Raw genomic sequence first — 70785 nt, 5'->3', positions numbered from 1 at the left:
CTTCTGGGGCCCTGAGATACAGAGAACAGGCGAGATGACCACAGGAGATGACCACAAGGTTCTGTATTCCTCGTTGTAGTCAAACTGACTTTTTAAACCCAGTGCTTAACAGATGACACTCACCAGAAGATGAAGACCAGGTCCTCTTTCTTGGTCTCCTTGGTCTCGTAGGTGGCGTCATAGAGGGCGTAGCGACAGTCGTCTGCGGGCAGCATCTTGACAAAGTGCAGGTAGGGGTCTGCGATGGTGGTACCCACGTCGCCAGTCAGGATCTCCTTACCCGATTCAAGGACGATGTGTTTCTTGTCCTCGCTCAGGCAGAACAGCACCGCCTTCTTCCGCTTCTTCTTCTCGTCCTCGTTCGCCTGGGCCTTACGCACCTTCATCTCGTTGAAGACTGTAATAACTTCATCGGTCACTGTCACCCCAGAGGCCTAACAAGAAAAACTGTCTTTAATGCATCATGTACCCAAGAAATCCATGAATTTCATAAATCACTATGCCATTGCACTGCTAATTTGAGCATCTTACACCTGCACTGTCCATATCAGTTGACTTTAAGGTGCAAGAAAAGATTGAGCAACTGTCATCAGTTACAGTGCCGTCAGTAAGTATTCACAGCCCTTGACTTATTCCACTATTTGTGTTACAACCCGAATTCAAAATAGGTCAATCATTTCCCCACCCATCTACACACAATACCCCATAATTTACAAAATGTAAACATAAGTAGACATTTTTGCTAATCTATTGAAAATGAAATACAGAATTCTCATTTACATAAATATTCACACCCCTATGTCAATACATGCTACAATCACCTTTGGCAGCAATTACAGCTGTGAGTCTTTCAAGGTCTAAGAGCCTAAGAGTCTAAGAGCTTTGCACACCTGGATTGTACAATATTGCACATTCTTTTTTTTTTTTAATCTTCAAGCTCTATCAAGTTGGTTGATGATCAGTCTTGCAATAGATTTAAGACAAATTAAGTCAAAAGTAAGCCACATTCAATGTCTTGGTAAGCAACTCGTGTATATTTGGCCTTGTGTTTTAGGTTATTAACCTGCTGAAAAGTGAATTTTCCTCCCAGTGTCTGTTGGAAAGCAGACAACCAGGTTTCATTTAGGATTTTGCCTGTGCTTAGCTCTATTCCATATCTAAGCATCCTAAAAAACTCCCTTGTCGATAAAAAGCATACCCATAACATGATGCAGCCACCACTATGATTTGCCGCAAACATAACATTTTGTTTTAAGGACTTAGTGAATTTCTTTGCCACAGTTTATGCAGTTTTACTTTAGTGTCTTATTGCAAAAACAGGATGCATGTTTTGGAATATTTTTATTAGTTTAGTATTGTGGAGTAACTACAATGTTGATCCATCCTCAGTTTACTCACATCACAGCCATTAAACTCTGTTTTAATGTCTCCATGATGAAATCCCTGAGCATTTCCCTTCCACTCCAGCAACTGAGTTAGGAAGGATGCCTGTATCTTTGTAGTGACTGGGTGTATTGATCCACCACCCAAAGTGTATTTAATAAATTCACCATGCTCAAAGGGATATTCAATGTCTGCTTCTTATTTCACCCATCTACCAGTAGGTTGCCTTCTTTGCAAGGCATTGGAAAACCTCCCTGGTCGAATCGGTGTTTGAAATTCACTGCTTGACTAAAAGACCTTACAGATAATTGTGTGTGGTACAGAGATGAGGTAGTCATTCAGAAATCATGTTAAACACTATTATTGCACACTATTATTGAGTCCATGCAACTTATTATTGGAGTTAAGCAAAGTATTAACCCTGAACTAACTTAGGTTTGCCATAAAAAAAGGGATTGAATACTTATTTACTCAACATTTTGGCTTATATTTTTAATGAATTTGTTAAAACATAATTCAAATATTTTGACCAAGAAGAAAATAACTCTTCAAAGAACAGGATGTCCAGTAGCTAACATTGTTTGCATTTGCACGTCCTCTTTTCTCTCCCAAAGCAGTGGTTACAGCACTTGGTCCATTCTTTCTTATCATGGTTGTGCTGATGAAGAAACCCATACCTTTTGAGCGGAGGGAATGTTAAGCCTCGTTCACATTACCCATAAGCACTCCGTTAGGTTACATTACGGTGTGGCCCGTACATATCGTTATGTAGCCCATTTCATTATGCTGCAAGTCATCTTCATGGAGTCCTGCCCCGCTACGGAACAGACAAGTGTAGTGTTTCTAACGCAAGATGGAGAGCCCGTCTTGTTTTGGGAGATTCTAAAATATAACCGTTTCATTCAAAACAGGATTAACATACCATTTCAGGTGATAAAACATGGTTTTGTTGAGTTACTTTTCCCTCAACATGTTTTTATAAATGTATAGCAAGTCAAGCAAGTTCGCAATGCAGAGCATGTATGACATCCGTCGCAAATTTGCAGTGTGCTTATGGTAAAGCCTTGTTCACATTACCCATAAGCACTCCGTTACAGTGCGGCGGATGTCATTCATTTCAAATGGGGACATCCATAGCGGAGTGGAATCGTAAAGCCCCCTTATGGTTCAAGGCTCCGTTGCGAGACGGCCGCCACACTGACATTTTACAAACTTTGCGGCGTCTTCAGTCCAGCCAGAGTCAGTCAAAAACTTTGAAGTTACAAAACCACAGATGAAAATGTGGTTTTCGGTGATGGCTTTATGGGATAGCTAGTAACTTGCAAACAATGACCCATTCCTATAAGTGAGTACTATTTTAATAGTAATGTTAAAAATACACATTGGCTGCTAAGCCAATTCTATTAAAAAAAATTGTGATTTAAAGACAATTGTTTTTTATGATAATTATTACAGCTAGCGTCTGGAACGAGCTGCAACAAACTCAAACTGGACAGTTCTCAATCTCTTCATTCAAAGACTCAATCATGGACACTCTTACTGACAGTTGTGGCTGCTTCGCGTGATGTATTGTCTCTAACTTCTTGCCCTTTGTGCTGTTGTCTGTGCCCAATAATGTTTGTACCCTGTGCTACTGCCATGTTGTGTTGCTGCCATGCTGTGTCGTTGTCTTAAGTCTGTGTGTTTTGTCTTATTTTAATTTAATAAAATGTTTCATGTTTAATCCCAGCCCCCGTCCCCACAGGAGGATTTATGCCAGGCTGTCATTGTAAATAAGAATTTGTTCCCAACTGACTTGTTGCTCTACAATCTACCCAGCTATAAAGTTAAACGAAACTTAGGAAAAAGTAATTAAACAAAACATGGTTCATTATCATCTGAAACAATATATTTATTCTGGCCATATTTTGCAATCTCCCAAAATAAAGGCAATGGCTAACGAGAGGCTCTCCTCTATTTAGCGTTACCAACACTACAATTAGCAGTGGGGAGTCTACTACAAAATAATAGATTCCTCGACCGTCAATTGCCATTTCTGGGTGTCAAGCTTAGGAGTCAATTGCTAGCGGAATCTAAGATTCAGTATTTCTGCAATTGTGGCAACTATTTTCCGTAGTTTACTTCGAGAACAAACTCTTCCATCTTCCACAGCAAAGAAAGAGCAAGCTAGCGAGGGAAAGAGATGGGAGGGGCACAGCCAGAACTGTGCATTGGTAATCAAAAGTAACGTAAACTCGTACATCGCCTTGGTCCGTACAACTGCCCTTATATTAGCGCCCCAAAAATGCAATACTTCCAGATCAACTGTAATGTCAATACCATTGTAAAGCACAATTTCTCCCCTTTCCAACATGATCAATTACATGACCTAAACGCTGCCTGTTTCTGCATAATTCAAGCAGGCAATGAGCCCCGTCGGGTCTTTTTAAAAATGGCGGGTGGGGAAGCGAAACTAATGCGTGATAGTGAGAAGGAGCGAGGTTGTGGGAAAATTGCTTTTTTCCCCCCACTCGATCTGTCCAACTTATCGTCTCTAAAATGTAAATAAAACACTATAAAGACTTTATATAATGTGTCATTACATACCTATTTGAAGGTTTGTGTCGAATTTGAATCGGGTTTTTAGGACGGTGCTAAAGTGATCTTAGAAGTAAACAGCGGCTTTGAGAATGATGATCGCATGCAATGACGCAAAAAATGACTAGGTATCCCCCCTTACTCCGTCACTGTCCATTTCTCATTTTTAAACGATGAGAGAAGTGCTACACCTGGTGGAGAGAGATTGTAAGACAGAAGTAGTTGCTTTATGCGTGCTGTACGTTACGCCATGACACGTCACGATGTAACGGAGGGTCCGTTTTTTCAACTTTTCTCCAATACTATAGAGCCATTACCATGTCGATCAACGCTTGAATAGAAACCTAGTTCACACCCCCGATTTTTAAGTCAACACAGTCGCTACAGTCCCATTAGTTTTCTTTGTAGCCTCGTTTGAATGTTGTGGCTGCGCACATTTGTATGGAATGGGGTGAGTTTACATTAGTAGGCTATCGAAATGCTATATTTCGCAATTTCTTGCACAAGTTCACTAAAGGAGGGACTATCATTGAGTAGGCTGAGCTATTCTACACGCAACAGACCGACGACCAAACACACCAGCATTTTCATTGCGAAGAGAAAGAGGAGCAGGCGAGTCAGAGAGAGTCAGAACCGTGGGCATAGGCTATAGCGCCGTCATCTGCATTTATCAATGAGTATGGCTAAAATAAACGTCAGTGCCAGTGAATTGAAGTTGAACATCGCCAAATGTGTCAGTTAAATTAAGCCTAATGTGCAATAAAAAGTATACCCTATAGCTTTTAATGAAACCCTGGCTGGCTGTTTAAGTCTTAGGTCAGGGCTCTCCAACACTGTTCCTAGAGAGCTACCTTTCTGTAGGTTTTTGCTCTAACCCCAGTTGTAACTAACCTGATTTAACTTATCAAACAGCTAATTATTAAATCAAATGTGCTAGATTAGGGTTGGAGTGAAACCCTACAGGATGGTAGCTCTCCACGAACAGGTATGGAGAGCCCTGTCCTAGGCAATTGATCGCAAAGCAGCATCCTTGCTAACCTTTCTGGAAATGGCAAGTTCAGTTTCTTATCTATAAACAGTCAAGTGCAAATACGGTTCAAAAGCTCAAATCAGCAGGATGTGGGGCATTGTTATAAGGCAGGACGTCTACCATAGATGGATCACTACAATAATGATTATGATCACACTTCAATGTAAATATTATGTGGAGACCTATACATTTGGCAGCCAAGCATGAGTTATCAGTGAAGCCTATTATCGTCTAGACATGACGTTGAAATATCTTAGCGTCTACAATAAAAATCTACAGATTTCCATCATAAGTCAATTAAATTTGAAAAAAGTAAGAATTACTGAGAGCAAAGAAAAACAAATCATGTGTGAATCGCCCTCTGGAATAACGCACAAGCTTCGATAATCATTACAAAACCAAAGTGTAGTAATAGCCGTCTGAATATGGCTATAACATGGCAAAGAATAGGCTTATCAGCTAGAATTGACTCCAACCACAAGAGTTGGAGTCAACTCAAATCCTGGAGTCGTGCACAACTAACTAGAATCGGAGCGGCTCGAGAGTTTAATTTCCTTGGTGTCCTCAAACTATCTTGGTTCAAACACACCAAGAGAGTCGTGAAGTCCAGGTCCACAAGGCTCCTTAACAGCTTCTACCACCAAGCCACAAAACTGCTGAACAATTAATCAAACGGCCAACCAGACTATTTTCATTGACACCCCACCCCCTTTTGTTTTTACACTGCTGCTACTTGCTATTTGTTATCTATGTGTAACGGATGTGAAATGGCTAGCTAGTTAGCGGGTACGCGCTAGTAGCGTTTCAATCAGTTACGTCACTTGCTCTGAAACCTAGATGTAGTGTTGCCCCTTGCTCTGCAAGGGCCGTGGCCTTTGTGGAGCGATGGGTAACGATGCTTCGTGGGCGACCGTTGTTGATGTGTGCAGAGGGTCCCTGGTTCGCGCCCGTGTCGGGGCGAGGGGACGCCGTAAAGTTATACTGTTACATATGCATAGTCACTTTACCCATACCTACATTTATAAATTACCTCGACTAACCTGTACCCCCACACATTGAATCAGTACATATAGCCTCATCGTTCATTTATTATGTTACTTATGTAAATCTTTTCTTAAAACTGCATTGTTGGTTATGGGCTTGTAAGTAAGCATTTCACGATAAGGTGTAGTATACACCTGTTGTATTCAGCACGTGTGCCAATTTGATTTGATTCACAGATAGAACAATGAGCAAGATATTTCACTGGATGTATAAATGTGAAGCATCTGGTTGGTATTTTCACTCACTACTAAATATGGTGATAAGAGAAACCCAGTGGCCGGCAGTGGGGAAGATGGCGTTTTGGTCGACGTTCTGCTTATTTTGTCATCCATTAAACATTTGGTCTCAATACCGTTTTCTGTTTCCAAAACTAGAATCTGTAACAAACAGAGTGGACTGCATTTGGAAACTTCACCCTTCGCCAAAGATACTAAAAAAGTGCATTGTTTAGGAGTGCAAGGGCGAATTTAGCTATTGCACATGTGCACTTCACTAAGCAGGCATTTCCTTACAGAAATATGCAACCAATAGGATCTCACTAGCTCGTGCTTGGCACCTTGTTTGTTCTGCCCACTATGATTAATTTAGTCCCACTGGAAACGACAGGCTCTGGCCTATATTGGGTTAATTATAAAAATGTAAAAAACGAATATTGTCCATTCGGTAGTGGGACAAGAATAAAGATGTACGGCGTAATGAAATACGTCAAGATGTATACGGGGACATTGTGAACGAGAAGAAACACTGGCGCGCGGTTTTATAAGCGCAAGTCAAGTAAGAGGGAAATTGTGGCAGTGTTCCATGGCTTGCTCGTTTGTGCGGCTAACCAACCCTCAATGATCACTGAAATTGTTTAAGTGAACACACGCAGTGAATAATAGACGCCACTGAACAAAGTCCATAGACGTATTTCACCATATTCTATTAACATTGGCAGGTTGATAGCTGGTTATGTTACACTTCCTTGTACTTGCAGTAAGGGTGGGGTCAGCTGGAACAGGCGGTAGTCACCGGTACTAGTAAGGCTAACGCTTCAACACGGCACGGTCTTGCTCTAACATTACCGTTGTTAAATTCAAAGGAAATATAGTAACGTTAGCTGGTTATACTTATCAATTCCAATAGTGGATAGCGTAACGTTAGTTTCCTAACATTTTTTTGCCGTCTTTAATAAGAGGCCTAACAGTTAACAAGGTAGCTTAGGTGGCGACGCGTTAGCTACTACCAAGGACGCCAACATGCACTAGTTCATGCCAGCATTAGTCATGGTTGAGAGATGAAATGCCGAGGGGCTAGGTTAAAACAACTTAACTCTGACAACGAATGACAATGTAATTGAAGTTAACGTTACAAGCCAGTTCGTAAATGTGTGCTCCTAGTTAGTTATCCATCCAGCCAATATTCCTCTATTGTGAAACTATGGTGCGAAATAAAATCATAATTTCATGTTTAACGGGCCAAGTAAGCACCCGTTCCCAATACAGCTACTGTGTATATTTAGGATAACTAAATTACAGCGATTTGAAACAAACGTAACGTTACCATGGTTGGGTCTTTTGTCTATCAGCGTCTGAAATGTCGTTCCTCTTGAGCTCGCACAACACCAGAAACTCAGAACGCGACTGACAGGCAGAGTTTTTCACGGAATGACGTTTCACAGTGGCCACGCCCCCCTACTGTGGTATGGATGTTAAATAAATCCTCAAAATCTGCTATTGGCGCGGGAGAGGGAATATTACTTTAGTGGTGATGGGGAAACTCTATTGGAACATTTTAAGCGGTAGATCGGTTTTTGTGCACTATTTCTATGCTTCCCGTTCTTAAGGTGCATTTTTGCATCTTTTATTTTCAGTTTTGTACACCAGGGGCCTGTTGCACAAAACTAGGATAAGGGATTAAGCCAGGATATCTTGGTGATCCTGGCTCAATTGATCCGTAATCCGGTTGCACTAAAGATGGATAGGGGGCAGGAGGATATGTTATGGTATAAATTACCATGGAGATTTATTCTGTGGAGCTAGCCTGCTCCAGACCAGGCTAAATTCCAGGATCTATTTAATCTCATCCCTAATGTCAGTCAGCAGTCACCACAAATGGAAACCAATAGTTATTTCACTGCTCACTATACATTGTTATCACATATAACTAGACCCACTGTTATTATTTAAACGTTTGTGATCATTAATTTCAATGATTTTGGATAAAAAATGATTTTTAGATGATGTTGCTATCATTAGATAATTTACAGTTTCCCATAGACTATAAGGCTATATATAAAATGATAGAATATTAGGGCCACAGAGGGGAAAAAAACACAAGTCATAATATTGTAACCAGTTGTTTTAAAGGAGGACAGTTGTTAAAATGACAGATGTGGGGCATTTCGTGAAATTGTACTTCAGTATGGTTTCATAAACAAAGACATGCTGATGTGCCAGAATATTAAGTATCACATTGTCATAAGTATCAAAACTGTAAAAACAATATGTAGCTTTTCTGCAGAAAGAACCAGCCTCATAAATTTATGACTTTATCCTTTTTCTTCAGTGTGGCCCTAGTACTCTGTCATATAAACAAATACACATTCCATATGAATATAAAAACACAATGTGTAACATTATGTTCCTTTATTGAATAAGGACAAAACAAAGCAGGTAAACCATCAGCTCCTTTCGAAACTGAAGTCACAGTGACTCTACAAGATGGAAAGCACAGAATCCAAGCATATTATACAAAATGATACATACACATTCAAAGGTCTGTATATAACACACCCTGCATGTCTGCACACTAAAATAAATGCAGGACAAATCCATACACATCAACTGAACAGACAAATGAATGGATGCAGTAGCCTCCCTGCAGCCTTGTATTACACACAGTATACCGCACAAACATCATAAGAGGCCAAATTCGTCAAAAAACGAACCCAAAAAAACCCAAATTCCTCTGCCACCGCAGGACATATTTAACCAAAATTGAAAGCACACATACTAACTAAAATAATTCAACACATATTGGTCCCTCAGCAGCCGACCACTGTCGTCATCAGGGAAGATTGCCGGATTGTCCCAGTCCATGGCTGGTGGCACTCTGGGGGCCCTCTCCTTCCTCAGGCAGGCCACATTGTGGAGGACAGCACAAGCCACAGTAATATCACATGCCCTAACAGGGCTGACCCTTAATTTGTGAAGGCAGTGAAAGCGTGCCTTCAGGAGGCCAAAGGTCATTTCAACTCTGGCCCTGGTCCTGGCATGGGCATGGTTGTAGGCCTGCTGTGCTTCCTGGGGGTCTGTGAAAGGTGTCAGGAGAAAAGGCTGGCAGCCATACCCCCTGTCTCCCAGCAACACACCAGAGAATTCACCTGTCAACACAAAATCTCATCATTACTACCTCATAAACACAGTGATATTCTTGACACAGCCATGATGGTTATAAATAGGGGTTGTGTGGCTTACCTTGTGATAGGCACTGATAGATTTCAGAGGCCCGAAAGATTCTGGAGTCATGGACTGAGCCAGGCCATTTTGCCACAACATTGCTGATCACACAGTCAGCATTGCAGACCATCTGAAATCATAAGATGAGGAATATTACACCAATCAATGCACATCACTGGCAATGCAGAGTGTTCGTCAATGGACAATATCAAAAAGTTATGTTCACCTGAACATTAATGCTGTGAAAGGATTTCCTATTCACAAAATCGGCCTCATGGGCACCTGAGGGGGCTTTTATCCTTATGTGTGTGCAGTCCACTGCACCAATGACATTGGGGAAACCTGTCACACAAAGTAATGAGTATCCTACTATGTGTTAACAGTTGTCCTGTAATTTGTAGATCCTCTTACCTGCAATCCTATAGAACTCCTCTTTGATGTCACAGAGTCTTCTGTGGCCAGGGAAGGAGATGAAGACATCTGCTAATGCTTTGATAGCCAGACACACACTCCTTATTGTGGGGCAAATTGTGGCCTTGTTCAGCTGTTCTGCATCCCCCACTGAGTACAGGAAGGCTCCACTAGCAAAAAAGCGCAAGGCCACACAAACCATTTGCTCCACACTCAGTGCATGGCTCCGTGCAGTGCGGTGCTTAATCCTGGGACCCAGTAGTCTGCATAGATACCTGATGCCATCTGCAGAAAACCTGTATCTTTCATATAGATGGTCATCAGGGAAGGCCAGTGGGTCCAACCGGTCCCTGAAGACCCTTTCTCGCCTGAAGGCTCTCCTCAGCACAAGTGCTTCTTCATCCACCACATCTCGCACGAATGGGCATGCCATTGTCAGAGCAGAAAGGAACACACAATTTTGGGCCTTCATATAGGCTAGTGGCCACACCTGGTGCTGGGGGGGTGGGCAAAAGAGGGCGATGCCTTATAACGATGACTTGGTTGTACTGATTGCTGGGAAAATAAAAAAAAACTTAGAAAGATGCCACCGTCCTGTGTGCTCACAATAAGAGCTCATATGTCATGGCTCACTTGACTTTACGAGAATATACCTAATTTTTATTTTGAGCTGTGTCATCTTCTTGGAGCTGGGGGAGGAAAGAAAAATAATGATTAATACATTTGTGTTACAGTTAGCATACAGTGTACATTGAAGGCATATCTCACCTCCCTCTCAAGTTTTTTTATTTCAAGGTCCAGTTTCCTAATTGTCCTCTTTTTTATTTCGGACTCCAGTGCAAGATTTTCCATCTTTTTCTTCTTGTACTGAATGTCTATGTCTGCCAGTTCTATTTGGCGCCGGAGGTGGTTGCCATACAACTTTCTGATAGCTTGTGAGCTCTGTGAACACAATACAATTAGCGCAGCTGGAATTTGGCAGGATGTGGTGTCCTTTTATTAATACGCACTATGTTGCCAGGCTGGTTTTCCCACTGTATAGCATCTGGGTCCTGTAAAAGAAATTAGATTTTTTGATTTTGATGAGGACTCCTCACCATTGTAGAGTAAATAGTACTTTCACAGTCTTAACATGATACCTCATGCCTTCTGGAATCCAGAGAGATGGTCTCCTCCTCATCATCGTCTCCATCATGTGCTGTTGCTGCTGCACTGGGGCCTTCACCCTATCACATTTAATCGGATTCATATTGAAGCTAGTAGACAAGACATGCCAGGCCTACAGTATGCCTTTGATGGAGTACTCACTGGATCAGCATCGTCTGGTGCTTGTGCTGGTGGCTCTAACAGGAACACAGTGCTGCCAGACACTGCAAGGCAATAGGTAAACCAAAGTCAGACAGTCCAAATTGATTCAATATGAATGTGGTTGTATCCCATGTAGAGATGGAAGGACATACCTTGAATGAAGCGGGTGGCATCTTGGGAGGAACCTATGCTCGTCTCTTTCCCCCCAGGGATCCCCTCTAAGACGGGCCTGCCTTTATTTAGCTCCAAGGCCATGTCCTCTGCTGGGGTAAGGTCAGCCTTTGGTGACCCACCACCCGTGCCTTGTCTGTGGGTATTCTTTTTCACTGCTAAAACAGTACAGACAATGTGTGAGCAGGCACCTTCTGGGTACAATATATGCTTGTGCTTTGTTAAATATTAGTCAGGGACCATACCATTCTGCAGAATGTTCTTGTATTTGATTTTGACCTGCTGCCATGTCCGTTTTGGCCCGTTCATGTTTAATCTACACACACACACACACACACACACACACACACACACACGCACACATTTAATGGAGTCACACTGCAAAAAATTACTTGGTATTTTTGTCTTGTTTTCAGTAAAAATATCAAAAAATGTATCATAGCTTTATACAGTGTGATGGAGTTACTTTACACAATTTCACTCATATCTGCAGTGCATTTCAATTAAAAATTTAACCGTTTCATAATTACAGTACAACTGCATTTTTGGAGATGTGAATTAAATATTTGAATTGTAATTGTGATGTTTCAGCGGAGCGGTGAGTGTGTAATTGTGCACTACTTACGCATTCAGGCGGTCTGCAATACTTTGCCACGCTTTTTCTCTTTGCTTTATCACTGTGGCGGTGTTGCCTTTCTTCTTAATTATATCTTTTACCTCCTCGTATGCCTCCATGAGGATTTGTGCTTCCGACGGGGAAAAGTACGCGGCTCTAGTTGCCATGGTAAATCAGTTAATCTGTGATCTGTGGCGGGGTCTATTTGAGTGAGCCGTGAGCGCGCACCTATCCAGGATTGGTTTCACCTGGCTTAATGAATCCGTGTCTGCTCATCCTGGCTTGGTCTTTGTGCAACCAATTAAGCCTGGACGCACATGTTTTGGCTTCATTGAGCTCAGCTGAGTCATTTATCCCGGATGTCTTAATTCTACTTTTGTGCAACAGGCCCCAGCTTCAAACAGCTGAAATATTTGTGGTTATGGGATTGATTCTCTACACTTTACGTACTTGTTTTGTCACATCAACTGAAATTAGGCAAACTATTCGATTTCTAGCAACCAGGATCTGGCGGAACGATTTCTTTATATATACACACACAGTGAGGCTTTAAAAATATATATTTTTAAATTAAATTTTAGCAGAGAAAAAATAAGAAACTGCTCTTGATAGTATCACTGCTATTTTAATACGCTTTACGTATCGGTCTCAACGCCTTCGTCAGAGCTTTCACAAAATACAATTGAATAAATTTTAGATTAAGGCTGTAATTTAAGAAATATGGAAAAAGTCAAGGGGTCTGAATACTTTCTGAAGGCACTGTATAATCAAGTGGGATGAAACAAATTGGCCACGTATCTACCGCTAGCGACATGTGATACAGCTGCCCGGTGAAGCAAATACTGCCCAGTGGGAATTACAACACCGTTGCACCTGTCATCCACACCGGCTTGATATTACATTAGCTAATTGGCATGGAACGGTGACGTCCAGATGGTGAACAATACTACAAGTTATTTCTCCCTTTCCCATCGAAATAAACATCACTTTCTTTTACAAGTTTTAATTAGCGCCATGCTGTTGTTGTTGCCAGCATAAACGAGGCTCACCAGGACGACTGACTGAACTAACTCCATTCGTCTCCACTCGACTCTCAACTGTGCGACATACGTCATCAATTTGGGCACCAGGCGTGTCCGTATAGCCTCTCCCCATTGGCACCCATTCAAATTAGCCCCAAGCTGGCGTTAAGTCAAATCAAACTTTATTTGCTTCATGCGCCGAATACAACAAGTATAGGTTATCAAAGTAAATTGTCCAGTGGTGATTTTTATGAATTGTTCAGCAGTCTAATGGCTTGGGAGTAGAAGCTGTTGAGGAGCCTTTTGGTCCTAGACTTGGCGCTCCGGTACCGCTTGCCATGCGGTAGCAGAGAAAACAGTCTATAACTTGGGTGACTGGAGTCTCTGACAATTTTATGGTCTTTCCTCTGACACCGCCTATTATATAGGTCCTGGATGGCAGGAAGCTTGGCCCCAGAGATGTACTGGGCCGTTCGCACTACCCTCTGTAGCACCTTACGGTTAGATGCCGAGCAGTTGCCATACCAGGCGGTGATGCAACCAGTCAGGATGCTCTCGATGGTGCAGCTGTAGAATCTTTTGAGGATCTGGGGACCATGCCAAATATTTTCAGTCTCCTGAGGGGGAAAAGGTTTTGTCGTGCCCTCTTCATGACTGTCTTCATTGGTGATGTGGACACCAAGGAACTTGAAACTCTCGACCCGCTCCACTACAGCCCCGTCGATGTTAATGGGGGTCCGTTCGGCCCACCTTTTCCTGTAGTCCACGATCAGCTCCTTTGTCTTGCTCATATTGAGGGAGAGGTTGTTGTCCTGGCACCACACTGCCAGTTCTTTGACCTCCTCCCTATAGGCCATCTCATCGTTGTCGGTGATCAGGCCTACCGCTGTGTTGGAGTCGTGTTTGGCCACGCAGTCATGGGTGAACAGGGAATACAGCAGGGGACTAAGTACACACCCCTGTGGGGCCCCAGTGTTAAGGATCAGTGTGGCAGACTACTCTTACCACCTGGGGGCGGCCCGTCAGGAAGTCCAGGATCAATTTGCAGAGGGAGGTGTTTAGTCCCAGAGTCCTTAGCTTAGTGATGAGCTTCGTGGGCACTATAGTGTTGAACGCTGAGTTATAGTCAATGAACAGCATTCTCACATAGGTGTTCCTTTTGTCCAGGTGAGAAAGGGCAGTGTGGAGTGAGGTTGAGATTGTGTCATCTGTGGATCTGTTGGGGCGGTATGCGAATCGGAGTGGGTCTAGGGTGTCCAGGAGGATGCTGTTGATGTGAGACATGACCAGCCTTTCAAAGCACTTCATAGCTACCAACATGAGTGTCACGGAGCAGTAATCATTTAGGCAAGTTACCTTCACTTCCTTGGGCACAGGGACCATGGTGGTCTGCTTGAAGCATGTAGGTATTACAGACTCGGTCAGGGGGAGGTTGAAAATGTCAGTGAAGACACAGACTGGTAAATCTTGTTCATTCTATTCAATTAAAACACCAAGACTGTTTTCTCATTAGTTGGGAATGTTGTTTGAAATATCAGATACAGCATACTTTGGTGATATCGTTATCAACCTATTGCATACCCCTTAGAAATATACATGTTTGTGTGCAGGGTATGCTATTAGCGTGTTAATTAATTGTTGATTTACTAGTGGCACATGTCACAAAATGTTTCCTATCCATTTTCATTGTGTTAAAAAATAATTAGGTTCCCTAAAAGTTCACTTGTATACACTAAACAAGTATTTGTCCAATCTAGTAGCTGGCGTACTATGGGCATGTTATGCTTTGCAATGTTGATGACAATGAATTATTGATCTACTAGTGCCACATGTCACAACACATCTTTAAACTAGCGTAATCTGGGCATTTTATGGTATGCAATAGTCATCACACTGGATTAATGATCTACTCGTGGCCTACATCTCAAAATATGTTTACCAGCCATTTTGTCTGTGTAAAACTTTAGTTTTATGCCCTCAAAGTTCACTGAAGTATAGAATAACCAATTATTTTACCCCATATTTTAAAATGGCTTAATCTGGGCATTTTTGTGCTATGCAATGGTCATCACACTGGATTAATGAGCTACTAGTTGCACACATCTCAAAAAAAGCCCACCAGACAATTTTACTGGGATTTTTTTTGACATGGGGTCATCAAAGTTCACTGTAATATAACTACTTTAAAAAATGATAATGATAAAGAATGTGTTGATAGACCAATATTTTTTTTAACTTTTTTTAATGTATTATCTCTCTTTAATGAAATACAAAGAAAAACCTATCAAGCTCACTTAGATCTTGCTGTGTGTCTGTGTACTGTGTTTGTATGTCATGAATGTAAACACATCTTGCTTTCACAAGTTTACATTTGCTAAACGGCACCGCCAGTAGGTTACTGCAGCCTCACTCTACCCGTGGTACCAAAGTAATTTTTGCAACTTTTTTTGCAGCTGGATCCTGGACTTCCTGACAAGCAGACCACAGGCTGGTAGGATTGGCAACAACACCTCCTCGACGCTGACTCTTAACACAGGAGCATGTCCTCAGTCCTCTACTCCCTGTTCACCCACGACTGTGTGGCTTTGCATGACACCAACTCCCCATCACCAAGTTCGCTTACGACACCACGGTTGTAGGCCTGATAACCAACAATGATGCGACAGCCTATAGGTAGGAAGTAAGGGAAGTGGCATTGTGGTGTCATGACAACAACCTCTTCTTCAACGTCAGCAAAACAAAGAAATTGATTGTTGACTTCAGGAAGCAGAGGAGGGAACAGGCCCCGATCCACATCAACAGGACTGCAGTAGAGAGAGTCACGAGTTTGATGTTCCTCAGCGTCCTGACCGGTTGCGTCACGGCCTGGTACGGGAAATGGTCTATCCACGACCGCAAGGCCCTCCAGCGGGTAGTGAACATGGCCCGGTACATCACTGGGACCGTGCTCCCACCCATCCTGGACATCTACTTAAAACGGTGCCTAACGAAGGCACGCAGCATCATCAAGGACCCCACACACCCCAGCCACAAGCTGTTCTCTCCCTTATCGCTGGGCAGATGGTATAGGAGCATGAGGTCTGCTACCAACAAGCACAGAGACAGTCTCTATCTACAAGCCATCAGACTGTTTAACGCTTGAACTGGACTAACCACCTGCTCTGATTCTCCACACCTTAGCACACGTGCACTCACTCACACCCAGACACAAACACACACGCACATATACACTGAACAAAATTGTAAATGCAACATGTAAAGTGTTGGTCCCATGTTTCATGAGCTGAAATTAATGATCCCCAACATGTTCCATACTCACAAAAGCTTATTTCTCTCAAATATTGTGCACAAATGTGTTTTCATCCCTGTTAGAGAGAATTTCTCATACGCTAAGATAATCCATACACCTGACAGGTGTGGCATATCAAGAAGCTGATTAAACAGCATGATCATTACACAGGTGCACCTTGTGCTGGGAACAATAAAAGGCCACTCTAAAATGTATTGTGTGACAAAACTGCACAATGCCACAGATGTCTCAAGTTTGAGGGAGTGTGCAGTTGCCATGCTGACTGCAGGAATGTCCACCAGAGCTGTTGCCAGATAATTTAATGTTAATTTCTCTACCATAAGCCGCCTCCAACGTCATTTTAGAGAATTTGGCGGTATGTCTAACCGGTCTTACAACAGCAGACCACGTGTAACCACGCCAACCCAGGGCCTCCACATCCGGTTTCTTCACCTGTGGGACCGTCTGAGACCAGCCACCCGGACAGCTGATGAAACTGTGGGTTTGCACAAAGGAATAATTTCTGCACAAACTGTCAGAAACCGGCTCATCTGTGTGCTCATTGTCCTCACCAGGGTCTTGACCTGACTGCAATGTGCCCGGTACAATTGAAACCGGGATTCATCCATGAAGAGCCCTCTTCATCTAAGGTGAGCATTTGCCCACTGAAGTCGGTTCCGATGCTGAACTGTAGTCAGGTCAAGACTCTGGTGAGGACGACGCGCACGCAGATGAGCTTCGGGATAAAATAACAAAAACACAGTGCAAACGCTTATCAAAGAAGCAAAGACAAACTACTACAAAACTGAAATTCAGGACCTAAAGAAGAAAAACGCTACGGAATGATGGGACTTCATTAAGGACTGAGGACGAAAGAAAACATCAGGAGGGAGAATACAGGTGGAGGGAATTGAAGACAAGGATGTGGCTGATGTTTTTAATGTATTTTTTGATGAAGCATGGACAAGCACCACACCTCTTGCCATCTTCCCCCTGCCCGTGCATACAAGGCAGGTTGAGCTGTGCAGCATTGGCCAGATAAAGCAAGCTCTGACCAGACTCAGCCCACATAAAGTGTGTGGGCCTGATGGCATTCCAGCCTGGCTACTAAAAGAGCAGAAGATCTAGCCCCTGTCATCACACGCATAGTCAACACCTACTGGCAGGGGACTGTTCCTGCTGCCTGGAAGATTGCCAATGTGTGTCCCATACCTAAAGTGTCAAACCCACGTACAACGAGTGACTGGAGGCCCATCTCTCTAACGTCATGCCTTGGAAAAATCCAGGAGAACTTAATCAACAAAAACCTCATGCCAACAGTTTTATCTGAGTGAACAAATCAGTATGCTCACCTCCCAAAGTCTAGCCCTACTACCGCCCTTGTGAAAGCCACACACTCCTTGCTGACAGCTACAGACTCCAAAAAAACAACAATGGTGAGGGTGTTACTTGCTGTTGTCCAAAGCCTTTGCTCAAGTAGATCACACAAAGCTCCTGCAACATCTGTCTGACATTGAACTGTGTCCAAGGTTACTAGCCTGACTCCACAGCTACACCACAGGAAGAAGGCAGAGGGGGATGACAAATGGCACTTTTAGCCCTTGGTCAGAGGTCACCTCTGGTGTGCTACAAGGGGGCGTGGTCTCATCATATCTGTTTCTCCTTCACATGTCCACCCGAAAAGTTGTCTTCAGTGACGCTCTGGACACTGGGTATGCAGACGATGTTGGGCTGTCCTGAGCCATACCATTAACCAGCATCAAAGAGGACATTTATACGGGCTTGGAGGCAAAGCAGCTGGAAGAGTTGGCCACATCCAACAACATGCTCCTTAATGGGAAAAAGTATGTGGAAATTCGGATATGTTTTTCTAGAGACCATCCACAACCTGCACCACTAATCCTAGGAGGACAGGAAGTACCAGTGGTAACAACAACTAAGTATCTTGGTTTTCATCTAGACTCTAACCTTAGTGGTGAAACACATGTGGAGCAGTCAGTGAGGAAGGCCTCAAAACGCCTGCACATTTTGACTGTTCTTGCCAGAAATGGCCTACCCACTGAAGATCTGGTCACAGTCAATACGACACTGGTCAGGCCTTGTCTGGAATACGGTGGAGTTCTGTTAGTTGGATGCAGTAAAAAGCAGCAGGCCCTACTAGACAGGGTGCAGAGGAGGGCCTTGAGGATCATCTCCAGAGTTGGAGCAGTCCAACCACAGCTCCCCTCACTGCAGAGCAGTCCAACCACAGCTCCCCTCACTGCAGAGCAGTCCAACCACAGCTCCCCTCACTGCAGAGCAGTCCAACCACAGCTCCCCTCACTGCAGAGCAGTCCAACCACAGCTCCCCTCACTGCAGAGCAGTCCAACCACAGCTCCCCTCACTGCAGAAGGACATGCACACTCTTGACCATCCACTGAATGACCTGCTCCGTCCAAAAAAGAGGTAACTGCACCACCAGGTTCCTGAGAAATAGCTACTAACTGTCCTGTATAACTGCCCTGTATAACTGCCCTGTATAACTGCCCTGTATAACTGCCCTGTATAACTGTCCTGTATAACTGCCCGTATGAACAGCCTGCGAAACACCACTCAACCCACTGCTTTCAGACTGTATAATAACTCTAGCTCTTCAATGGTTCTCCCAAAAATTATATATTTTTAAATCACATTTTGATATTTACATCTCTTTCCATCATGAAAAATGTCCTGTAATGTTTACAATTGTTCAATATTCTATTTATGTCACATATTATGTGTTATGTATTTTAAATTAGTGTTTTGCAACTATTAGTAATGTCAAATCTGCATTTCTTCAGTTTCATCTGTGAGCAAGAATAAGTCAACTCAAACTCATATAGAAGAAGGGTTAAATAAGCATTATTGTTGGACTTTTGTTGCATTTAGGCGAGCTAACATCTCATTCAGGGGAGCTGAGCCCCCCTGGCTCCCCCGTATTTCATATCTTGGGTAGCTCGAGCCTTTAGCCCAGTGCGGATATTGCCTGTAATCCATGGTTTTTAGTTTAGATACACTCTTATAGTCACTGTGGGGACGACATCTTCTATTCACTTATTGATGAAGGTCGTGACTATTGTGGTAAACTCCTCAATGCTAATCGGATGAATCCCGGAACATTTCCCAGTCTGTACTAGCAAAACACACAGTTCGTTGAGTGCAAGAGTGGTGTTGGCTTGGAGCGGGATGTAGACAGCTGTGATAATTACGGATGAGAACTCTCTTGGTAGATAAAAGGGTCTGCAGCTTACCATGAGATGTTCTATATCAGGTGAACAAAAGCTTGACATTTCCTTCATACTTGAAGTAGCACACCAGTTGTTATTTATGGAAAAGCATACTCTACCTCCCTTCGACTTCTCCGAAGCCGCTGTACGATCCTGCTGCTGCATGGAGAATCCACTGAGTACTACGTGCATAGCGTCATCATGCAGCCACATTTCAGTAAGACGTATAATATTGCAGCTTTTCAAGTCTCTCTGATAGGAGATTCTCAAATAAAGCTCATCCATCTTCTTGAGTGACTGGACATTTGCCAATAGAACGGAGGGGAGCACTGTTCAATTTTCTCTTCGCCTCAATTTCACCAGGATTCCACCTCATCTCCCGCGTCTATTGCTGCGGCATTTTGGTCGCCGTGTCGACACAATCACCCCTGGGACCAAACAAGGGATGGAGAGTTACTTTCACAGGTGGCCTGTTATGCTCACAGACAGGAGTCTCCCACTTTCATTCCCCTCAGGGTGAAAGGTCAAAAGTTTTATATACATTTTTTATTTTGGACAGAGAAGGCACACTGAATAATCCCAAACGGTTTGATGTTGCAGTTGGGGCATACCGATCCTTCTAGGTGTGTCAAGAGACAAAGTGACTTTGTCACTGCAAAGGGGTTGATTGGAGTGAATTCAACAATCTGTTGGCCAAAGATCTTAAACCATTGACTAAGTTGGTAAATTCATTGTTGCCTTTTTGTAATATATTTGACAACAAATAAAATATGTATATTTAAAAACAGTGTGGATGGTCAAAAACAACATGTTTCCGGTGTATTTAAGTGGGCAATTCTCAACACTACCTCCAAACCAAAAATGTTTAGTCAGTATTTTTCCTCTGAGATGAAGATTGTTGTAGTTGTCATTAAAAGCTGCATTTGATACTCGATTCTCTTAAAAGGCAGACATATTTCACTTGGATTTGAGTTTGAGTTAAAGATTATTTTGAGATAACATGAGGTAGTGTCTCCTAGCTCAGTTCCCCACATAACCACATTGAGACTGGGTGGAGTTACTGTAGCTGCCCTCAGCCCCCATTGAGATTGAGGAGTTACTGTAGCATTTGTGTCTGATCTTATTTCTAGTTCTGTTGTCATTGGAGTAAGGCCTAGCCTACCGGTGAAGGGGATCTCATTCATTTTGGGAAACGATTTGGCTGGAGGGAAGGTCGTGCCAAATCCTGTCGTTTGTAAGAAACCTGATGTGTTATCAGAAAAGTACCCTAGAGTGTTCCCAGCGTGTGCCGTTACACGTGCTATGTCTAAGAAAGATGCTGGGAGCAAGTCAGAGGTGAGAATGTCAGCGATCCCACCATGGTCGATATGTCTGGGACGTTTATGGGTGATCTTGATTTCACTAAACCTCCTGAGTTGACCTCTACTTTGGAAACCCCAAAGGTGAGCGGGTTTGTAGGACCGCAGAAGGATGAGTGGGTCCCTACAAATTAAGTCAAATCAAATTGTATTAGTCACATGCACCGAATACAACAGGTGTAGACCTTAAAGTGAAATGTTTACTTACAAGCCCCTAACCAACAATGCAATTAAAAAATATGAATGAGAATAAGAAATAAAAGTAACAAGTAGTTAAAGAGCAGCAGTAAAATAACAATAGCTAGACTATATACAGGGGGTAGCGGTACAGAGTCAATGTGCGGGGGCACCGATTAGTCGAGGTAATTGAGGTAATATGTACATGTAGGTAGAGTTATTAAAGTGACTATGCATAGATAGGGGGCAATGCAAATAGTCTGGGTAGCCATTTGATTAGATGTTCAGGAGTCTAATGGTTTGGTGTAGAAGCTTCTTGGACCTAGACTTGGCTATCCGGTACCGCTTGCCGTGCGGTAGCAGAGAGAACAGTCTACGACTAGGGTGGCTGGAGTCTTTGACAATTTTTAGGGCCTTCCTCTGACACCGCCTGGTATAGAGGTCCTGGATGGCAGGAAGCTTGTCCCCAGTGATGTACTGGGCCATACGCACTACCCTCTGTAGTGTCTTGCGGTCGGAGGCCGGGCAGTTGCCATACCAGGCAGTGATGCAACCAGTCAGGATGCTCTCGATGGTGCAGCGGTAGAACCTTTTGAGGATCTGGCGACCCATGCCAAATCTTTTCAGTCTCCAGTTGACACTTCAATGTCTAGGAAGCAGCTGATTGCGGAACAAAGTAAAGATGTTTCCCTCTCCCTTCTTTTTGCTGAGATACGTCCAGAGGAGGATTTTGATTAAGTTATTGTGGGTAACTTTGACAGAGATGGTGTTCTAATAAGAAAATGCCGTTCTCGCGCCACTTCTGGGCAAGACGATTGGTCCAGGGTATCTCAAATTGTTGTTCCAGTTACACTTCGACAATAAATACTGAGGTTGGCTCATGATGGTAGTTTGGCAGGTCATCTTGGGGCCAACAAAACTTTTGACCATATTTTGCGTAACTTTTTCTGGCTTGGTCTGAAACAGTATGTTGTGGCTTACTGTACATCCTATTGCGTTTGCTAGCGGATGGGTAAACCAAACCAAGCTGTACCGGTTGCACCTTTGCAGCCTATTCCTGCTTTTGACTAACCTTTCAGCAATGTTCTGGTGGACTGTGTTGGTCCTTTGCCCAAAGCCAAGAGTGGTAACCATTTTCTCTTAACCATAATGTGTCCTGCAATTCGTTTCCCTGAGGCCATTCCACAGAGTAAAATCATGGCTCCCGGTATTGTTAAGGCCCTGGTGAAATTATTTATAATGTTTGGACTTGTGCAGTTGGACCAAGTTTCGAAGGTCTTCCAGCAAATGCTACAACAGTTGGGTTTAACCCATTGCCCCTCTAGTGCCTATCACCCAGAGTCTCAAGGTGCTCTTGGGAGATTTCATCAGATTTTGAAGTCTATGTTGAGAGCTTACTTCAAAGAGTTTGAGAAAGACTGGTATGAAGGGATCCCTCTTGTGTTGTTTGCAGTGTGGGAGGTTGTTCAGTAATCTCTCGGTTTTAGTCCAAAATAATTTGTGTTTGGACATCATGTCAGAGGTCCTTCGATTTTGCTGAGAGAGAGGTTGTTGCAGGGCGACACCTTAAAAACAAAAACAAATCTGTTGGAGCACATTAGAGCTTTTCGATACAGATTGCACCGCATCTGTTAGTTTGCCAGTGAGAATCTGGAGAGGGCACATCCGAAAATGAAAGTTTGGTAAGATCAGAAGGCTCGAAACCGCATTTTCGATGTGGGTGACCAAGTCCTGGTTTTGGGGTCACTGTTGCAAGCTCGCTTTTCAAGCCCTTACCCCATAGTGGGAAAAAATGCATCATCTGGATTACATCATCATCACACCGGAGTGCACGAGAAAAACCCGGCTGTGTCATGTCAATATGTTGAAACCATACTTCACCCGCTACGATCGGGCGGTGAAGTTGGTGGAAACCGGTAGTGATGTTCTGCCTGTGGCCACTGCTGCCATCGTTGACTTTTGTCTTCCTCCAAGAGTACAAGGAAAGCCCAATACACCCTGTGACAGTTGAGTAACTCAGAGATTATAGAAAATCTTTGTCTTTTTGACACACTTGTCTCCAGAGGAAAAAGGCGACATTGTTTCACTGCTTTTAGAATATCAGGGTCTATTCTCAGATGTGCCAACCCAGACAAATGTACCAGAGCATGACATTGACGTTGGGGACTCGACCCGATCGAACAACATGCCTATTGCGTGAACCTTGAAAAGAGAGAGAAGCTCCGCAGTGAGGTGGTAACTTTCCTCACGAGAGGAAAGTTATTACAGATATTGCAGGAGTTTCCCCTTGAACTCATACATGTCCGTGGTAAGGACATCTTGGTTGCTGATTGTCTTTCAAAGGTGGGCAGTCAATAAGTTTTGTGTTTAGCCAGTGTGTAGCCCTAATTCACAATCAGAGGTGGAAAAAGTACTACATTTTCATACTTGAGTAAAAGTACAAAGTAAAAGCAAATGCTATTCATCAAATTCCTTATATTTAGCAAACCAGACAGCACAATTTACTTTTTTATAACTTTCTTTGACAGCCAGGGGCACACTCCAACATTCAGACATCATTTACAAAGGAAGCATTTATGTTTAGTGAGTCCACCAGATGTGAGGCAGTAGCAATGACCAGGGATGTTCTCTTGATAACTGTGTGAATTGGACTGTTTTCCTGTACTGCTAAGCATTCAAATTGCAACTAGTACTTTTGGGTGTCAGGTAAAATGTATGGAGTAAGAAGTACATAATAATCTTTAGGAATCTAGTGAAGTAAAAGCTGTCAAAAAATATAAATAGTCAAAGTAAAGTACAGATACTGCAAAAACGACTTAAGTAGTACTTTAAAGTATTTTTACTTAAGTACTTTACACCACTGCTCACAATTTATTTTGACTGCATGTTTTTCAGTATTGGAGATGAGTTTTGTTTTGTTTGGGCTTGTTCCAAGGGGACGAAAGTTATAGAATTGTATGTGATTTTTTTAAACTTGTGAGATTTAGGCAACTGTCCAATTTTTTACATTTATAATAATAAACAGAAAGAATTATAAGATTGTTAAATATATGTGTGTGTGTGTGTGTATATATATATATACATATATATGTGTGTGTGTATATATGTGTGTGTGTGTGTGTATATATATATACAGTATATTTACAACAACAAAAAATGTTTTGTCTTATATTTAATTGTTGACAGCCAGTAGATGCCATGTTTATTTTGGAGAACACAACGCATTTAAGTTGGTTATGTTGTGCAATGGAAGATGTTTTCTGTTGGTGGTGAGCAAATTTGTCCAACAAAAATATAGGATGTATTTGTTGTCTTAAGGGGGAAGGTGTTACATGTTTTGTTTTTTTCCATTTGTTTTGAGGTTGGAATTTAGCATGTATAGCTCGTTAGCACATAGGGCGCACCAATTAGTCACCTCATCAGTCAGTATGTGTAACATCTGTCCTGGTTGCCGTCTCGTTAGTGGGAAGGTGTTTCACCTGTGCTGGCCCAGATGCTATTTAAGAGTGGCTGGCCCTGTCGTCCAGGTTGTCTTGATAGATGTGGAGGGTTAACAGCTTTAGTTGGCTCTCCCTAATTTGATTTCTAGACTAACAATCCTTTTTCTGATTTTGTTTCGCTCCACCTGTTTGGTTTGCTTCCTGTGTAAGTTTGGTGTGGGTTTTAATTTTGTTTGCATCTTGGTTAATTTAGTAGGTGCTCATGGTTGGTGTCTTTTAGGTTCCAATTGTTGCTAGTCAACTTTCAATGGATACCCCCCTGAGTGACTTTCATAACCCCGCCTAAAACCCCACCTGTTTTGATTGTTGGTCAGTGACTCTTTGTTAGTTCCCCTTTATGTTCGAGCGACGTTTTTGCTGGGTAACGTAACAGACGTGGTTGTTTATAATCTATCCAAGTAGGGGTAATGAAAAAATTAACAAGCTGTACAGATCAGTCATATTTGAATCAAAACAGGATTAAACAAGAGGGTTTTCACAATTAGGTCTATACAGTTTGACAGCTGTTGCTGCACATTTTGTCGTTTACTGTATAGGCGAGTGCGGCTCAATGATTTATGTATGAAAAATATGCCAGTTATCCAAAAAATAAACATTCATGTCACGCTTACAATATGATTTAAAATGTTTGTCCACGACACCCTGATCCTAATCCTCAGCGCTACGGAGAATTTATATGGCAAAACAAGCCTTTCCCACAATGCCCCTGTCTTTATTTTCACAACACGAAGTGAAACGAGCGTTTTATGTAGGCCTTGCTTAGAATATGAGATTTGTACCGATGCCTCTTATAAAGCGCGGAAAAACAATTAAAACAAATTAACGGTTAAGAAGAACATAGTCATCACTAATGTTGATGTAAAAAATACTGTATTCTCACTTTCGCCAGGGTGGCGCTCAAGTCTACAAAAAATGTGCATACAGATTTGTGGAACACAAGTCACCAAAGAAATATATCCCTACTCAGTGTTTAGATTGCCATTATATTTGCCTAAACTATAGTCTACATAGCCTAGACCAATATGCCTATCTTATATCTCCCATGCAGCAAACATACAAATGTTGCTGATTTCAGCACAGTGGTTAGCTCCAGAATTCTGCTAATTTCAGGACCACGGACGTTCCAGAATTGTGTTCATTATAGTACCAGGGACAGTGTCCTGCGTGCCCTTGCGAGTTTAAAAAAAACTCGTCCAGTGATACAGTATTTTGCTAGAAAACTGTAGAAATATTGTAACGTTTTATTTCGTCTTACAAATTAAGAATATGCGATTGTCTTGTAATTAAATGCTATTGAGGTACCGGTCATCTCATGGCTTGACCTGCTGACAACAAAAATCGGAAAAACGCATTTCACCACTGCAGTAGAGGGCAGTAAGTGCCTAGTATCAAATGTGCTATTCTCTAAAGATATCCATCGAAGGGAAACAAAGTTGCCCTTTGTGTTGTTGATTTTGAGGAGACACAATTGACTTGTCAGCGACACCTTTAGACATCTGTCAATGTAATTTAACTTTTTATTTTACAATAAGAATAGTGTTTCTATAAAAAAAAATTGTATAATGTTGAATGCAGGTCTATGCAAATTTGATCATTTGTTTCCCCTAATTCTGTGCAGAACCTGTCGTTTTTAACTTCACATATGTTGTTTACCCTAACTTACTGTGCCTGCTGCAATATTTTTGCTGTCTACCGTTTCCCCTCGACTTCACAGATGCGTAACTAATTAAAGGTTACGTGTCATTATTAATAATTCCTTATATGGCTATGCTACTTAATAATCGTTGTGGTGTGAATACCCTTTTAAATGCGTCATCAATCACCGACTGTTAATGCCAGCTTCACCAAGAAACATGACTCTCAGTGGATCTTTGCAGTCTATCAATAGTGAATGCCTCTGTAAGGCCTCATGTAAATAGGATATCATTCTGATTGTGTAGAAACTCTTAGAAAAAAAGGTTCTGAATATAACCAGAAAGGGTTATATGGCTTGCTTCATATATGGCACCCCCAAAGGTTCTATATAGAACCCTTTTGTAGGGTTCTTTGATAAGAATGCCAGGGGTTCTTCTCTGAACCAAAATTGGTTCCATATAAAACCCTTGGGTTCCATATAAGGTTATATATGGAACAAATTTCAGTTCTATATAGAACCTTAAGGAGTGCCATATATGAAGCAAGCACAGAACCCTTTTTGGTTTCATCCAGAACCTTTTTTTCAAAACTCTGCTGTCTTTTTTGTTCCTCATCAGCTTATAAGATGTGTACGTGGGAAACCAACTATTATGGATATGGATGTCTAGCAGCTTTGGTTGGACCGTCAAATTATTTAGGTTACATCCTATTGTCTCTCTCCCATCGCTGCCTTGCTAATCCTCACAGTGAGTGATGCAGTTAAGGTGCAGATGGATGAGGGCCATCTCTGCCTTGCTTACCCTCACAGTGAGCGATGCAGTTAATTTGCAGATGAATGAGGGCCATCTCTGCCTTGCTTACCCTCACAGTGAGCGATGCAGTTAAGGTGCAGATGAGGGCCATCTCTGCCTTGCTTACCCTCACAGTGAGCGATGCAGTTAAGGTGCAGATGAATGAGGGCCATCTCTGCCTTGCTTACCCTCACAGTGAGCGATGCAGTTAAGGTGCAGATGAATGAGGGCCATCTCTGCCTTGCTTACCCTCACAGTGAGCGATGCAGTTAAGGTGCAGATGAATGAGGGCCATCTCTGCCTTGCTTACCCTCACAGTGAGCGATGCAGTTAAGGTGCAGATGAATGAGGGCCATCTCTGCCTTGCTTACCCTCACAGTGAGCGATGCAGTTAAGGTGCAGATGAATGAGGGCCATCTCTGCCTTGCTTACCCTCACAGTGAGCGATGCAGTTAAGGTGCAGATGAATGAGGGCCATCTCTGCCTTGCTTACCCTCACAGTGAGCGATGCAGTTAAGGTGCAGATGAATGAGGGCCATCTCTGCCTTGCTTACCCTCACAGTGAGCGATGCAGTTAAGGTGCAGATGAATGAGGGCCATCTCTGCCTTGCTTACCCTCACAGTGAGCGATGCAGTTAAGGTGCAGATGAATGAGGGCCATCTCTGCCTTGCTCACCCTCACAGTGAGCGATGCAGTTAAGGTGCAGATGAATGAGGGCCATCTCTGCCTTGCTTACCCTCACAGTGAGCGATGCAGTTAAGGTGCAGATGAATGAGGGCCATCTCTGCCTTGCTTACCCTCACAGTGAGCGATGCAGTTAAGGTGCAGATGAATGAGGGCCATCTCTGCCTTGCTTACCCTCACAGTGAGCGATGCAGTTAAGGTGCAGATGAATGAGTGCCATCTCTGCCTTGCCTACCCTCACAGTGAGTGATGCAGTTAAGGTGCGGATGGATGAGGGGACATTACTGGAGTGTGAAGTGAATGCTGAAGTTCTGACCAGCGTTACCATGGACCAGTTCAGAAACTTCCAGATGTGTGAAAGTCTCTTACATTTCCACACCAAACTGGGCTACTCTTCCAGATCCCTGCCCAGCACCAGAGAATACTAATTGAAAGGTGTATGTTCAATTCCATAAATCTTTATTGTTCCCGAAGCCAAGAACAATGTGTGTGCAAACATAGAAATAGACAAAGGAACAAATACTGTGTGTGTTGGTGATGGAGGAGAGTTAAGCAGTGTGTTTTCTGCAGGCACCATGAGTTTGACAATGTGTTTGCTAGGGAAGAATTTCTCTAAAAGTACCTGGACGACATCAGCTGTAAAACAGGGATCACACTGAAGAGCTGCAGGAGACCGGTGAGACTAACACAAACATCACCCTGAGAAGGGGCTGCATTAATATAGTGTGACTCCTGGCTGTATTAACACACAACTCCCAGCTTGAGAAGAACCTGTCATTGAAGAGCAGCTTAAATGCAGAAGAACAGGCCAGGACATCAGCTGGACAGCACTGCTCTGTAATTGAATTATCTGTCCAGTTTAAGCACTGTCATGGAGAGCGATTTGCCTGCCAGCCATGGGGCTTTTAGAGTGATGTCATGATTAGAAATGCGAAAGTCATTGGATATAGAGCATACCAACACGAAGCACATCTCTCTCTCTCCAGTTTGACAATTTCAACCGGGTGTTCAAAGTGGTGGAGGAGCTCAAGGGCACCCTAATGGAGAACATACAGCGGGACTTCTTGCTATCCAACACTGGCAAGGTGGATACAAGAATAGAGTGAAGGACAGAGGGAGGAATAATGAAGGACAAACAGGAAGAGTGTAGTGAAAGAGATCTGTCAACCATAAGTCTAGTATATATATTCACAGGGAATTGCATACCTGTGTATTCCCAGGTAAATGTTATTGTGACTTTGTTTATAGGCTATTTGACTATATGGTTTATAGAATGATGGATGATAAAATGATAATTGCCTGTGTTAGTTTCCTTAGGTTCAGGCCCTTTGACATACTGTGCATCCCTCTCACTTGTCTCTATATACCTCCAGGGACTATGCTGCCATTGTGTTTGCAAACAGCCGTTTTGAGTCAGGGAAAAAGGAAGCTGCAGTACCTCTCCTTCCAGGACTTCGCCTTCTGTGAAGAGCAGCTCATCAGTTACTGGACAATAGGAGCAGTGGGTAAGATGTGTCTCTGTTGATGTGACCAGTCATTGATGGCACCAAAGCAGGCACAATGCTGCTCAATTTAGTAGACAATGCAAAGAAGGCAGTCCCATGAAACATTGTTGGTATAGTATAAATCATTATTTGAACCCAAAACTTTTGTCACAAACAATGCAGCACATTTTCGGCTTTCTGGCACCAGATCCCATTAGTTTTCTCTCTCTCTCTCCAAAGATAGCTTGATGGAGGATATGGATGTTGACCTAGAGAAATAGTTTCTGCATGACCTGAAAGATCTAAAGATTCTGGTTAATGACAAAGACATAGACCAACATAAAAGGTTAGATGGGTGAACCATGTGTATGAAAGTGCTTGTGTGGGTTTATAGAAATGTTTCAGCCATTGATGTCTTTTCTGGTCCCCCTCTTGACTCTCTTCTCTCGTGTCTCTTAGCCTGGTGTGTGCTTCTCTGATGGGAAAAAGCAAAGTCTACAAGTTGGAGGCTAACTTCAAAGTGAGCAACTGATAAGTGCTTCACAGACTAAGATATGTACATATCAGAGTTGGAGTTGTTTTTAACCAGAGGTTAAATACTATATTCAATAGTTAATTTCAACTCAAGTGTCTAAAAAATAATACATTAATAAGTTAAAGTAAAATATACCAAACCTAAATGGAATGACTGTCATATGAATGGAATAGTCTTACATTTCAGACTTGGATTCCTATTCAGATTGCGATGAACATCCCACATCTCTCACCCCACTGAAACAAAACAAAATGGATGGAATTTGAATCTTTTTCAAGTTGTAAGATTTTCTTTGTTGCTCTCTTTTTCTATCTCTACACATAGAATCTTTCTAGAGTGCTGATAAACCTTGCATCTAAACTCACACATACCAAAGATGTCAGATGTATTCATTGACCTTGTGAAGGTAAACCCCTAATATCAAATTAACTTGTTTTTTGTGACATTTCTCTTTTTAACATGTTTCAAAAACGTGTTGTATTGAGTTCCACTTTTTGGCATTATTGACTGTATAAACAAATTAGACATGATCTTAGACATGTATGTGAATAAACTGCTTAATCTCTTTCCAGCACCAGATGATTTGAGCCAGATACCACAAATAAGCAGATCCCTGCAGGCTGGTCTGGACCTCCACTTTATTGATCTTACTGGGAATCTGAGTCTTCCCTCACGCATTTACTTAACTACCTCAGCAGTCCACCTCTCCCTGATATTACCTAGTTCTCTCGGTCTCCTTCTGTCTCTTCAGTCCCCCCTGTAAATATACTGAATTATCATTTTCTGATGTGTAAATTGTGACTTAAGACAGATGTTTCAACTGTTTAGTAAATGTTTGTGAGGGTGTGTGTGTGTGTGTGTGTGTGTGTTTTAAGGGGGTGGTTAGCAGCAGGGAGCTACAGTTGGTCAGGGTTGTCTGGGGGGGGGGGGCCTGAACTGAGACTTTACCAGTGTTGGGGAGTAGTGAACTACATGTAGTTCAACTAGTCATTAAACTACATTTTGCACTAGCTTGGTGTAGTTTAATTAAATTCAAATCTAGGTAGTGTTTTCAGTCGTTTGTTTTTGCCATGTAGTGGTGTAGCTAACTACTGGAACTACACTTTTCTTGCAAAAATAAAATAAAATATGGCTGAAGTAGGCAAGAATTAGCTTTCTCTTTTGGCATCAGACCTGCGTAGTTCTCATCTGAAATGTATTTTTTGTGTTTTAATAGTTAATAGTTACACATTATATCTGACTACAGTGTGATCTGTTCTTACAATTTGTATTCTATGGCATTTCAGATTTATATGATTATTTTTCATGAACTAGTTTGGACGAACTACTTTTTCAAAGTAACTTTAGTTAACAAAATTATATTTTTCTTAAGGGTAGCTTTAGTGTAGCTTAACTGAAGCAAGGTTATTTAAGGACTGGGTTTGATTGAATCCAGGTATGTCCTTTCCCCGGAGTGCAGTGTTGGTTCTTAATGTGTTCAGCTTCTATCTCAAGGCCATCAGACTGTTAAACAGCCACCACTAACATTTAGCGGCCGCTGCCAACATACTGACTCAACTCCAGCCACTTTAATAATGGGAATTGATGGAAATTATGTAAAAATGTACCACTAGCCACTTTAAACAATGCCACTTAATATAATGTTTACATACCCTACATTACTCATCTCATATGTATATACTGTACTCTATATCATCTACTGCATCTTGCCATCTTTATGTAATACATGTATCACTAGCCACTTTAAACTATGCCACTTTATGTTTACATACCCTCTACATTACTCATCTCATATGTATATACTGTACTCTATACCATCTACTGCATCTTGCCTATGCCGTTCTGTACCATCACTCATTCATATATCTTTATGTACATATTCTTTATCCCTTTACACTTGTGTGTATAAGGTAGTAGTTGTGGAATTGTTAGGTTAGATTACTTGTTGGTTATTACTGCATTGTCGGAACTAGAAGCACAAGCATTTCGCTACACTCGCATTAACATCTGCTAACCATGTGTATGTGACAAATAAAATTTGATTTGATTTGATTTAATGCTATTGTTGCTGCCTGGCTGAGTGATGGATGTGGAATTTGGGCTGAAGACCCGGAATTTGAATCCCAGAGAGAGGAGTAGACAGAGGACATGGCAAAACAAGAGGGTGAAGAATGGTAGGGCTCAGAGCTGGGCAGCAGGCATGTGGTTTGGGGGGTAAGAATGGACTGTCCCTCCCATTTCCTTTCTCTATCCCAGCCCCCTTTTTTCCACAAACACTTTGTTTCATATATACACTTTCACACTGCTTTTCACACACACTTTTACACTACCACAACCGCTGCTGCTCTTCCCCAGTGTGGCTGTAGGACAGAGACTATACTATAGCCCTGCATCTTGAGGAAGATTTTCTGTGAGCATCAACTGTGAAAGGGTGTCAAGGACGTGCAACATTATACAAGTGCACAGAACTGTGGACTAGAGGAAGAGTGCTCAGTGAGTGTGATTTAAAAAACAAATGTATTTACCTCATATTTTAGTCTTATTTGATTTTTAAACGTATTGTATGTATGAATGTAGAATATAAAAACAAATGTGAAATACATGAAGTAGAAAGACAGTACTATGGGTAGTAACATATCATGCTGTTGTAGTATGTCATCTTCTGCCATTTTATTTTGGGCTTTGAGGAAAACAAATCTACTGTGTAATTTCTGCAAAAGTTTGGTTGGATTAATTGATCAATTGCTAAATATAAACTCGTCTTAACCACTAAAATCCTCCTGAAAGATGAGGCATGTCTGTTCATTTTATCTGTCCGGCTTTAGGGCCAAGAATGGCCACAAGAGGTTTACATTTCCACATTTGATTTTAATATTATCCACAAGTCTGTTTTACATTATTGCACAATGATGAGACCTAAGGAATCCAGTTATGCATAGCTTCAAGTGGTGTCTGTATACCTGCACCTGTGCCCTCCTCTGAGGCCTTTGAGGTCATATCTGTGGCACCATTAGACTGGGGTAGTGTGGAATTTTGGAAAGGAGGTCACGGCCCTCTTGGAGCCAGCCTCATTGCTTTAATCTCTCAGAGAATGGTGATGTAGTTATTTGCCAATATCTGCAAGTTTCTCTCTGGATATATTTGTTCCGTCTCATTATACTGAAAACAGAGGACTTCATGCTATGTGGCAAGTTATAAAATACACATTCAAACCATTATAATGGTGTGACAAATTTGATTTGATATGCTTATTTGGCCAGCACATACTGTACAGAAATCACGCATGAGACCATGTGGCAGTCGACTCTCTTCCAGTGTGACCATTAGTTTAACCGATTAAAAAGCATGGGCCTAAATCTATCTATTTTACATAATGCAGTTCTGTTCAGGTCACCTCATTGGAGAAGTGGAACACGGTAAGCAATTCACGCACTGTCTGAATTGGGATACATGCACATAGGACGAGTATTACTGTATGTGCCATTTATCAAGTCACATTTTATTGGTCACACACACGTGAATAGCAGATGTTATTGCGGGTGTATTCCATTTATTCCTGATTATTATTTGACCATGCTTGTCACTTATGAACATTTTGAACATCTTGGCCATGTTCTGTTATAATCTCCACCCGGCACAGCCAGAAGAGGACTGGCCACCCCTCATAGCCTTTTTCCTCTCTAGGTTTCTTCCTAGGTTTTGGCCTTTCTAGGGAGTTTTTCCTAGCCACCGTGCTTCTACACCTCCATTGCTTGCTGTTTGGGGTTTTAGGCTGGGTTTCTGTACAGCACTTCGAGATATTAGCTGATGTACGAAGGGCTATATAAAATAAACTTGATTAAAATAAAATAAACTTGATTGTGTAGCGAAGTGCTGGTGCTTCTAGCTCCGACAGTGCAGTAATATCTAACAAATTACACAACATATACCCAGTACACACACATCTAAGTAGGAATGAATTAAGACTATATCCATATATGGACGAGCAATGTCAGAGCTGAACGGACTAAGATAGAGTAGAACAGTATAGAATACAGTATATACATATGAGATGAGTAATGCCAGATATGTAAACATGATTAAAATGACTAGTGTTCCATTCCTTAAAGTGGCCAGGGATTTCTAGTCTATGCCTATAGGCAGCAGCCTCTAATGTGCTAGTGATGGCTGTTTAACAGCCTGATGGCCTTGAGATAGAAGCTGTTTTTCAGCCTCTCGGGCCCAGCTTTGATGCACCTATACTGACCTCGCCTACTGGATGATAGCGGGGTGAACAGGCAGTGGCTCGGGTGGTTGATGTCCTTGATGATCTTTTTGGCCTTCCTGTGACATCAGGTGCTGTAGGTGTCCTGGAGGGTGGGTAGTTTGCCCCTGGTAATGCGTTGGGCAGACCACACCACCCTCTGGAGAGCCTTGCGGTTGAAGGGGGTAAAGTTTCCGTACCAGGCGGTGATACAGCCCGACAGGATGCTTTAAATTGTGCATCTGTAAAAGTTTGTGAGGGTTTTAGGTGACAAGCCAAATTTCTTTAGCCTCCTGAGGTTGAAGAGGCTCTGTTGCGCCTTCTTCACCACAATGTCTGTGTGGGTGGTCCATTTCAGTTTGTCAGTGATGTGTATGCCAAGGAACTTGAAGCTTTCCACCTTCTCCGCTGTGGTCCCATCGATGTAGGTAGGGGGGGTGCACCTTCTGCTGTTTCCTGAAGTTCACGATCATCTCCTTTGTTTTGTTGACGTTGCGTGAAAGGTTGTTTTCCAGGAACCACACTCCCATAGCCCTCACCTCCTCCCTGTAGGCTGTCTCATCGTTGGTAATCAAGCCTACTACTGTTGTCGTTTGCAAACTTGATGATTGAGTTGGAGGTGTGCTTGACCATGCAGTCATGGGTGAACAGGGAGTACGGGAGGGGGCTGAGCACGCACCTTTGTGGGGCCCCAGTGTTGAGGATCAGCATAGTAGAGGTGATGTTTCCTACCTTCACCACCTTGGGGCGGCCCGTCAGTAAGTCCAGGACCCAGTTGCACAGTGCAGGGTTCAGACCCAGGGCCTCAAGCTTACTGATGAGCTTGGAGTGTACTATGGTGTTGAATGCTGAGCTATTGTCAATAAACAGCATTCTTACATAGCTATTCCTCGTGTCCAGATGGGATAGGGCAGTGTGCAGAGTAATGGTGATTGCATCGTCTGTGGATCTATTGGGCGGTAAGCAAATTGAAGTGGGTCTAGGGTGGTAGGTAAAGTAGTGGTGATCTGCTCCTTGACTAGTCTCTCAAAGCACTTCATGATGACAGAGGTGAGTGTTGATAGTCATTAAGTTCAGTTACCTTCGCCTTCTTGGGTACAGGAACAATGGTGGCCATCTTGAAGCATGTGGGGACAGCAGACTGGGATAGGGAGAGATTGAATATGCCCGTAAACACACCAGCCAGCTGGTCTGCGCATGCTCTGAGGACGCTGCTAGGGATGCCGTCTGGGTCGGCAGCCTTAACTTCTCTCTCTCTTTCTGTCTCTCACAGGTTCTAGAATAGCACTCCGCTTCCTCTCTCCGTGTTGTTGGGGTTTGTCTGTACATTTATGTATGACTGACAGAGGGGTGTGTCCGCTACCTGTTCTCTGTTTGTTTGCTTGTGTCTGTAATAGTGAGTATGCAAGGAACATTTGTGTTATGTGTGTGAGTTTGTCTCCTCCACCGTACAAAGTCTCAATCACCTCCAGAAGGTGACGGCCTCACGGTAAGAAACGTCAATCTTCACTTCTCCTATTCCTTCTCATTACTTTTTCCTTGCTTGGTTGTTTTCACTATCCCTTCTGAAAGCCAGCTCATGCCTCTCTCTCGATAACAATGCCCAGTCATTCCATATGTACCGGAGTCCCTCTTGTAATATTATGTGCATGCAGGCTATGGCACTTTAGCATTGACACACTTTACTTCAGAGAAAGCATACAGTCAACACTGCAACCTCTCTCTCTCTCTCTCTATTAGGAGTGCACAGATGGTTATGAGTGGGCTGTTCAGAGTCAGCACTGTAAAGGTGGGTGGTTTATTTTTGTTGTAATGTTACAGCGAGGGGTGTGTATGAAAAAGTTCTGTCACTGTGCTTATGATCTCATGGTGTCACACTCCTGGCTTTTTCACTTATCTTCTGTCTCATTTATCTTTCGCATATCAATGAGTGTGAGACCAGAAGGCTGCCAGGGGGATATGAAGTGTTTTAACCACTATAGCGGCTACCTGTGTCTCCCACGCTCTGCCTCTGTCATCACCACCCCTGAACCCTCCAGCCAGTCAGTGGCCACCCTGCCTGTGGAGTCCTACGAGGCCTTGCGATTGCATCATCTGTGGATCTGTTGGGGCGGTATGCAAATTGGAGTGGGTCCAGGGTGTCTGAGATGATGGTGTTGATGTGAGCTATGATCATCCTTTCAAAGCATTTCATGGCAACAGATGTGTGTACTACGGGCCGATAGTAATTTATACAGGTTACCTTGGCGTTCTTGGGCACAGGTACTATGGTGGTCTGCTTGAAACATGTAGGTATTACAGACTGGGTCAGGGAGAGGTTGAAAATGTCAGTGAAGACACTTGTCAGCTGGTCAGCGCATGTTCTGAGTACATGCCCTAGTAGTCTGTCTGTCCCTGCAGCCTTGTGAATGTTAACCTGTTTAAAGGTATTACTCACATCAGCTACAGAGAGCATGATCACACAGTCATCTGGAACAGCTGGTGCTCTCACGCATGGTTCAGTGTTGCTTGCTTTGAAGCGAGTATAGATGGTATTTAGCTCGTCTAGAAAGCTTGTGTCACTGGGCAGCTCGCAGCTGGGTTTCCCTTTGTAATCCGTGATAGTTTGCAAGCCCTGCCACATCCGACGAGCATCAGAGCCAGTATAGTAGTCATGTATTGATGGTTTGCCTGTTGGATAGTTCAACTGAGGGTGTAGCAGGATTTCTTATAAGCGCGGGTTAGTGTCATGCTTCTTGAAAGTGGCAGCTCTAGCCTTTAGCTCAGTGTGGATGTTCCCTGTAATGCATGGCTTCTGGTTGGGATATGTACATACGGTCACTGTGGGGACGACGTCATCAATGCACTTATTATTGAAGCCGGGGAATGATGTGGTAAACTCCTCAATGCCATCGGATGAGTCCCGGAACATATTCCAGTCTGTACTAGCAAAACAGTCCTGTAGCTTAGCGTCTGCATCATCTGACCACTTCGGTATTGAGCGCGTCACTGTTACTGTTTGAGTTTTTGCATGTAAGCAGGAATGGGGACTATATGGTCAGATTTGCCAAATAGAGGGTGAGGGAGAACTTTGTATGCGTCTGTGTGTGCAGTAAATGCGATCTAGAGTTTTTCTCAGCCTCCAGTTGCACAGGTGACATGCCGGTAGAAATGTGAATATCAGGCCTCCCGGGTGGCGCAGTGGTCTAGGGCACTGCATCGCAGTGCTAACTGCGCCACCAGAGTCTCTGGGTTCGCGCCCAGGCTCTGTCGCAGCCAGCCGCGACCGGGAGGTCCGTGGGGCGACGCACAATTGGGCTAGCGTCGTCCGGGTTAGGGTGGGTTTGGCCGGTAGGGATATCCTTGTCTCATCGCGCTCCAGCGACTCCTGTGGCGGGCCGGGCGCAGTGCGCGCTAACCAAGGGGGCCAGGTGCACGGTGTTTCCTCCGACACATTGGTGCGGCTGGCTTCCGGGTTGGAGGCGCGCTGTGTTAAAGAAGCAGTGCGGCTTGGTTGGGTTGTGCTTCGGAGGACGCGTGGCTTTCGACCTTCGTCTCTCCCTAGCCCGTACGGGAGTTGTAGCGATGAGACAAGATAGTAATTACTAGCGATTGGATACCACGAAAATTGGGGAGAAAAGGGGATAAAAAAAAAAAAAAAGAAAAAAAAAAAAAGAAATGTGAATATCTAGATTGTCTAGATGTTTGCATGTTACACAAAAATACCTATCAAAGCCTTACATCTAATACTGCCTACTACAGTAGTAGGGGAACAAATATGACTGGTTTTGAAGACAGAATACTGAGTTTAAATGATTCAGTCCTGCACATACATACACTACTACTACACCTCCCACTATCCTTTTCACAGGAAACGAACAACATCAGTGCGATGATGGTCCAGGCCCGTGCTGTGACCGGCCCCGAAGAGTACAACGGAGCTGGTGTCTGTCAACCCCCTCATGATCTATCAGACCAGCTCTGCCCTACGACTGTCTGCCTTTGTAGGATCATCTGAGGAGACAGATGGAGCAAAGAGAAGGAAATGGAAATAGAGAGTGGGAGACAGATGTGAGATGAGAATAACTGTTAAGAACATGAGACAGTAACATTACATGTTACTACTATAAATGTATCTTAAAGAAATCTGCCCGGGGCAAAGCATGTTGTAAAACTATTCTTCCATAATTCTGTGAGTCACCACAAACACACATGCTCATGCACATGCATGCAGACCAGTGGTGGCTGGTGACGCTTTAAATCGGAGGACGGGCTCATTTGTAATGGCTGGAATGGAATAAATGGAACATATCAAACACGTTTAATACTGATCGATTTATTCCGTGCCAGACATTACTATAAGTTGTCCTCCCTTCACCAGCCTCCTCTGACACACGCACGCATGGTACACTGGCACACACTGGAATCTAGCCTCTGCAGTGTGCATCATATTTTCAATAGTTTCTTGCTGCACAAAAGACTAGCCAAGAGGGTCCATTATCTTGTTACCAAGGCAACTGATAAAAACATCCATTCAAAGCTACCATTTCAACCCATGTCATACTGTATGTTATTTTTCTCTCCATCAGGGTCGTTCTCTTGCTCTCCTCTCATCCTAACTGTTCTCCAGATAGTTCACTCTTAACTGTAAAGAATTAATATTGCTTGTTCCTATTCTGTAGTTTTTATAGTTTTTTTTTTTTTACAACTTATGGTTGTTTTGTCATGTTACTAAAATGAAAAGAGATGAAACCAACATTTGGATGAATGATGTTCCTTTTAGTTGCTGTTCCTCTTCCACCTCCCTGCTCATGCACACGCTTAACCTTTCTCTTACCTCCTCTTCTGCTTAATTAAGGCCCAATAATAGGTTCTCTTGCTGACCATCTTTTTTCTCTCTTTCATTCACTCTGTCACGTTTGCTTATTTCCTTTTCAGTACAAACACAGATAAATGCACTCTTTCAAAACAAGGGACACTGCTAATTACACTACAGTATGTGCAGTTACAATAGATTAGCATCTTACCTTAAATTGCCAAATGACCCTAACTACAGGTTTAAACGTCACCGTAGCTACATATTTAAACATACACTGCTCAAAAAAATAAAGGGAACACTTAAACAACACAATGTAACTCCAAGTCAATCACACTTCTGTGAAATCAAACTGTCCACTTAGGAAGCAACACTGATTGACAATACATTTCACATGCTGTTGTGCAAATGGAATAGACAAAAGGTGGAAATTAAAGGCAATTAGCAAGACACCCTCAATAAAGGAGTGATTCTGCAGGTGGTGACCACAGACCACTTCTCAGTTCCTATGCTTCCTGGCTGATGTTTTGGTCACTTTTGAATGCTGGCGGTGCTCTCACTCTAGTGGTAGCATGAGACGGAGTCTACAACCCACACAAGTGGCCTGCACGGTGTTGGGCTGTAAGCACAACCCCCACCTGTGGACGTCGGGCCCTCATACCACCCTCATGGAGTCTGTTTCTGACCGTTTGAGCAGACACATGCACATTTGTGGCCTGCTGGAGGTCATTTCGCAGGGCTCTGGCAGTGCTCCTCCTGCTCAAAGGCGGAGGTAGCGGTCCTGCTGCTGGGTTGTTGCCCTCCTACGGCCTCCTCCACGTCTCCTGATGTACTGGCCTGTCTCCTGGTAGCGCCTCCATGCTCTGGACACTACGCTGACAGACACAGCAAACCTTCTTGCCACAGCTCGCATTGATGTGCCATCCTGGATGAGCTACACTACCTGAGCCACTTGTGTTTGTTGTAGACTCCGTCTCATGCTACCACTAGAGTGAGAGCACCGCCAGCATTCAAAAGTGACCAAAACATCAGCCAGGAAGCATAGGAACTGAGAAGTGGTCTGTGGTCACCACCTGCAGAACCATTCCTTTATTGGGGGTGTCTTGCTAATTGCCTATAATTTCCACCTTTTGTCTATTCCATTTGCACAACAGCATGTGAAATTTATTGTCGATCAGTGTTGCTTCCTAAGTGGACAGTTTGATTTCACAGAAGTGTGATTGACTTGGAGTTACATTGTGTTGTTTAAGTGTTCCCTTTATTTTTTTGAGCAGTGTATTTTAAATGAATAGCCTACAGCCTAACTTAAAAGTGGCTAACAATTGGTTTAGTCAACAAAGTCTCCTTGTTATTTCAACTTTCTTTATCGATGTAATTATGTTGCATCGATGTGGCTAGTTGGTTGAATTTGCGTGAGGTCATCAACATGCACAGTCTTTGTCTCATTTTAACCCAGATGTCAACCAAAAATCAACAATCGGGTTCAAATGAGCAATTCAGTCAAAAATCAACCAAATGGTTGATCTGACGTCTTGGTGAGTCATGTAGCTGTGTAAGGGTTCAAATGAATCTAAAAGTGGTTGACATTATAGCCCTGACTTATGTGAATCCTCTGCTGTAGAATTGACTCTTACCTAAGACATGAATCACAGTCATCTGTAACCTACAAAATTCTTTGGAGAAATTAATGTTATTGTCGTGTCATCATATTCATGTTCAAAAGGTTAACATTATGTAAATGTTCCACCTTAGAATTGACCCTTACCTAAGACATAATTCACAGTTCTCATCTGTTACCTAAATAATTATTTTGACAAATGGATGTTATTCTCCTAATGATCAGGTTCTTTTTCACACAAACTGTTTTTTTCCCCAGCTTTGCCCCACACACACATGGCCATTGGACTGAAATAGCAGTATGTTGCCACGTAAATGTACATTTAGCAGACAGCCTTATCCAGAGTGACAAGGGTTAAGTGCCTTGCTCAAAAATAGATTTTTCACCTAGTCGGCTTTGGGACCTTTGGGTTACTGGCCCAGCGCTCTTAAATGCTAGGCTACCTGCCACCCACATAGTGGCAGAAACATAGAAAGCTGAATCTGATTCCCTTGAGTAAAAAAAGGAATAGTTTGAGTATTTCAGAAGAAATCCTGGTTGACTCTAACCTTACATAAGAATGAGCAGCAAAAATTGTGTTTTTATGTTTCAAGTTTCATTAGTTGTGTGTATAGGATACATATGGTATCCATCGTCCAGCGAAAATGGTTACTTGCAGGTTCTTTCTCGACAATGCAACAACAATAAGAAATGATAAAAGATAAGAATATGAGAATGCGCATGTGAGATAATGTGTGAGTATGTTTTGGTATGTTTGTACCAGAGTGTTGGGCATTCCTTTGTGGCATCGCCAGTGTAGGAGCTGAGAGCCAGGGAGTCCAGGCACAGACGGTATGTAGGTGGCCAGGAGAAGCAGATGGGTGTGGGTGGTGGGTAGTACAGGGGGTCATGTTGTCAGGGCACACCTGGGATTTGTAGGATTTCATCACAGGGTGTCATGCCATGGGTGACAGGGGTCACACAGCAGACTCAGTCTGAGGTAGAGGGAGAGTCTGAATGTACATTAAGATTTAGTCTGAACGTGAATTAGCCTACCAGAAAGCACTTAAAAGGTTTAATTAATCTTGTTGACCCTGAACAATGACTAATTTGTATATGGAGCATAATAATAACATATTTACAAGAAATGGCTAAATCCTCACAACATATTCCAGTGATATACTGTAGCTTCACCGCCATTGTCTTTTATTAACATCTGCCGACGTGAAATGGTTTCTAGGCTTGTTTATTCCTGTGAATAAATATATTTTTATATTCCCTGTCCAGAGAGGAGGAAATTGAGCTGGGTCAGGTGGAGAGTAATTTTCTCTCCACCCCTCATGAGTCCCTACTCATCATCATTCCATTAAGAGAAGGGCTTTGACATAACTTAACAAATGCATGAAAGCAGATATGAATAATCTTTCTATTCACATGTAAAAAGTGTAGGACAGTGTGTATGAGTGAAAAACTGATTGTATGTTTATTTTCCTTTAGCTTGTACATAAAACATGTAATATCATTAGATAAAATGTAATCACATTATTACTAGAGCCAAATGTGCCATCTTTACCTTACAAAACTCTACAGAGGAGTTTTATATCATTTCTCTATACTGGAAAGATCATACTGTGCTCTTCCTAAACTGAACTTATGATGAAGAGATGACAGTGGTCCGTGTAATCATATCGCTCTACATTAAATTGCATTCGATTTTCAAAAATCGAATTTGACATCTCTGACAACATATTTGCTTGTATCTGTAATCCGCCTCTAAATAATAAAGTGTGGTTATCACCTACCGGCTTAAATGGTGTCTTTGAGAATAATTCATTTCCTTACATCTCTATTTGTGGACCAATGTGGTTACTAAGTAACCACAGTGTTGTTGCCATGGGCACATAGATGGAGACAAGCAAGTGACAAGTACCTTGTGCTTGATGAATGAATTAATACAGAAAGAGATGGAAATAAATGCTGAGTTAAAGAAATAAAAACTTGCCAATACATCTACAGATGCTATAACATGTGGAAATGTCTCTATATACAAAATAGCAAAAATAGCAATTCAAGAGTTGGGTGAATCAAAGCCCCTCAGTGAATAATAGCTGTGCCATAACTCAACACCATTGTGATTTCAACAGATGGCCACACCACCCATGATAAAAACATCAACATCCACAGGGAGCTCAGGATGTCAAACAGTGGTTCCTTCTGTGTCCCATGGGCCCGGACCAAACGGAAGCCAAGAAAATCTCTATCTATCTGACGTTATCTGATTATTCATGTTTTTATCATTTCAGGAGAATCCAGTTGGTCAGACGTACAGTACATGACTCAACACAGTACAGTACACTTCGGTGTTGAGTCAGCCGTATTGTACATCAGTAAAGAAAAAGTGTGTGTGGCTGTAGTCTTATTGGTGGTTGTAGTTAAACAGTATACTACATTTCTAAATAGAGCATACTGTTTGACTTCAACACCTGATATATATTATCTTCACTCTAATGTACTGTAACTCCAAATCGATTAACAAATATCATCTTGACCCTTTGCAATTTAGCTGTAATTTGGGCTGACCTCGACCTCAGTATGAAAAGTGAGGGAGCTAAAAACCGAGTATCATTACTATCAAAATGTTCTATTCAAATCCATTTTCTAAAAATAAACTGAACAACCAAGGCAAGAATAAAGCAAGGAACATGTACAAGGCTGAATTCTCGCCAGAGAGAGAAGGGAGGAGTGTGTAGGCGTTTGCTTAGTTCACCTGGAAACAACACTGTGCTTTTGTCAACACTCGCTCACTCACTCTCTCAGTCTCTCACTTTCACTCACTCACCCACTCACTCACGGTACACATACAGTACACATACAGTGCACGCATGCTGTTAGGTTAAGTACATGCAGAAAAACATGCTGAAACATACAGATGGATGTTTTCTATGACACTTGATAGAGCAAGAGAGAGAGAGAGAGAGAGAGCGCGAGAGAGAGACAGAGAGCATGCAGTCCTCGATGCTAATCAACCCCTCCCCATCTCCTTTCAAATTATATTCATACTTATGGTTGCTCAACCACCTCTCCACCCCACCATCAGCCTATATAAAGAATATCCTCGCTCATGGACTTTATTATCACGACACAACTAGTCAACATAGACAGTAACCCTAACAGCCGTCTGCCCCCGGGGAGAGCAACCGGATAATAAAAACGGACAGAGACTAATTACAATTAATTGACAATGCAAACGCAGCTTTTAAACTAGTCATTGTCATTTTAACAATTCAGTTGTCAAGTTCTAACGTTCTAATGAAGATGAAGTGAAGAGGCAGAACACCCCGTCTCTACAAACCTTCCAAACTCTGAACAGACACCTGTTTCAGACAGGCACGCGACAATGTATCGGTCCACAAAAGGAGCATCGAAGGCTCGGAGGGACCAAATCAACGCAGAGATTCGGAACCTACAGGAACTGTTGCCCATCTCCGATACTGACAAAGCTCGACTCTCCTACCTACACATCATGTCACTTGCCTGCATGTACACCAGAAAGTCTGTATTCTTCGTTCAAGGTGGGTTCAACCTTTTTGTTCTTTGAAATATGTTCACATTAAGTGTGATTAGGCTAATAGGGAAAGCTTGCTTTTGCTCTTGTGGTTTTTGTCACCAGGTGCACTTCAGTTTAACGTGCATGGTCGACAACTACTGCCGCATATAATGCACTGTAATTCAGAAGTTGATCTATTAATCTATTATTTGGCTATAGTTCCATTTTTTACATAATGGCCTTACAAGTCTTTTGCTGTCCGAAGTGTTGAAAATGTTTGGCGCTGTCCGTGGTAGTCTTGAGGCTGTGAGTAAAGAGTGCGTGTGACTCCAACCAGTTTGAGGCATAATATTTTAGTATGAACACGATCCCAAGTGAATAAAATGCAAATAGTAGGATGTCTTATGTGCTTCTTTGTGTTAGTGACGATATTCACAACTAACGTTAGACCTCTTCTTTTCGCTGCCAAAACCAGACGCTCTTCAAGACGAAACCATGGACTTCATGTCTTTTCACGAGCTCTCGGGGCTGATGCACGAATTGTCAAGTTTCATGCTACTCCTAACAAGCGACGGAAAACTTCTGTATCTATCAGATAACGTCGCAGACCACCTCGGGCATTGTATGGTGAGTAGCCTAAGCTACAAACTGGTGGCTGTTGTTACTTTGACATACCATACACTGAAAGTATTTCTACATAGGCCTATGAAAGTCCCATTCAGTATCACTCAACTTGTTTTTCTCATTCAGGTGGACCTGGTTGCCCAGAGTGACAGTGTGTATGATATCATCAATCCTATGGACCACTACGTCATGAGGAGCAACATTGCAGGTCTACCAATGACCACTACTGATACAGGTAGACATACCATCATTACTCAAATGTTTACCCATTCTTATAATTACAACAGATTACATCAATCTACATCAATTTACATCTCTATTTTATCCTCCTCTAGACAGGTTATTTCGATGTCGCTTCAATACTACAAAGTTCATCCGGCGGCAAGGTGCAGGGAACAAGTTGATGCTGGTCAGAGCTCGCTGTCTCACCCCACCTTGCCCTGTCTCTAATTACTGGACCTCCAACCCAGTATGGGTGTGTTTCTGTACCCCTCTGAAGATAAAAACGTCTAACCTCACAATCGCCAAGAGTGCCCCCCTCACCCCACCCCCTGAGCACGCCTTCCTGCTTGCTTGTTTCCACTCTCAACACAACAGGGACATGAGGCTTTGGGACGCGCAGGACAGGTAAGAATTAGCCTGGTTCATTCTAACACTTTGAATTGTGTATAGGCATGAGAACATGGGGTATGTTATCAACTCTGTCATCCCCCTTTCCCTCCAGTGTGAGTGTGTACCTGGGCTATGATGTGGAATCTCTACGCACTCGCTCCTGGTACAGCCTGGTTCATCCCAGGGACCTCTCCCATGCCTCTGAACAGCACCATATCCTATGTGAGTACACCCACAATAACACAACTACCCAACCAGACTACAGCACCACAGCCACTTAACATACACTCCAACACAACCAGTAATACAAACCACAGGAGGTTGGTGGCACCTTCATTGGGGAGGACGGGCTCGTGGTAATGGCTGGAGCAGAATCAGTGGAGTGGTGTTCTCTGGCCAAGATGCCAGGACAGAACAACCAATCATTCAAACAGCATCATCAAGAGAACCAGCTTCCATGTTGTAGTTGGTTTTATCAGCTATAAAAAATAGAGTTGAACACTATATTTAACATCGTGTTTGATGCCATTCCATTCGCTCCGTTCCAGACATTATCATGAGCCGTCCTCCGCTCAGCAGCCTCCACTGGTACAAACACATGAGGAAGACAGACCAGTAAACAGATGTGAACATGGGAATGTTTCTGTCTCTGCAGTAAATGAAGGAGGGGAGCGGCAGGTGGAGATGGTATTGCAGGTGGAAACAGCAGACCACTCCTGGGTCTGGCTCTATATGGTCCTCCAGCTGAACAATGGAGAACACCCCATCAGCTGCCACAACTACATCATCAGGTACCACAGCTACACTTGTCATATGCCATTTGTGTAATCTCCAACCTTTAACAATAGATGCAATACAATATATACTATCCAATATATACTTTACAATATATACTATACAATATCTGATTGTCTCTTTTCCTCTCTCTCAGTGAGTCAGAGGCATGGTCAATACGCCAGCAGCTGTGTTTGGAGCAGAACCAGTTCCCTGGGTATTTGGGTTCTGCCCAGAGCCTGTCTAGTCCAGACCAGGTCTTCAGCAGCAGTGGCCTGTCTGCACATTCTTTAGACTTCAGCACTGCCATGTCTGGTGTGAGCGCTTGTGAGGAGCCCATGCAGCCAGTTGGTTATGGTCCTCGGTCCAGCCTGTCATCTCTGGATGAGGAGAACTTCCCCCAGACACATGGAGAACAACACCAGTGGAAACCAAAGTCCAGCCATCTTTCTGTTGGGCCAACCACTGTGTACCCTCCTGCCTCACTGACTGACCCTGAGTCTGATATTCTGTCTCAGAGAATAACCTCTCAATCTCTAACCAATATTTCAGACCCTCTCCCCTCCTCCCTCACCGAGCCCCTTGCCCCTCTTACTATGCCCCACCCTCAACAGATGGGGGAGTTTGCATGCACTCCCCCGTATACCCCTCATCTTGAAAGTGGCAGTTTTCCTTTTGGGGAGCAACTGCAACTCAGTTTAGTTCACATCAATGCAGCTGTGTCATGCCCAATGGCCCATGAAATGATTACCTCAGCACTCAGAGCACCAGCCTTCTCCCAGGCCTTCTCCTCTGATCATCCTGAGCTGTTTTTCCCAGGAGAGCCTCATAGAAAGCTACCCCCCACCACTGATAGTTTTGGGGGAGATGAATGCTCCATCATGAGCCTGCCACAGATTATGGGGCCTTTGTATGTGGATGTTTCCCACAGGCCCTACCGTGGCCCACCGAATGAGCTCCTACTTACCCCAGAGGCATCACCCACACACCCGCCCTGCTCCTTCCTCTCCATAGACAGAGAGCAGGAGAGGGAGAATGAAGAAATTTCTCTCTTGGCTAAATATATTAGCTCTTTAGCTGAGGGATTTTGCTGTGACCCGCTTCTACCCGGAGTGACCCCATCCACCTTGACTTCGCCCAGCGTTCAGGCCACATCCCAGAGTTCCTCTCCTCCTTGTGGAGGTGAGTGCCAGCCCTGGAGGGGGCTAGACCCGCCCCTTAGCCGAGAGGATATCTCTCTGTATGAGGAGAGCATGTTACTTGAGAGCCTAATTGAGGAGCTCTCATCGTTCCCTTTGTCCCGCTCTTCATGCTCCTCTTCTCCCTCTTCCTCCTCTTTTAACTCCTCCCCCCCTTGCTCGCCACTCACTCTAGTGAGCAGGTATAACCCCAGCCTCATCGAGGGTGAATCTTCAATTGGTGTAAACCATTTCTGTAGCGTGCAGTCAACGCAGTGTAACTGCATGGCAGTGGGTGGAGCTATGATGGTCATCAGGGTGATGGATATGGAGGTGTCAGAGGAGCCTCCATCGTCACTACCATCATCAGCCATCGTTCTCACAGCCTTCCAGGAGGGTGCCTCTGCCTTGGTCCATCCGGCCCCCACCATTGGTTTGCCCGATGCCCAGTCCTTTCTGGAGGAACTGGGTGACATGGGACCTCTGTTTGAGGCAGATGCCTCTTTCACCCCGTATTGGGGTAACAACCTGAGTTGTATCAACTCCCACTCAACCATGCATTCACAAAGTTTTCACCAAGGTAAGGGGCCATTTTTGTCATGCTCATGTGTTAATATAAGATAGCAGGCTATATTACTGGCACATACATTTGTTTTCATTGTCTCATCAGATATTTCAATGTTACAGTATAAGATGCATGAGACTACTAAGAATTCAGTGTGAATAATACTGGTTGCTGAACTATATTAACTAACGCTTCTCTGTTGTTTTCTTTCATTTCAGATGGAAGCCTGCGTGACCCTGCGTTTTAAAATAAGTCTGTGACTTACTTCATTCAGTATGGCATATTGTCATATTTTAAGATGCAGCTTTTCCTGTAAAAGCTGAATGTGCAAAATGTATTAAAAAAATATTCAGAAAGGTGAAAATGTAAATTCTCCTATCCATATTTCGGATACTTAAAATCCACTATTGTATAATACTGTTTTCTGATGATTCAGTTGAACATGCATTACTTTGAATTGATTTTATTGCTAAGTAACCTCATAAGAGGTAATTTAAAGTGCCATATTTAAATTCACTCATAGTGAGGAAGAAGGCTTTTTTGAGCACACAAGATCACATGGCACAAATGTATCATACCACAACAATTTTGTTTGGTTTTATCTATAAAGATGCAGTGCTTGTTTATACACTGATCTACATGTTGGTTGACTAGGGTCTTATTTTGTTGAAAGAATGCGTTTAAGTTTGAATATCATGATGGGTTGTCTTTCAGCATATGTGCTCTTCGCATACTGTGTTTGACTGATCTATATATATATATATTTTATATGACTAAAAGTGGAGTGAAAAGTGTGTATTACCAGTGTTCCGATAATATATGCTGTACATTCATATATTATATCACTTCCTGATGTATTTATTTTATCAGAAAATGTACATCTAGTACATTAGCTAGTATATTTAATATATAAGTGATGGACATTATGTGTTGTTTATAGTTGCCAATGTATTTGGATACCAATCAAAAGCAAATTAAAATCTATATTTTTTAAGTCTTTGTGTCTTACTGAGGAATTAGACACTGTATTTCTGTAAATAACCCATCTGCCAGACTTTCCTCTATTCGCCATTCTCTGGTCTCTATTGTGTGATGAGAGTCAGGGACACTTCTGACGTACATTGTGACGCCTGTCACACAATCTTGACTATGGGGAACAATCAGCATCCCATACTGTGCAACAGGCTTGAATGTGCCTGCATTTACACACACACACACACACACACACACACACACACACACACACACACACACACACACACACACACACACACACACACACACACACACACACACACACACACACACACAGACAGAAATCAGTGTGCTACCATAAACAACCACATCATATTTAGCTTACGTTGATTGGACTAAATCCTTTTTGATATCTTTTAGTTGTCACTGTATTAAACTAAGCAGAGGTGATTAAATGTTGACGTTTAAATGTTGCTGGAATAGTGGAGGCAGCTCCTGTTTTCTTTGCTACTTGCGGTAACTCTCTGTGGTTCTAAATCAATAGTTTTTTAGTAGTCTGAAAATGTTGTAAACATTAACTTGCTTGACCATGCTGTAGGTCATATAACTGTTTATTACATGCAATGTTTTGTGGGCTTCACCGGACAGATGTTGCTCTCCGGTTTTGTGATGAAACAAAGCTGTGGTTGAATCTATTCTGCCACCATGTCTTCTTATTGTCTCAGCCTTAGGCCTATATATCACGGTGTCAAGGCATATGAACTAACAGGTTATAGAGCAAAATACAATTATCACAACACACACACTGACCAAAAGTACGTGGACACCTGCTTGTCGAACATCTCATTCCAAAATCGTGGGCATTAACATGGAGAAGGTGCCCCCTTTCCTGTTATAACAACGTCCACTCTTCTGGGGAGGCAGATGCACCCTTTAATATATTAACTAGAATGATATTAAATTACCCTCATTCTCAAATACCGTCCACCCTCCTGGCCCTTTGCACCCACTGGGTCTTGTAGCGCTGCTGAGTTCTATGAAAGAGGTTCATACTTCTAATGCTCTCTCATTCTATCCTTCCTGCCCTCCCATCCTTGTGAAAATTGAAGAGGGACGAAAATAGACTGAACCTAAATGAGAGAAAAACAGGAGAGCGATAAAAGGATAGGAAGACATACAAGGAGGACGGACTTGCATTTTTTCCCCTCCCTCGCTCTCACTTGTTATCTCTCTACCTCTCCCTTCCCTCCCACTCATCCATTCAAGCCATTCGCTTTTTCCTTTCATCTTCCCTCTTTCACACATCTGTGTTCTCTTGTTCATTCAGTCGTACCTCTTTCATGGAAACCATCTCCTTATGAGTAATTTACATCATACTCATCTATCCCCCTGTTCTCTTCTCTCTCGCTTTGCATCCGCTTGCTACTTCATCTGCTCTACACAGAACCACATACATAGACATTCACACACAAACAACGCCGCCCCTCTCTTTCTGGTAGATGGATGTGAAGAAATTATATCCACCTGGCAAAAAAACGTATACAATAGGCTACCTGTGGTGGTTCTCAACTGTTAGACTATTTTCTTCCTGTCAATTATAAACATGGACAAAGAATTATATCAAATATAAGGAACTAGTGAGATGCCTGATCTGTCATCTTTGGTTTACCCTCCAGCTGCAGCACACCCCTATTTCAGGGATTCTAAAATATAGGATACCTTGGGGCTTGTTTAGAAAATGTTCGACATCAGATCCAAAATCATAGTCTTATCCTCTGGCCAACTCATGTGCATGGTGTTTTTTTTCTTCTTCGAGTAACCGGCCAGTAGGTGACAGTAGTGCTCTTACAAAAATCTGTAACGGAAGCCGTCGCACTCAATACGGAAGAAAATGTTTAAAAAAAAATACTTCCTGCGGTCATACGCGTGAGAGCAGTTACGATTTCTTATTTTCCCTATTATAATTATATATATATATTTTAAAGACACACGTCGGTGGTTTGACCTTGGACAGGAACAGAAAAATCAACAAGTACGATTTGAAAATACTGTAGAGCATGGCTTTGGACTAAAGGGTAGGGTTAGCTGCAAGGTTAACAATGTGACAGACAGGTTCCCCTAAATCCTATATTTGCCTCTTTTGCAGGGATGGCGTCATTGGGGAGTCTGAGACCAATGTTGACATCACTTCTGCAAGGTAATTTCATCATGCCTGCCTATTTTGCACACGCCCTGAAAAATGTAGGCACGCACGACTAAGTTGCTTTGGATAAAAGCGTCAGTTTAATGGCACATAATACAATATAGTCATATTACACACGTTTGTTTTACTATCGTGAGGACCAGACGACTGATTCCCATTCAAAGTCATATTTCCTTAACCTCAAACTCTAAACCCTAAAATGTTTTTTTTTCTTGTGGGGACTGGTGAAATGCCCACACTTGTTTGAATCTGTCTTGTTTCACTATCCTTGTGAGGACTTCTGGTCCCCACAAGGATAGTAAAACCAAAAACACACGCAAACACGAGGCTTGATATCCATGCTCTTGACTTCAGACCTGCAGAGGTAGGGAATCTTACCTTGTGAGGGCCAGTGTGTGGAAGCACAGCTGATTAGACTAAAAAGTATTTGATTGAAGACCAGATTATAAGCTTCTAAATTGAATGGTACTGCTTTTGCTGCCTCAAAATTATGCACACTCACTGCTCCTTTGCAAAGAAGATTGACTATCCCTACTTCAGAATATCCTCAGCATCTTGTTTAGGCATACATGAGCTGTTATGTTTACAGTTTACTCTCAACATTAGAAGTTGGAGCAGATCTCTTACTCACTCTTTGTATCCTATTAGTGTCTCAGTCTGTCTCCCAATGGTCCGGACCTGTCCTCTCCAGAACTATGGCTACTCTGAATCAGATGCATCGCCGGGGAAAGCCGTCCCCCCCTCCCCCGAGTGTCAGCGCCATGTTCGGCCGCCCCCAGCTGAAGGCAGTGATCCTGAAGACAATGATCCGGAAACCCAAGAAGCCAAACTCGGCCAACCGTAAATGTGCCAGAGTCCGCCTGAGTAACGGCAAGGAGGCAGTGGTCTTCATCCCCGGGGAGGGACACAACCTTCAAGAGCACAATGTAGTGCTGGTGCAGGGGGGCAGGACACAGGACCTGCCAGGAGTCAAGCTGACTGTGGTCAGGGGAAAATATGACTGCGCTCATGTTGTGAAGAAGAAAAATAACTGAGAGGGATAGGGAATGTTTTTTGTTGTATATTTGTAATAAATGTCTTAGTTCAAAGTTGGCTTAGACCCAGTGATTGATCTCTTGTGATTTATCCCATGTGTCAGTAATTCCCTTTTCACTTTTGCCTAATTAAATAAATATTAAATTGCAGACTTCAGCAATAGACCCCTATGCTATATCCAGAGATGAGCACATTGAGCAAATCTCTTTTGAACCTTTATTTAACTAGGCAAGTCTGTTAAGAACAAATTCTTATTTACAATGATAGCCTACCCCCTGGCCAAACCATCCCCTAACCCGGACGATGCTGGGCCGATTGTGTGCCGTCCTCTTACAGGATATGAAATAAGATTCTAATATTTTTATATCTTGACATTACTGCATTATATATGAAATAAATACCTGTAATTTTAACAGTTTAGATTTATAGCATATGTAAGACTTTTATTTTGAAACATGAAACAAGCACATGACAACAGCACTCGCGACGCAAACGCGTGTTGGTGGAGGCGGAGCTGAATATTTGAAAGTGGCGGGCAAGACGAGATCTATGACAAGCACCGACTGAAGTTCCTTTGACGAAAAAAAACGTTCAGTCAACTACATTTATTACGACAACTGATGCGTGGTTACATGCGGTTCTTATTCTATCCTCTGAAAAAATATCTAGTTTTAAGAAACATTTAACTAACGTTAGTGGTGACTAGTTACCAAGCTAGAGGCAAACTCATTTTAGCGAACGTTTGCTAGTTCATTGCAGGGGTGAAGACCAACGTCTTGCCAGCCCAAAAAAGGTAAGTGACCGTCCATAGATAAGTTACTGAACGTGTTTGGCATGGTAGTGTAGTGGTATGATCAATGATGGTTCAGCTATCGGCAAGATGGCTAACTAGTTAGGTAACCAAATACAAGCTAGCTAGCTACGTGCTGGCTAGAATCCACCGTCCGTACTATCAGCAAAGATGGTGGATAAATTAAAGAGTTCACTCACACGCCGTTTACCATTGAACACAACTAGTAAGTTCCGGTCTACTTAACGGGGTGGGTCGGTCTACCAGCGAGGGCGTGTCTCTTTCCTGTTTTGTTTGATATCAGGTGTTTTTCAATTAATTACAATGAGGCAAAAGTAGCTTTCAGAAAATACAATTTTCCGATCTGCACCCTTTCAAGATTTCCTTTAACTTCAAATGTTTTATTTATTTAACTAGGCAAGTCCGTTAAGAACAAATTATTATTTACTATGGCGGCCTAGGAACAGTGGGTTGCCTTGTTCAGGGGTAGAAAGACAGATTTTTACCTTGTCAGCTAGGGGATTCGATCTAGAAACCTTTTGGTTACTGGTACAAAACGCTCTAACCACTAGGCTACCTGACGCCCCTAATGACAACATTGCTTTGATATTTGATATTGGCCACACTGTCCGTCACATAATCCTTTTATGCGTCTATCACCTGATTTCGCAGCATGACAAAGGAGGATGATAAGTCCATCCCCGTGCGGGTTGCCCTGCGGTGTCGACCTTTGGTTACTAAAGAAATCAACGAGGGTTGCCAGACCTGTCTCACCTTCGTGCCAGGGGATCCACAGGTCAACAATCGATTCTACAAGACATAACACAGCACTTGGCATTGCTTCGTCCCGCAACGAGACATTGTTTACAGATTGCTTGTTGCGGAGCTTCCATAGCCTGGCTTCATTAATCAACCAAACCTAAACTATTTGGTTTTACCAAAATAATGTTTCCCGTTGATACATTTCCAATATCTCTAGGAACAATACTTACGATTCGTCTTGTTGAATATGTCCTTCACTGTCGAATAAGTGTTTAAAACACGTTTTTATCCAGGGTCTTCCATTTTCAGCCTGTAGAAGTAGAGATTATACGCGGTAGTTTACTCTCGCGTGACTTCAGTGGCAGCCCACAGGCGGTCAATGGCACACCCTGGATAAAAACATGTTTTAAACACTTATTTGATAACAAAAGACACATACAACCTGAAAAAAGTAAGTATTGTTCCTACATATTTGGATATGCTTCTGTTTACGGGAAACGTATTTTGGTGAAACCAACTAGTTTAGGTGTGGTTGATCGAGGACGCCAGGCTATGGAAGCTTCTGCAACTAGCCATCTGCAACACTTAGCCTGATGTTTTATGGATTCAATTCCATAAGAACAATTGTAGTCTATTATAGTTCTTCTCTCTTGCAGGTGATTGTTGGCATTGAAAAGGCGTTCACGTACGATTATGTTTTTGATCCTACAACTGAACAAGAGGAAGTCTTCACCAGTGCTGTTTCACCGTTGTTGTGTGGTCTTTTCAAAGGTACAGGGGGAATTTTTTTAAACTTTCACACAGGATTGCCTATAGAACCAGTACTGGTTCTATGGGTATGGGCAAAATGGAATGGAATCAATAAGCTGAATGTATAATGTTTCTACTCTTCTTTTCAGGCTATCATGCTACTGTGCTTGCGTATGGACAGACGGGTTCAGGGAAGACCTTTTCTATGGGAGGAACTTATACGTCGGCCCAAGAGAATGAGCCCACCGTCGGAGTCATCCCCAGGGTGGTCAGAATGATCTTCCAGGAAAGGGAGAAGCATACAGATTGTGAATTCTCTCTGGCAGTGTCTTACCTGGAGGTGTGTGGGAACCTCTGTGCAGTATTCATCATGATTGTCACAACACAATGCATGTTTTTACTGTGATAATGGACAAAACAATCATTGTTACCGGTACATTCCTCTTCTCAGAAACTCAAAACAGGGAGTCATGATGCTTAAAAAGACAGGATTCGGATTATTGCTGAAATACATTTCTTTGTGTCTGGAGGTATCCTGGGCATGTTTTTCTGTAACATTTTGTCTTAATTTTGTGTGCCATAGATATACAATGAAGACATCCTGGACTTGCTCTGTCCATCGGTATCCAAAGATAAACCATCAACCATCAACATTCGGGAGGATCCCAAGGAAGGCATAAAGGTGTGTGTCTTTTACAGTTGAAAATGTTGCTAAATATGTTTGAAACAAGTCAAATGTACTTGTTTAAAAGGACTGTTTGGGGGAATGTACTAGAGGTCGACCGATTATGATTTTAACGGCGATACCGATTATTAGCGGACCAAAAAAAGCCGATACTGATTAATCGGCCAAATAAAAAAAAAAAGTATAATTTTTTTTATTTTAAATTTTTTAAAGCATATTTGTAATAATTACAACAATACTGAATGAACACTTTTTTTTATTTTAACTTAATACATAAATAAAAATCTATTTAGTCTCAAATAAATAATGAAACATGTTCACTTTGGTTTAAATAATGCATAAACACAGTGTTGGAGAAGAAAGTAAAAGTGCAATATGTGCCATGTAAAAAAGCTAACGTTTAAGTTCCTTGCTCAGAACATGAGAACATATGAAAACTGGTGGTTCCTTTTAACAGGAGTCTTCAATATTCCCAGTAAAGAAGTTTTAGGTTGTAGTTATTATAGGACTATTTCTCTCTATACCATTTGTATTTCATATATCTTTGACTATTGGATGTTCTTATAGGCCCTATAGTATTGCCAGCGTAATCTCGGGAGTTGATAGGCTTGACGTCATTAACAGCGCTGTGCTTCAAGCATTGCTAAGAGCTGCTGGAAAAACACAAAGTGCTGTTTGAATGAATGCTTACGAGCCTGCTGCTGCCTACCACCGCTCAGTCAGACTGCTCTATCAAATCATAGACTTAATTATAATATAATAACACACAGAAATACGAGCCTTGGGTCATTAATATGGTAAAATCCAGAAACTATAATTTTGAAAACAAAACGTTTATTCTTTCAGTGAAATACGGAACCGTTCTGTATTTTATCGAACGGATGGCATACATAAGTCTAAATATTGCTGTTACATTGCACAACCTTCAATGTTATGTCATCATTATGTAAAATTCTGGCAAATTAATTACGGTCTTTGTTAGGAAGAAATGGTCTTCACACAGTTCGCAACGAGCCAGGCAGCCCAAACTGCTGCATATACCCTGACTCTGCTTGCACAGAACGCAAGAGAAGTGACACAATTTCCCTAGTTAAAAGAAATTCATGTTAGCAGGCAATATTAACTAAATATGCAGGTTTAAAAAAAAAAAAACTTGTGTATTGATTTTAAATATTGATGTTTATGGTTAGGTACATTGGTGCAACGACAGTGCTTTTTTTGAATGTGCTTGTTAAATCATCACACGTTTGGCGAAGTAGGCTGTGATTCGATGATAAATTAACAGGCACCACATTGATTATTTGCAACGCAGGACAAGCTAGTTAAACTAGTAATATCATCAACCATGTGTAGTTAACTAGTGATTATGTTAAGATAATTTTTTTTTTATACGATAAGTTTAATGCTAGCTAGCAACTTACCTTGGCTCATTGCTGCACTCGCGTAACAGGTAGTCAGCCTGCCACGCAGTCTCCTCATGGAATGTAATCGGCCATAATCGGTGTCCAAAAATGCAGATTACCGATTATGAAAACTTGAAATCGGCCCTAATTAATCGGTCGACCTCCAGAATGTACAGTACCAGTCAAGTTTGGACACACCTACTCATTCTAGGGTTTTTCTTTATTTTACTATTTTCTACATTGTAGAATAATAGTAAAGATATCAAAACTATTAAATAACACATGGATTCATGTAGTAACCAAAAAAGTGATAAACAAATCAAAATATATTTTAGGTTCTTCAAAGTAGCCATCTTTTGCCTTGATGACAGCTTTGCATACGCTTGGCATTCTCTCAACCAGCATCACCTGGAATGCTTTTCCAACAGTCTTGAAGGAGTTCCCACATATGCTGAGCACTTGTCTTGTTGGCTGCTTTTCCTTCACTCTGTGGTTCAACTCATCCCAAACAATCTCAATTGGGTTGAGGTTGGGGGGATTGTGCAGGCCAGGTCATCTGATGCAGCACTCCATCACTCTCCTTGGTAAAAATAGCCGTACACAGCCTGGAGGTGTGTTTTGGGTCATTGTCCTGTTGAAAACCAAATGATAGTCCAACTAAGTGAAAACCAGATGGGATTGCGTATCGCTCCAGAATGTTGTGGTAGCCATGCTGGTTAAGTGTGCCTTGAATTCTAAATAAATCACAGACCGTGGCACAAGCAAATCACCATCACACCACCACCTCCATGCTTCACGGTGGGAACCACACATGCAGAGATCATCTGTTCACCTACTCTGCGTCTCACAAAGACGAGGCGGTTGAAAACAAAAATCTAAAAGTTGGACTCTTCAGACCAAAGGACAGATTTCCACCGGTCTAATGTCCATTGCTCGTGTTTCTTGGCCCAAGCAAGCCTCTTCTTCTTATTAGTGTCCTTTAGTAGGGGTTTCTTTGCAGCAATTCGACCATGAATGCCTGATTCGCGCAGTCTCTACTGAACAGTTGATGTTGAGATGTGTCTGTTAAACTCTCTGAAGCATTTATTTGGGCTGCAATCTGAGGTGCCGTTAACTCTGAACTTATCCTCTGCAGCAGAGGTAACTCTGGATCTTCCTTTCCTGTAGCGGTCCTCATGAGAGCCAGTTTCATCATAGCTCTTGATGGTTTTGCAACTGCACTTGAAGAAACTTTCAAAGTTCTTAATTTTACAAATTGACTGACCTTCATGTCTTAGGGCTAGGCGTCCCGCTAGCGGGACAACTTCTGGTGAAACTGGAGGGTGATGAATTCAAATAAATAATCATAAAAAAGTATGGATATTAAACATTTAGGTACATATAAGTGTCTTATATCGGTTTAAAGCTTAAATTCTTGTTAATCTAACTGCACTGTCCGGTTTACAGTGTGTGATTGTTTGAATACGGCGCCCCACATCTAAATATTTTTCCACCAGCACAGGTTTCATAAATTCACAAATAGCGATTTTAAATATTCACCTACTTTTTGAAAATCTTCCTCTGATTTGTCATCCAAAGGGTCCCAGCTATAACATGTAGTGTTGTTTTGTTAGATAAAATCCTTCTTTATATCCCAAAAAGTCAGTTTAGTTGGCGCCATCGATTTGAGTAATCCACTCCTTCTATCATGCAGAGAAAGGAATCTGAAAATATACTCCTAAACTTTGTTTTAACAAGTCAAAATACGTTTCTATTCACTCCTCAGATACCATAATATTTCTTACGGAAGTATGTTCAATAGGAAACCAATTTTTAGCAGGTGCGTCCTCTCTTCATGGCGCGGGCAAACACAAATTTCCCTTTACTAAAACTGATATTTCTTATTTGTTTTTGAAGTTACAAGCCTGAAACCTTGAACATAGACTGCTGACACCCTGTGGAAGCCATAGGAATTGCATCCAGGGAGCTAATTTTCAATATGACCGTATACATGCCATTCTAAGAGGATGGTCTCTCTCAAAAAAAAATCAGGTTTGGTTTTTCTTTGGATTTTCTCCTACCATATCTATTGTGTTATATTCTCCTACATTATTTTAACATTTCTACAAACTTCAAAGTGTTTTATTTCAAATGGTACCAATTATTTGCATATCCTGGCTTCAGGGCCTGAGCAACAGGCAGTTTTACTTTGGGCACGTCATTCAGGCGGAAATTGAGAAAAAAGGGTTAAATGATGGGCTGTAATTTCTCTTTGCTTATTTGAGCTGTTCTTACCATAATATGGATTGGTCTTTTACCAAATAGGGCTATCTTCTGTATACCCCCTCACCCTACCTTGTCACAACACAACTGATTGGCTCAAACGCATTAAGAAGGAAAGAAATTCCACAATTTAACTTAACAAGGCACGCCTGTTAATTGAAATGCATTCCAGGTGACTACCTCATGAAGCTGGTTGAGAGAATCCCAAAAGTGTGCAAATCTGTCATCAAAGGCAAAGGGTGGCTACTTTGAAGGATCTCAAATATATTTTGATTTCACACTATTGCTTACTACATGATCCCATAGGTGTTATAATCATAGTTTTGACGTCTTCACTATTTTTCTACAATGTAGAAAATAGTACAAATAAAAATCCTCGAATGAGTAGGTGTGTCCAATCTTTTGGCTGTACTGTATGTTTAACCCATTCTCCCTATCTTAGATCGTGGGCCTGACTGAGAGGGAGGTGTTCTCTGCCAATGAGATGGTGGGCTGCTTGGAGCTGGGGAACTCAGCCCGTACTGTGGGCTCCACTGCCATGAATGCTGCCTCGTCTCGCTCCCATGCCATCTTCACCATCACCCTGGAGCAGCGCAGAGGGGCAGACAAGTCAGTCTTCTCTCTAGCTTTCTCCCATAGATCTCTAACTTTCTAATTTTCATCCCAAGGAAACGTTGCAGTTCATGAATGTATCCGACACGCAAAGTGCTGCATTAACATTTTTTATATGCAAATCTCTGTTGATATAGTTAATTCAACTAATTTGTTTGTTGTAAGTTGATTTGTCCTCATTTCTTCCATTCTGTTTCTAAATGTGTGTTTGTAGATCTGACAATGTGGTGTCAAAGCTACACCTGGTGGATCTGGCTGGCTCTGAGAGACAAAAGAAAACCAAAGCTGAGGGCGATCGTCTGAAGGAAGGTGAGTCAGCTACCAGAAGCTAACACTTTGGAAAACAGCAGTAAGCTGTGTGCTTTGAAGCCAATTAATGCTTGATTGGAAAATGTGGTCGGAGGCTTCATATGGAGGGTGTGACGCAATTGCGGAGCCTCCGGAGGCATGCAGAGACCAAATCAAGCTCTGTACTGCATCGCCGTGGGCCTCAAATATTGTAACAATGTGGATGGCTCCGTATAGCTCCACATTGACATGATTGGTTGACAGTAGGTGGGGGGGTGGTACATCCTGTATAAATACAAGCTCACTTCCTTAACAACTTCCTTCACAATCTCTGCTCCACTAAGCGCAAGAAGTATGAAAGCGGCGGCTGCATCACAGTAAATGCTGTACGGCCATTTCAGACATCGGATTAACCATGCTATGCCTTTTCAGTATTGTTACGGCCCATTATTAGCACAATCTACATGTTTTAAACTCTCTGCTGTCTTCCTGTCTGCTCCAGGCATCAGCATCAACCGAGGCCTGCTCTCCCTGGGCAACGTGATCAGCGCCCTGGGTGACGAGAGCAAGAAAGGCACCTTTGTCCCCTACAGAGACTCCAAACTAACCCGCCTGCTGCAGGGTGAGAGCTCGATGGGATGGATGGGTTCAGGGGGATGTGGTAGTTGAGCAGTCTAAATCCGGGCATTGCCGCCCATGTATTTTCTTCCTGGGTCTAGTGGTATCAATTCAGGATTTGCTTTAAAGCACAATGAACATAATAAAGATGTGGTAGTCGGATGACTGAGAACAGTCGAGATGCATACTTTGTATACCCTAAGGCAGGCAACTAGATTCAGCCACAGGCTGATTTTTGTTGGAGCGGATGTTCGGGGGGCCGGAAAATAATTTGTACAATGCAAATTGACACAAAAAGGGATTGTGTTTTCTAATACAATCATTTTATACCTTGATTACATTGAGACACGATCACATGTTTTTTTGTTGTTGTTGTGGGAATACTTGGGAACAGATTGTCTAAATAATTTTATTTTTTGCTGAATTCCTGGTGATTTTAGTCTTTAAATTTTTTTTTTCTCTCCCAAAACTAAAACTCGCTTGCTGGACTCCTGTTGCCGACTCCTGCCAAGGCATTCAACGCAACACAAAGACGTATTCATCAAAAACCTGAATGTTTCTTAGATTTAGAGACTGAATAGCTGTACTCTATGTTTAAAAGTGGGCATTAAAGAATCAATTCCTGCTTTCTCCAACAGATTCTTTGGGAGGTAACAGCCACACCTTGATGATAGCGTGTGTCAGCCCTGCAGACTCCAACATTGAGGAGACCATCAACACGTTGCGTTACGCTGACAGAGCTCGCAAGATAAAAAACAAGCCTGTGGTCAACGTGGACCCTCGAGCTGCTGAAATGAAACGTCTGAAGCAGCAGGTAGGTAGTGACCACTGACCACCGTACTAAGTGACCCTACAATTCGACCCTACATTTACATGATTCAAGTGTCCATTGTTTTGATGGAATATTTCGTCTTTTGGACACAGGTCCAGGAGCTACAGGTGATGCTTCTGCATGCACGTGGGGGTGTGGCACCAGTGCTTTCTGGGTAATTACTACTAAATCATTTCCACAACTGACATACAGTTGAAGTCGGAAGTTTACATACACTTAGGTTGGAGTCATTAAAACTCGTTTTTCAACCACTCCACAAATTTCTTGTTAACAAACTATAGTTTTGGCAAGTCGGTTAGGACATCTACATTGTGCATGACACAAGTCATTTTTCCAACAATTGTTTACAGACAGATTATTTCACTTATCATTCACTGTATCACAATTCCAGTGGGTCAGAAGTTTACGTACACCAAGTTGACTGTGCCTTTAAACAGCTTGGAAAATTACAGAAAATGACGTCATGGCTTTAGAAGCTTCTGATAGGCTAATTGACATAATTTGAGTCAATTGTAGGTGGATGTATTTCAAGGCCTACCTTCAAACTCAGTGCCCCTCTGCTTGACATCATGGGAAAATCAAAATAAATCAGCAAATACCTCAGAAAAAAGATTGTAGACCTCCACAAGTCTGGTTCATCCTTGGGAGCAATTTCCAAACGCCTGAAGGTACCACGTTCATCTGTACAAACAATAGTATGCAAGTATAAACACCATGGGACCACGCAGCTGTCATACCGCTCAGAAAGGAGACGCGTTCTGTCTCTTCGAGATGAAAGTACTTTGGTGCGAAAAGTGCAAATCAATCCCAGAACAACAGCAAAGGACCTTGTGAAGATGCTGGAGGCAACAGGTACAAAAGTATATATATCCATAGTAAAATAAGTCCGATATCGACATAACCTGAAAGGCCGCTCTGCAAGGAAGAAGCCACTGCTCCAAAACCGCCATTAAAAAGCCAGACTATGGTTTGCAACTGCACATGGGGACAAAGATTGTGCTTTTTCGAGAAATGTCCTCTGGTCTGATGAAACAAAAATAGAACTGTTTGGCCATAATGACCATTGTTATGTTTGGAGGATAAAGGGGGAGGCTTGCAAGCCGAAGAACATTCCAAACATGAAGCACGGGGGTGGCAGCATCATGTTGTGGGGGTGCTTTGCTGCAGGAGGGACTGATGCACTTCACAAAATAGATTGCTTCATGAGGAAGGAAAATTATGTGGATATATTGAAGCAACATCTCAAGACATCAGTCAGGAAGTTAAAGCTTGGTCGCAAATGGGTCTTCCAAATGGACAATGACCCCAAGCGTACTTCCAAAGTTGTGGCAAAAAGGACAACAAAGTCAAAGTATTGGAGTGGCCATCACAAAGCCCTGACCTCAATCCTATAGAAAGTTTGTGGGCAGAACTGAAAAGCGTGTGCAAGCAAGGAGGCTGACAAACCTGACTCGGTTACACCAGCTCTGTCAGGAGGAATGGGCCAAAATTCACCCAACTTATTGTGGGAAGCTTGTGGAAGGCTACCCGAAATGTTTTACCCAAGTTAAACAATTTAAAGGCAATGCTACCAAATACTAATTGAGTGTATGTAAACTTCTGTCCCACTGGGAATGTGATGAAATAAATGAAAGCTGAAATAAATCATTCTCTACTATTATTCTGACCTTTCACATTCTTAAAATAAAAGTGATGATCCTAACTGACCTAAAACAAGGAATTTTTACTTGGATTAAATGTCAGGAATCGTGAAACTGATTTTAAATGTATTTGGCTAAGGTGTATGTAAACTTCCGACTTCAACTGTATGTCCTTAGTCCTCTATCAATCTATTCAGCCAAAGAGTCTTTAAACCTTTGATGACTGGCAGAATGAACATCCACGGGTCCTTGCTATCTGGGATCCTTGGGACATATCTACCCCATTTGATAGTGTATTTTAAAACGGTTAAGGTTAGATGAGGGGTATGGTTAAGTTTAGGGTAAGGATGTCTCAAGAGTCTCAGATAGCACTAACCAAACTTCAATTCTGGGAGCTTAAAAAAGGTAATTTCCTTGTTAAAGAAATATAAAAATACTACCAAAAAGTATCTCACTGACTCCTTCCATCCCTTCTCTAAAAAAGGACTGAGCCAGCAGAGAATGTGTCCAAGATCCTGGAGAGGACCCGTGCCCTGCAGGTTGAGAACAACAAACTGAGCCGTGCGCTGAGTGAGGCAGCAGGCCAGACTGCCCTGATGTTTGAGAGGATCATCATGGTAAGGACCTGCACTGGTCTTGGACTAGGTCTGTCTTGTCACAGGCCATACCAACATCACACAGCAACGCTGATTGACCGTTTAGAATATTTGGAGATATTACCATGATCGTCACGTGCCTTACTTTTTTGTCACTCCACACACAGACAGAGCAAGCAAATGAAAAACTGCAACACAAACTGCAGGAGTTGAAACAGCATGCAGCGTAAGTCTGAACTCTTATGTGTTACGCCCATTGTCTTCATTGTCCTTATGTCATTGGCACCAGAATTATCTGTGTTAAAACGTAATGCTTTTCTTTTAGGTGTAAAGTGGACCTGCAGAGGGTGATGGAGACTCTGGAGGACCAGGAGCTGAAGGAGAATGTGGAAGTGATCCAGAATCTGCAGCACGTCATCCTGCAGCTCCAGGTACTGCCAGACGAGGGAGCTCTAATAAACCACAAGGCTGGATCTACTGCTGCATGACTGACTGCATTCAGTCCTTTTTTATGTTTAGCGAGCAAAGCACATCAGACAATTGTCTGCATTCCATTGTAGCTAAGCTGTTGCTGTTCAATGCCATTACTTTATACACTATGAAAGTGACGCAGAATTTTCCAGGAAGTGGCCTGGTAGATAAAAAATAAATAAATGTAGGCTTTTTGAATGGTCTTCAATAGGCAAAGATGTTGCGCAATGGTCTTCAGTGCAAAAATGTCGTAAAAGGCATCTGGCAGAAGTAAATTCCCCACAAACATTAATATTATTTTACATTTCACAAATGTTTTGATTTAATCGTCAAGCTCATTCCAAATATCAGGAGACTGACCCCAGAAGTATGACATAGGATAATGCCACTTTTACAGTGTATTGATCATGCTAATCATAAAGGTAATGGACACTTGATTTATTTTCACTTTAATTACACACATTGCATGTGTAACACCATTTGATGGCTGGATATTTTAGTTCCCTACACCATATTTCAGTTCATTAATAAGAAGCTGCTTTGTATCGTGTCTGGGTAATGATGTCTGTGCTCTTGTTCCTCCAGGATGAGAGTGCTGGCCTTGCTGCAACCATTGAGGCGTTGGCTGCAGACTGTGGGGCTGAAGGAGATGACAGCCCTCATCTGTCTGGCAGCTGCAACGAAATCCCAACTGATGGTTCACCTTCTGTAAGTCTCTGGTCATCTAATGCAGAACCCTGTCTGTGCTGCAGATGCGCTTCTGCAAGGCTGTTGTTTCCTGAAGACATCCAGACGTGTTTTTGGGGTCGTTGCATTTTCACTGAGTCTTTTGAATTGTTGTACATGGTGTTTGTGGGTTTTGTACAATGGGTATGTTGTACGAAACTGGTGTGTTTTTGTTATCATACAAGCATACATCCTCTTCCCCCACCCTCCACAGGCTGCTACTGACAAAGACTCTACAGAGGGCTTCACTACCCAGCATGCCTTGCGCCAGGCCCAAATGTCCAAGGAGCTGATTGAGCTCAACAACGTTCTGGCTCTAAAGGAGGAGTTTGTCCGGAAGATGTGCCAGAACGACAGCCACCTGGAGCCTATGCAGACTGAACACCAGGTAGGGCTGGAGATGAGACTGGAGAGAAAATATAGGTTGGCTGTAAGAGGTTGAGAGGGCTGCAACAGGGGAGGCAGCACCAGCACAGCGCTGATTCTTATCCACTGGGAATGTTTTTGATTGGCTGCTTCAAACTGAACTGATGGAGCTCCTCATTGACTGTTCTCCTTCAGGATAATATTAAGAGTCTGCAGACATCAGTGGGCTCTCTGCAGAAGGAGAAGGAGGACCTCATCCTGGTTCTCCACTCTGCCAAGAAGGACGTTAATCAGGCTAAGTAAGGCACCTGGCCTCATTGGGGGGGTTCAAACGATGATATTACAGCATCTTTATGTTCAGGCTGTACATTGAATTGATATGATAGTTATCTGTTGTGAGAGTCTCTTTCATAAGAGCCATGAGCTTGGTGTGTATTCACAACTGTATGTTTAGTATAAACATTCCTCTGCATTTACAATGGAGTCATCAGTAATTTCCCTGTCTATTCTCTCCCTCTCCATCTGTCCACCAGGCTGAGCGAGCAGCGTAGGAAGCGTCTGCAGGAGCTGGAGGGTCAGATCACAGACATGAAGAAGAAGCTCCAGGAGCAGTCCAAGCTCCTCAAGCTCAAAGAGTCCTCTGTCCGCAGCGTGGCCAAGCTCAACCATGAGATCCAGGTATGACCGGGTGCTTGCCAGTGGCTGACCTAATCAGCAGGATTTCAGGACAATAAGAGGTTTTCAGTCGACGGTCATCGCAATCTAAAAGGCCTTGCGATGGCAATCCAAGACGGGGTTGTTGATGGCGTCCCTGTTTGTCTGCTCTCTTTCCCTGTAGGCTATGAAGAGTCAGCGTGTACAGCTGATGAGGCAGATGAAGGAGGACTCTGAGAAGTTCAGAGTGTGGAAGAATAAGAAGGACAAGGAGGTGCTTCAGCTCAAGGAAAAGGTGTGTGTTGTGTGTCCATAATCCATACATAAGATACACTGTTCACCATATTAATTTCCATGTGGTTAAGATTGATTGTTGTTTAAAAAATTCTCACCTCTTTCTCAGGACCGTAAACGTCAGTTTCAGATGGTGAAGCTTGAGAGTGACTTCCAGAAGCAGGCTAATGTCCTGCGCCGTAAAACTGAGGAGGTGAGGCCTGGGTCTTGTGCACCGTGCTTCTGTTTTCGTCTGCAGACCTAATCGACCAGGAAAAAGTGTTTTGTGTCAATTCTTCAATGGTTGTTAGCTGGAAGTGAGGAGAGATATTTCAAATTCTGCGGGTGTTCACCTTCAGGCTGCAGCAGCCAATAAGCGTCTGAAGGATGCCCTGCAGAAGAGGAGTGAGGTGGCCGAGAAACGAAAGGACGTCCATTACAGAGGGCAGGAGGGAGCAGCCGGGAGAGTGAAGGTCTGGTCACCTTTGTTTGATTCTGTATGCGTCGGTGTACTCTGAGTTCTTTGATAAACTGTTTTGAGTGTGAGGTCCTGGTTTGCAAGAAAGGAAACGATTACCATAATGTGTTAAATTAATCTGCGTTGTGTGGTCTGAGTGGTTGTGTGGTTTCAATGAGTGTTGTCGCTGTGTATGCATGTATCAATGACCGAGTGAGTAATGTATGCTGTGACCTGAATTTGACGTACGTGCGTGTGTGTGTGAGAGCAGACCTGGCTCCTGAACGAAGTGGAGGTGCTGGTGAGCACAGGGGAGGCGCGGCGCCACCTGCAGGACCTGCTGGAGGACAGGAAGATCCTGGCAGAGGAGATCTCCCAGCTCAAACAGCAGATGGAGGCCGGGGAGCGGCCCGCTGCCAAAGTCAGGGTGAGTGAAGTTGCTCTCCTAAAGAGATCAATGAGAATCTAAACTTTTACTAAATGAGGATTCAGTGGAATTTCCACCGCTAGGCTACATGAAGAAATTATGCCTCTTTGTTTCTCTACAGAAGTTAAACTGTTGTTATTGTGTGTTCTCTCTCCCAACACTTTCACAGCGTCGGACCCTCATCATCTCCGAGCTGGAGAGTCAGGGAGAGCTGGAGGCATCTCTCAGTAAACAGGTGGACAACCTGGAGACGGAGATAAACCTCAGGTGAGTCTGACTAGTACAGACCTTACCCATTACCTCCCACAGCTGAGGGATTCCTTCAGTTCCACTCACATTGACCTCCCCTTACTGCTAATGCATTTGTGTTTTTCATACAAAAGGGTACCCAGATCATTTGTCTTTTAGTTGCATTGCTAAGCATTTTTGCACTGTCATTGGGTATTCCCGACCCTTTTCTCCTTTGCTTGCCTGGAGAAATGTTGTCATAGTAAGGCATTGCTCCAAAGCTTTTCACACCTTCCAAAGCCTACGCCTTCCCATCTGTTCATTGTTAGTTCCTGTTGATAGGATATTGTGACTGCTGCCAGAAGCAAGTCTTTAAGAACTCGGTTCTTTTAATGAGGACAGAAGAGTAATGATATGTGATTGGCATAAAATGTGATCAAGTATTTACATTTGGTCAAGTGAATCACATCCATGTGCATTTATAGACACACATTCACATCAATCAAATGTATTTATAAAGCCCCTCTTACATCAGCTGATGTCACAAAGTGCTGTACAGAAACCCAGCCTAAAACCCCAAACAGCAAGCAATGCAGATGTAGAAGCACGGTGGCTCGGAAAAACTCCCTAGAAAGTCAGAAACCTAGAGAGGAACCAGCCTCTAAGGAGTGGCCAGTCCTCTTCTGGCTGTGCCGGGTGGAGATTATAACAGTACATGGCCACATGTGCTCTTCCATGGATTTCCACCTAGGAGTGCCCAGATAGCTGACCTACAACAGAAGGTTCTGGACGCAGACAATGAGGGGCGGTTGAAGCAACGCTGGGACAACATCACTACTATAGTGGAGGCCAAGTGTGCCCTCAAGGTCCTCATGTCAGAGGTGAGACACATTCGCATATCATTGAACTGCATGCTTTTTAGTCTCACAAATCAAATTGGAAATGTCTTGAAAAGCATGTTATTCTCTGCCTATTAGCCTATCTCGTAAGCTAATGTTTACTGACAAAATGCATGACCACCAAAAATGTTACCGCCTCCACAGTTGGTGTCTGCCAAAACGGCCAGTTCTAAGCTGGAGAGTGACCTGAAGCAGGAGAAGGGCAACATGCTGGACCTGCAGAAGACTATGTATGATGAGAGGAAAGTGATGTCCACCATGGACATGGAGAACCAGCACCACCTGGTGGAGCTGGAGCAGATGCACCAGGAGAAGGTCCTGTACCTCCTGGGTCAGCTGCAGAGCAAAGAGAGACAGTCTGTGGAGGAAAAGCAGGAGGAGGAGACTTCCAAACGGGAGAGGGAGCTTCTGCAGCGCCTCAAGTTCCAGGTCTGTCACACTGTCCTCTCAGCTACTGTGCACACTGACATGTTATAGGAATGGTCATACAGTCAGTAAGGTCACATGCACTTGTTTCTACTATTAATCCTCATTGTCCATGTTGGTTGACTGCACTCAAAGTTCAGCTCATAGTGTTGAGGTTGAAGCCAAAACTGAATAAAGGTTCTAACCCCCTCCAAATATAATGCCCGTCTCTACAGGAGGATGAGATTGAAAAGATGCAGAAATTGAATGAGCAAAACCAGAGGCTGTTGGATGACAATGAACAATACAAACAGGTAAATACACAGCTGGGCATATACAAGGACAATATAACACTCAAAGCTATATACAAGAACAATGGTCTATAGTTACCATTATTATTATTGTTCATTTAATTTGTAAATGGCTTTTCTCACACCCATTGCTCTAAAAGCACAGGTTATTACATTTTGAAACATTAAGGTCTACTATTTGTTGAAACTGTCCATATCAAGCAACGTTTGTTCTGTTCTCAGAAACTAACACTGCTCCAGTTGGCCAGTGGGAAAAAGATTAACGTCCTGCCAGCATCCACTCAGTCCCCAGACGACTCTTTTGAGTACATCCCGCCAAAGGTAAGCCACTGACATCCTTACCACTGTCTATTTCATATACAAATGTTAGAGGAAAGATTACCCCTATATGAGTCTAGGGGAAGCTGACACTGACCTAGGCCAGTGCTGGGCGGTTGCACCATCTCACTGGTGGTGTTCTTTACTTCCTGCAGCCTAAAGGTCACCGTTTCACTGCAGCCAAGGCTCCCCTGAATATGGCCATCGACATTGAGGAGCTGGAGTCTGTCTCCGAGTCAGAGGAGGAGGATGAGTGGTGCCCTGAGATGAATGAGAGAGGCCGTAACAGAAAGAACTCCAACATCAAGAAACCCAAGGCAACAGGGGTGAGAACTTAGTCTATATTAAATTATTTGGTGAGATGGGCAACACTGTCGTTTTAGAGATGGTCAGATCACTATTATCATGCATTTGCAGTGTTAAAAGTTTGCGTATTTGTTAAGTGTGCCTGTAAGGGTCGCTGTGGCAACAAGCTGTGCCGGTGCCGTAAGGGAAAGATGACATGTGGGGAGAACTGCCAATGTGACCATGAGAAGTGTCGTAACATCGGCAACCAGAGGTCCAGTACAGTAAGTTGAAAAATACTCGATGTTGTATTCTACATAGGCTCCCTACATTCAATAGAATGTTTCATTGTTGGTGCATATATTTTTCAGAATCATTTCCCTCTCTTCCTAAAAGCAGGACTCTAGCGAAGTCACAGATGATGGGTCCAAAGATTCAGTTTCTATTCTTCAAGACCCCACAGCCATTAGCTCTGGGGATACCACGTTCTTTAAACCACCCTGTGCCACTCCCACCAAGGTAGGCTTCACTATACCATCAACAATGGGCTCAATGGTTGTAACATCATACCCTTAACAGACTCATCACACTCTCTTCCAGAAGGGTACTGTTTAAGCGTCAAGGTGCCTTGGGTAGTGTTATGGTTGAGTTGGTAATGAATCTGGTGTGGTGATATTATTTTACACTGAGCTGCACCTAAAGTGGGTATTGGGTATTTCAGATCATGTCCTTATTTAGAGTGCTGAAAATAGATTTTTCCTTGCTTTATTCTTATAGCTTGTGAGGAAGACTTCTGTCTCTGCTGAGGAGGAGGAGGAGGAAGAAGATGATGATGAAGATGAAGAGAGGAACACAGCCAGCTTCTTGAAGAAGAAGAAACGAGCCCTTACTAGCTTCCAGAACAGCTTTTTCTCTGGATGTACGCCCATCAGAGAAGAGTCTTGAGGTGGGCAAAGGATAATATAGTATAGACAAATCATGCAAGAACTTAGCCCCTGCTATAGGATAGTCCTTTCATCTGTTTTTGTCAGTGTTTTGTTGTTCTTTTTTTTTTCAATGTCTTAAATGTCCACTCCTACATTCCTTGTAATAAAGTGTAGCAATTGATTCTAAATTAGACATCACTCTTTTGTCTGTTTGAATATGAGGGCACTGGAAAATTCACTTACTCTGAACTGACTTAAATGTATTAATTATGAGGGCTGAAATGCACTAACAAGCTGATTTAATTCGATGTTGATCATACAAGGGAATTATTTTGTCACTTGAAATGTAAATGTTTAATAGGTTGTATGTAACGGATTTTCTATCAATAGAAATGTATCATGTTTTAATACTCATTTTTATTGTTATCCATAATAAATGAATAATTCATGATTATTTGTCCTATAGTTAATAAATCTCATTCTTTAATCAGTTGTCTAACAAAAGACCTCTGTCCAAGCCAATTATCACCCTTTCAGTATGAAGGATTCTGGATCAGCGTTGTCATTAGCGTTATCATTTGAAGACTATTGCAGTGTTTTCACTCGGCTCCCAACCTTTTTAATGCTACAGTCCGTAGTCAACATGACATCTACTCTGAACTGCTGCCATTTTAAGACTCAGTCAAAGCAATGTGGTTGTATAGAGGGGCAGCTTTGGTCCAAATTCAAAATGGCGTCTGAGAGCACTTTAAAACCAAATACCTTACGCTGAAATAGATAATGGCCCAGGGTGATTCAGATGATGGCAGTCTGGAAACATTTTAAAGCGACAACAAAAATAACTGTGCCCTGGTTATACACAGCCCAAATACTCTTACATTTTATTTGGCTGTATTTTGCATTGAGTTTCCTTCTGGTCATGCAATATTGCAGTGTGTTATCTGACTGTTT

At 42.7% G+C, this 70785-nt stretch overlaps 5 protein-coding genes and 1 pseudogene across 6 annotated transcripts in view; 4 read left to right on the top strand and 2 right to left on the bottom strand.

Moving 5' to 3' along the window:
- The window catches only part of LOC120057228 (cofilin-2-like), an 8902-nt gene extending 1226 nt beyond the window's left edge, over positions 1–7676 (bottom strand). The window contains exons 1-3 of the mRNA XM_039005763.1: positions 7577–7676; positions 124–434; positions 1–11 (exon numbers count right to left, since the gene is read on the bottom strand). The exon at positions 1–11 is cut by the window's left edge and continues 66 nt beyond it. Of these exons, the coding sequence (XP_038861691.1) occupies positions 1–11; positions 124–434; positions 7577–7579 (325 nt within the window). The 5' untranslated portion in view covers positions 7580–7676. The remainder of the gene's footprint in view (positions 12–123; positions 435–7576) is intronic.
- A 1068-nt stretch (positions 7677–8744) lies between these two features.
- LOC120056591 (putative nuclease HARBI1) lies at positions 8745–10416 on the bottom strand. Its single transcript, XM_039004784.1, has 4 exons — positions 9886–10416; positions 9701–9816; positions 9493–9604; positions 8745–9398 (listed from the first exon to the last, which is right to left on the bottom strand). The coding sequence occupies exons 1-4, from the start codon at positions 10355–10357 to the stop codon at positions 9028–9030; spliced, it is 1071 nt and encodes a 356-aa protein (XP_038860712.1). The 5' UTR covers positions 10358–10416; the 3' UTR covers positions 8745–9027.
- A 10423-nt stretch (positions 10417–20839) lies between these two features.
- On the top strand, positions 20840–30289 carry LOC120057547 (annotated as a pseudogene).
- Positions 30290–43734: 13445 nt separating this feature from the next.
- Positions 43735–47884, top strand: LOC120057546 (neuronal PAS domain-containing protein 4A-like). The gene is made up of 8 exons (XM_039006137.1): positions 43735–43909; positions 44360–44511; positions 44635–44743; positions 44844–45135; positions 45233–45342; positions 45776–45911; positions 46052–47652; positions 47856–47884. The coding sequence occupies exons 1-8, from the start codon at positions 43735–43737 to the stop codon at positions 47882–47884; spliced, it is 2604 nt and encodes an 867-aa protein (XP_038862065.1).
- Positions 47885–50493: 2609 nt separating this feature from the next.
- Positions 50494–51914, top strand: LOC120056590 (28S ribosomal protein S12, mitochondrial-like). Its single transcript, XM_039004783.1, has 3 exons — positions 50494–50644; positions 50759–50809; positions 51464–51914. The coding sequence occupies exons 2-3, from the start codon at positions 50761–50763 to the stop codon at positions 51847–51849; spliced, it is 435 nt and encodes a 144-aa protein (XP_038860711.1). The 5' UTR covers positions 50494–50644; positions 50759–50760; the 3' UTR covers positions 51850–51914.
- Positions 51915–52391: 477 nt separating this feature from the next.
- Positions 52392–70285, top strand: LOC120057227 (chromosome-associated kinesin KIF4-like). Of its 2 annotated transcripts, none has more exons than XM_039005762.1 (30): positions 52392–52643; positions 53313–53436; positions 54059–54173; positions 54302–54492; positions 54736–54834; positions 58945–59111; positions 59329–59423; positions 59905–60024; positions 60659–60834; positions 60945–61006; positions 62977–63109; positions 63256–63314; positions 63414–63519; positions 64145–64267; positions 64500–64673; positions 64847–64950; positions 65185–65329; positions 65490–65600; positions 65709–65792; positions 65938–66051; positions 66307–66462; positions 66632–66729; positions 67442–67571; positions 67734–68018; positions 68231–68308; positions 68528–68626; positions 68779–68949; positions 69067–69192; positions 69308–69427; positions 69686–70285. In XM_039005762.1, the coding sequence occupies exons 2-30, from the start codon at positions 53314–53316 to the stop codon at positions 69851–69853; spliced, it is 3732 nt and encodes a 1243-aa protein (XP_038861690.1). In that variant the 5' UTR covers positions 52392–52643; position 53313; the 3' UTR covers positions 69854–70285. The 2 variants fall into 2 exon arrangements, with proteins under 2 accessions (XP_038861690.1, XP_038861689.1); XM_039005761.1 differs by having other exon boundaries at positions 69305–69427.
- The last annotated feature ends 500 nt before the right edge of the window (positions 70286–70785 follow it).

The sequence above is a fragment of the Salvelinus namaycush genome, chromosome 12 (assembly GCF_016432855.1).
Source record: "Salvelinus namaycush isolate Seneca chromosome 12, SaNama_1.0, whole genome shotgun sequence".
Classification (NCBI taxonomy): Eukaryota; Metazoa; Chordata; class Actinopteri; order Salmoniformes; family Salmonidae; genus Salvelinus; species Salvelinus namaycush.
Note: the sequence above shows the minus strand (reverse complement) of the source record. Positions and strands in the feature narration are given on the sequence as shown.

Bases quoted from the DNA above. Each gene is read 5' to 3' on its own strand.
- LOC120057227 (XM_039005761.1), top strand. From the start codon at position 53,314: ATGACAAAGGAGGATGATAAGTCCATCCCCGTGCGGGTTGCCCTGCGG. The intron at 54,493-54,735 runs GTGTGTGGGAAC...TGTGTGCCATAG, and splicing joins TGGCAGTGTCTTACCTGGAG to ATATACAATGAAGACATCCT. The intron at 69,428-69,685 runs GTAGGCTTCACT...TTATTCTTATAG, and splicing joins CCTGTGCCACTCCCACCAAG to CTTGTGAGGAAGACTTCTGT.
- LOC120056590 (XM_039004783.1), top strand. From the start codon at position 50,761: ATGGCGTCATTGGGGAGTCTGAGACCAATGTTGACATCACTTCTGCAA. The intron at 50,810-51,463 runs GTAATTTCATCA...GTATCCTATTAG, and splicing joins GTTGACATCACTTCTGCAAG to TGTCTCAGTCTGTCTCCCAA.
- LOC120057546 (XM_039006137.1), top strand. From the start codon at position 43,735: ATGTATCGGTCCACAAAAGGAGCATCGAAGGCTCGGAGGGACCAAATC. The intron at 44,512-44,634 runs GTGAGTAGCCTA...TTTCTCATTCAG, and splicing joins ACCACCTCGGGCATTGTATG to GTGGACCTGGTTGCCCAGAG. The intron at 45,912-46,051 runs GTACCACAGCTA...CCTCTCTCTCAG, and splicing joins TGCCACAACTACATCATCAG to TGAGTCAGAGGCATGGTCAA.
- LOC120056591 (XM_039004784.1), bottom strand. From the start codon at position 10,357: ATGAAGGCCCAAAATTGTGTGTTCCTTTCTGCTCTGACAATGGCATGC. The intron at 9,817-9,885 runs GTAAGAGGATCT...TTTGTGTGACAG, and splicing joins GGAGTTCTATAGGATTGCAG to GTTTCCCCAATGTCATTGGT. The intron at 9,605-9,700 runs GTGAACATAACT...TTATGATTTCAG, and splicing joins TTCACAGCATTAATGTTCAG to ATGGTCTGCAATGCTGACTG.